Source organism: Schistocerca nitens, chromosome 3, assembly GCF_023898315.1.
Source record: "Schistocerca nitens isolate TAMUIC-IGC-003100 chromosome 3, iqSchNite1.1, whole genome shotgun sequence".
Classification (NCBI taxonomy): Eukaryota; Metazoa; Arthropoda; class Insecta; order Orthoptera; family Acrididae; genus Schistocerca; species Schistocerca nitens.
The window spans coordinates 832,804,382-832,876,470 of NC_064616.1; the positions used below are offsets into that span (position 1 = coordinate 832,804,382).

Here is a 72,089-nt window from a genome sequence, read left to right on the forward strand (position 1 = left end):
CGAGGGAAACGTGTATGAGCTAAATAACACTTTAACTTTAGTTTATGTAAACAACATTACAAGAAACTTATATTACATCACTAATTTACTATTCGATTAAACAAATAAGAAACTTTCATATCATTCTGCTACCGTAGCTGACATATCAACCTGTTTCAACACTTTTTTAAGAACCTACTGAACAAAAACACTCCTTCATTGCAATATAAAAGGGCAAAGACTTTATATATTGAAGAAGTATAAGTTATCACAAAGTTCCTTCCATCTACACAGTTAATCGTCTTGCACATTTTCGGGAAATGCTTTACACTTCTCACATGTGTGCACTGTTTTCACATATCCTTTGCAAACAAAGCCATGGTATGAGTTACACCGTATGGTAGTAGATGTGTTTCTTACTTGTCCACATGTCACAAACTGACTTCTTTTCTTGGTGGTAGGCTCCTCAGTTCTTTCAACACATTGATCTTTGTATTTCTCAAGGAAAGTTGCAATGTCGGCAGGAAGTGAAGGAATATTAGCTCTTTCCCCTAATTGAGGCACTTAATAAGAGGCAGTGCTAAATGTTTCAAGAAAATTCTTCTTTTCTTTTTTGGGTTTGCCTCATTTGTGTGAAAAGTTATTTGAGCATTGATTCCTGCTATATCCATCAGAGCATAAAATACAACCAATGACCATCTTCTTATCACCCTTGCAACGGAATACGCACCTCCCAATTGATTGACTGTGTCAACTCCTCCCTTTGCTATATTGTAATCCAAAACTATCTCTCGTTTCCCTGTAACTTTGTCAACGTTTCCAAATTGGGAATAGTTGAAAATAATGTAACTGCCTTGTTTTGTTTTGGCACATACGAAACTAGCATCATATCATTCTGAAAACCAAATAAACAGGAGTGGATAGCCCTACATTTTCTAGGTAAAAATTCTTGTGGGATCTGGCATTTTTTTTCTCAACATGCCGATGCATGTAAGCAGCTTTTTCAAAACGATGTTGGCTAAGGAATCGCTAGTGTACCAATTATTCGTTGTAATGTTTCATCCCGAGCCTTCAATGTGAGTAACTAGCCTTCCTACAATATCACAGGGAGTATTAGAAACATGGTATTGTCCTTTCGGTTGTTTTCCACAATATACTTCATTATTACTAGTGAAGAATGTTCTAGCATCTGCTAAAACAAAATCTTTATCCTGTACTTCGCTGGTTTGTTTGCGATATACTGAACAAAGGAATAGCGACCCTGGAAAGCTTGCAACTTTTCGTCTACTGTCACAAATTGTCCTACACTATAAGTGTTCTTGCAGTTCACCACAAAGACATCCAAAATTTGCTTTATTGCAGCAAGTTTATCAGTTACTCTTCTTTCTTGCCTTGTACTCTTGTCATCAAAACAGATACATTGTAAAAGGAACATAAATCTTCTGTAGCTGATCACAGCTCTTGTAATCTCCATACCCGTACCATCTGCTGTCCACAGTTCAATGACGCTTGTGTGATTTGTTTTCTTAGTCTCGATGAGATACAGCAATCCCAACAATGCCATCATTTCACACCTTATAGCAGCAAGCTATTCAGATGATGAAGTAGAAGCATTTTACAAAGAAATAAAAAAATGCACATAACAAAGGACAAGACTGCCGCTTTAAACTGGTAATTGGGGACTTAAATGCTAAGGCTGGTATCAAAAAACAGGCTTACCATACACTGGTAAGGGCAAAAACAAACATTAATACTCCATAAGAATGAAGAAAACTAGTAACACCGAGGAAATAAATTATAGGTATGGATAGATTAAACGAAAGAAGAAAGGATTTTCAATATGCCCTTCGAGTGAGATTAGAAGAGTCAACAGAAGAAAGTCATACAATATTACTCATGTATCAAATGAATACCCTCTTATGCTAATTGGCACAAGCCATATCTTAATCTAGGTTTTCATTTTAGACTGGAGAGTGGGCCCCTTCACAACTAGATAGACACTAGAATGAAATTTTCACTCTACAGTGGAGTGTGCACCGATACAAAACTTCCTGGCAGATTAAAACTGTGTGCTGGACCGAGACTTGACCTCGGGATCTTTGCCTTTCGTGACCAAGTGCTCTACCACCTGGTCTACCCAAGCACGACTCTCAGCCCATCCTTACAGCCTTATTTCCAGCAATAACTCATCTCCTGCCTTCCAATCTTCACAGAAGCTCTCCTGCAAAACCTGCAGAACTAGCACTCCTGGAAGAAAGGATACTGCAGAGAGATGGCTTAGCCACAGCCTGGCACTCGCCCACGAAAGGCAAAGGCCCTGAGTTTGATTCTCGGCCCTGCACACAGATTTAACCTGCCTGGAAGTTATTTAGACACTGGTCTGATAAACTCCTGGAAAAGGACACACAAATGGTGCCATAGCCTTGCTAGTAAATAGAACAGCTCTCACTGTAGGATCTTGCTGTTGAGAACTCAGGATACCCACTGAGCAAAGCAGGCAGCCTTAATAACGAATGCAGGTACACTGTTCCTTACAAGTAACACAAGGGAACCACTTAAATATCTGTCTGTGCATACAATACACAGAGCCAAGATTAGATTTCAGCTGGATTCCACAAAATCAACAGTATCAAAACAGCATAACTAGTACAAAACACCAAACAGGTAAACTATTAGTGACTGATCCTCCACTTGGTTTGTGCGCAAGGGGTGGGGGGTGGGGACCGAAATGTAACAGTTCCAAATAAACAACCACATGTCACTGTGGAAACACTCACGAGTAAGCCAAAACTAGCTTCCTAAGAGGTGATACGTGATTGACCGGGCATATGCACACTCGCAGCAGAACTGCTCTGAGAACAGTTTGTCCACGCATTCAGCAGGAAATAAACTCAAACCTACTGGCAACAGAACATGACCAATGCTAGCCAGTACTTTCACAATTCGTCCATCAGTTGCTAAACCATCTGGCAGCGGAGAGAAAAAACTCAAAAATACTTCCACTTGCAGGAACTTACTGCACAGTGAATCCACTGCTAATCACTAAACTCAGTATTCGATTCGTGTAGTCACTGATACACCACTGGCTATTAAAATTGCTACATCAAGAAGAAATGCAGATGATAAACGGGACAAATATATTATACTATAACTGACATTTGATTACATTTTCACGCAGTTTGGGTGCATAGATCCTGAGAAATCAGTACCCAGAACAACCACCTCTGGCCGTAATAACGGCCTTGATACACCTGGGTATTGAGTCAAACAGAGCTTGGATGGCGTATACAGGTACAGCTGCCTATGAAGCTTCAACACGATACCACAGTTCACCAAGAGTAGTGACTGGCGTATTGTGACAAGCCAGTTGCTCGGCCACCATTGACCAGACGGTTTCAATTGGAGAGAGATCTGGAGAATGTGCTGGCCAGGGCAAAAGTCGAACATTTTCTGTATCCAGAAAGGCCCATACAGGACCTGCAACATGCGGTCGTGCATTATCCTGCTGAAATGTAGGGTTTCGCAGGGATCGAATGAAGGGTAAAGCCACGGGTCGTAACACATCTGAAATATAACGTCACTGTTCAAAGTGCCGTCAATGCGAACAAGAGGTGACCGAGACGTGTAACCAATGGCACCCTATACCATCACGCCGGGTGATATGCCAGTATGGCGATGCCGAATATACGCTTCAATGTGCGTTCACCGCGATGTCGCCAAACTCGGATGCGACCATGATGATGCTGTAAACAGAACCTGGATTCATCCGAAAAAATGACGTTTTGCCATTCGTGCACCCAGGTTCGTCGTTGAGTACAACTTCGCAGACGCTCCTGTCTGCGATGCAGCGTCAAGGGTAACTGCAGCCATGGTCTCCGAGCTGATAGTCCATGCTGCTGCAAACGTCGTCGAACTGTTGGTGCATATGGCTGTTGTCTTGCAAACGTCCCCATCTATTGACTCAGGGATCGAGACGTAGCTGCACGATCCGTTACAGCCATGCGGATAAGATGCCCGTCATCTCGACTGCTAGTGATACGAGGCCGTCGGGATCCAGCACGGCGTTCCGTATTACCCTCCTGAACCCACCGATTCCATATTCTGCTAACAATCATTGGATCTCGACCAACGCAAGCAGCAATGTCGTGATAAGGTAAACCGCAAACGCGATAGGCTACAATCAGACCTTTATCAAAGTCGGAAACGTGATGGTCACATTTCTCCTCCTTACACGAGGCATCACAACAACGTCTCACCAGCCAACGCCGGTCAACTGCTGTTGAGAAATCGGTTGGAATCTTTTCTCATGTCAGCGCGTTGTAGGTGTCGCCACCGGCGCCAACCTTGTGTGAATACTCTGAAACGTTAATCATTTGCATATCACAGCATCTTCTTCCTGTCGGTTAAATTTCGCGACTGTAGCACGTCATCTTCGTGGTGTAGCAATTTTAATGGCCAGTAGTGTATGATGAGTGTCGCACAGACCAGTTCCGGAAGTGTCGATGTACTCAGTGTTATATTAGCAGAATTAAATACACTCCTGGAAATGGAAAAAAGAACACATTGACACCGGTGTGTCAGACCCACCATATTTGCTCCGGACACTGCGAGAGGGCTGTACAAGCAATGATCACAGCGGACACACCAGGAACCGCGGTGTTGGCCGTCGAATGGCGCTAGCTGCGCAGCATTTGTGCACCGCCGCCGTCAGTGTCATGATACACTCCTGGAAATTGAAATAAGAACACCGTGAATTCATTGTCCCAGGAAGGGGAAACTTTATTGACACATTCCTGGGGTCAGATACATCACATGATCACACTGACAGAACCACAGGCACATAGACACAGGCAACAGAGCATGCACAATGTCGGCACTAGTACAGTGTATATCCACCTTTCGCAGCAATGCAGGCTGCTATTCTCCCATGGAGACGATCGTAGAGATGCTGGATGTAGTCCTGTGGAACGGCTTGCCATGCCATTTCCACCTGGCGCCTCAGTTGGACCAGCGTTCGTGCTGGACGCGCAGACCGCGTGAGACGACGCTTCATCCAGTCCCAAACATGCTCAATGGGGGACAGATCCGGAGATCTTGCTGGCCAGGGTAGTTGACTTACACCTTCTAGAGCACGTTGGGTGGCACGGGATACATGCGGACGTGCATTGTCCTGTTGGAACAGCAAGTTCCCTTGCCGGTCTAGGAATGGTAGAACGATGGGTTCGATGACGGTTTGGATGTACCGTGCACTATTCAGTGTCCCCTCGACGATCACCAGTGGTGTACGGCCAGTGTAGGAGATCGCTCCCCACACCATGATGCCGGGTGTTGGCCCTGTGTGCCTCGGTCGTATGCAGTCCTGATTGTGGCGCTCACCTGCACGGCGCCAAACACGCATACGACCATCATTGGCACCAAGGCAGAAGCGACTCTCATCGCTGAAGACGACACGTCTCCATTCGTCCCTCCATTCACGCCTGTCGCGACACCACTGGAGGCGGGCTGCACGATGTTGGGGCGTGAGCGGAAGACGGCCTAACGGTGTGCGGGACCGTAGCCCAGCTTCATGGAGATGGTTACGAATGGTCCTCGCCAATACCCCAGGAGCAACAGTGTCCCTAATTTGCTGGGAAGTGGTGGTGCGGTCCCCTACGGCACTGCGTAGGATCCTACGGTCTTGGCGTGCATCCGTGCGTCGCTGCGGTCCGGTCCCAGGTCGACGGGCACGTGCACCTTCCGCCGACCACTGGCGACAACATCGATGTACTGTGGAGACCTCACGCCCCACGTATTGAGCAATTCGGCGGTACGTCCACCCGGCCTCCCGCATGCCCACTATACGCCCTCGCTCAAAGTCCGTCAACTGCACATACGGTTCACGTCCACGCTGTCGCGGCATGCTACCAGTGTTAAAGACTGCGATGGAGCTCCGTATGCCACGGCAAACTGGCTGACACTGACGGCGGCGGTGCACAAATACTGCGCAGCTAGCGCCATTCGACGGCCAACACCGCGGTTCCTGGTGTGTCCGCTGTGCCGTGCGTGTGATCATTGCTTGTACAGCCCTCTCGCAGTGTCCGGAGCAAGTATGGTGGGTCTGACACACCGGTGTCAATGTGTTCTTTTTTCCATTTCCAGGAGTGTAGTAATGAAGAATGAATAATAATATTGTCTATAGCTGTGCTACTGTACCCCTGCAACCTAATTGGAAAAAACAGTCTGCACCACCACCACCACCACCACCCACTACACTCTCACCTATAAGCTTTGCCAGCCTCCCCTTCCCATACCTATTGAGGTGCAGGCCATGCCTAGTGAAACCCGATCTACTGATAGACTCAACTGGCACCACTCAAATGTGACCCATGCCCTCTGCCATCAGTACCTTCTCCAGCACCATGTTAACATGCCTAACAGCCGCATTAAGACATGGCCGATCATGACGCTGAAACAGTTGCAGGAAATGCGCATTAGTACTACCAGTTTGAGTAGCTATCTTTATCAGGTCACTGCTGTTGTTGTTTTTTGGGGAAGGAGACCAGACAGCAACGTCATCGGTCTCATAGGATTAGGGAAGGACGGGGAAGGAAGTCGGCCGTGCCCTTTGAAAGTGACCATCCCGGCATTTGCCTGGAGCGATTTAGGGAAATCACGGAAAACCTAAATCAGGATGGCCGGACGCGGGATTGAACAGTCGCCCTCCCGAATGCGAGTCCAGTGTTTAACCACTGTGCCACCTCGCTCGGTACCAGGTCACCGCCTACATCATATTCCCTGTCCCTAACAAGACTGTTCCCTGCTCCAGCCACTATCACTACTTGATCCTCCTTTGTAAAATTCCTACGTAACTCCCCTAAGCTGTCAGTCACCTGAGCCAACCCTGCACTAGGCTTCACAATGCTGGTGACCTGGTACTCTCCCCCCAACACTTCCTGCAACTGCTGGCAGACACCTCTACTGTGCGAGCTACCTAGCAGCAGAACCCCCTCCTTTCTGTTAGACTTTGCAACTGACCTAGGCCTCCAAGGCAGAAGCGACTCTCATCGCTGAAGACGACACGTCTCCATTCGTCCCTCCATTCACGCCTGTCGCGACACCACTGGAGGCGGGCTGCACGATGTTGGGGCGTGAGCGGAAGACGGCCTAACGGTGTGCGGGACCGTAGCCCAGCTTCATGGAGACGGTTACGAATGGTCCTCGCCGATACCCCAGGAGCAACAGTGTCCCTAATTTGCTGGGAAGTGGCGGTGCGGTCCCCTACGGCACTGCGTAGGATCCTACGGTCTTGGCGTGCATCCGTGCGTCGCTGCGGTCCGGTCCCAGGTCGACGGGCACGTGCACCTTCCGCCGACCACTGGCGACAACATCGATGTACTGTGGAGACCTCACGCCCCACGTGTTGAGCAATTCGGCGGTACGTCCACCCGGCCTCCCGCATGCCCACTATACGCCCTCGCTCAAAGTCCGTCAACTGCACATACGGTTCACGTCCACCCTGTCGCGGCATGCTACCAGTGTTAAAGACTGCGATGGAGCTCCGTATGCCACGGCAAACTGGCTGACACTGACGCCGGCGGTGCACAAATGCTGCGCAGCTAGCGCCATTCGACGGCCAACACCGCGGTTCATGGTGTGTCCGCTGTGCCGTGCGTGTGATCATTGCTTGTACAGCCCTCTCGCAGTGTCCGGAGCAAGTATGGTGGGTCTGACACACCGGTGTCAATGTGTTCTTTTTTCGATTTCCAGGAGTGTATAAAGCTAGAAAGAAAGTAAGGTTATTTTTATTAGCTCCTTTACCGGTGAACCACTATTTCCTAAAATTCTACCAATAAACCGAAGTCGACCATTCGAATTCTCTACCACAATGTTCACATGCTCATTCCACCTCATATCGCTTTGCAACGTTACGCCCATATATTTAAACGACTTGAATGTGTCAAGTTGGACACTGGTAATACTATATCCGAACGTTTCAGGTTTGTTCTTCCTATTCATTCGCATTAACTTACATTTTTCCACATTTAGAGCTAGTTGCTATTCGTTACACCAACTGGAAATTTTGTCTAATTCGTATTGTATTCTCCTACAGTCACTTAACTTTGACATCTTACCGTACACCGTGGTATCAATCAGCAAACAAACGCAGAATGCTGCCCACCCTATCCGCCAAATCATTTATGTATATAGAAAACAACAGCGGTCCTATCACACTTAACCTGGAGCACTCCTGACGATACCGTTGTCTCTGATGAACACTCGCCGTCGAGGACAACATATTGGAGTCTATTATTTAAGAAGTCTTCTAGCCACTTATAGATCTGTGAACGTATTCCATACGCTCGCACCTTTGTTAACAGCCTGCAATAGAGCACAGCGTCAAATGCTTCCCGGAAATCTAAAAATATGGATCTAGTTGTTGCTCTTCATCCATAGTTCTCAGTATATCATGTGAGAAAAGGGCAAGCTGAGTTTCGCACGAGCGATGCTTTCTAAAACCATGCTGATTCGTGGACATAAGGTGCTTAGCCTCAAGAAGATTTATTATATTCGAACTGAGAATGTGTTCAAGGCTTCTGCAGCGAACAAAGTTATGGATATTGTTCTGTAATTTTGCGGGTCCGTTATTTTACCTTTCTTATATATTGGAGGCACCTGCGCTTTTAACCAGTCACCTGGGACTTTGTGCCGGGCGACATATTCACGATAGATGCAAGCTAGGTAAGGGGCCAATTCCGTACAGTACTCTTTGTAAAATCGAACTGGGATTCCATCTGGACCTCTACTAACCTTCGCTTGTCGTCGTTTGTGCATTCCCCTTTGAACGTAGAGTGCCACAGTCTCTGCTTCCGTAGCATCTTCCGAATGTCGTTATTAAACCACGGTTCTTTCTCATCCTCTATCCACTAACTATGCACGTAACTCTCCAGACCACGATTTACAATCTGCTTAAACTTAGCCCATAGTTCCTCAACATCCATCTTACTGGTACTAAGTTATGCCAGTTCACTGTCTAAGTAAGATGTTAATAACTGATTATCTGCTCTATCTAGCAGAAACACTCTCCTAGCCTTTTTGACCGGTTTATTAACTTTCGCAATCATCGTATAATGACATCACGATCGCTAATTCCCGTTTGTATACTGACATTGCCAATAATGCCAGGCCTGTTTGTAGCTACAAGGTCCACGATATTTCCTTTGTGTGGGCTGCCAATCTACCTGCTCAAAACAATTTTCAGAAAATGAGTTCAAAAGGGTTTCGCATTACTGTCTGTACCCCTGCAACGAATCCATAGACATTCCAATCTAAATTTGGCAGTTTAAAATCGCCGCCAACTAGTATTGCATGATCTGAATATTTACGTGTTATTGACCATAGACTTTCCTTGAACGACTCTAGAACTGTCACAGCGGAATTGAGTGCCCGGTAAAAACACCCAGCAATTAAGTTAGTTTCCCCTACACCTTTTATACATGACCCGACGACTTCACTGTCACTCTCAACTTCGACGTCAATAGAGACAGTATTTTTGTCAACTGCAATGAGAAGTCCCCCTCTTATGGCCTCTAAACTGTCTTTCCGATAAACATTCCACGACTCTCTAAATATCTCAGGGTTTTTCAATTCGGGTTTCAGCCAGCTCTCAGTCCCAAGAATAATTTGAACCCGAGAACTTTCCTGGAGGCCAGTAAATTGTGGGACTTTATTACGAATACTTCGACAGTTTACTGATAAAATTGTGACAGTGGAAGTGTCTTTATTCTGAACACCGTTTGACTTCCCTTGCTGTGAATCGACTGGCAAGTGTTCATCAGAGCGCCTCAAACTACCACCTAGCCTAAAAAACCCTCATGTGGACTCGACAAGTACTGTGCTACCCGAGTAGTGTAGTGCACTGCTCACCTATCAAGTGGAGTCCTACAAATCCCCACAAGATAAAGTAGGTTCAGAAATTTGTAGCCAAGACCGTCAGAGAGTGGATGAAGCCTTTGGCTGACACCCTCCTCTCAGCTCCAAACCAAAGGACCCAGATCAACTCTGGGAACGATGCTGCAAATTGCGAGCCCTGCTTGCACCCTGAGAGCGAGGCCGGCAGTCTTCACTACGTGCGTCAGTCGCCTGTACGAACTGAGAATCGCCTCGGAACCCATGCGACAGGCATCGTAGGCGCCGACGTGAGAGCCTCAACTTGCAGACGACTGCACCTCGCGCACTCGATAGCCATCGGCAAGGCCGCCTCCACATCCCAGATGAGGCTCCCCATCAGACATACTGAGTGCACATTGCCTTTCTTTCCAGCTGTGAACGTTGTCTGCCAAAGAGGCTCCATAATGCACCTAACATTGGGGCTCTCAATAGCCAGTAAACCCGTTCCTCCGTGTACCTGCTCGGACCCTGCTGAAGGAGCGGACACCTGTCCATTGACAGGGTGAATGGGCGGGTCCAGGCTGCCAGTTTCCACGTTGGCCCTCCGGCTCGAGCGACGACAAAGCGTTAACACCCGCCACTCACCTTGCTGCTGTGAGGGCAGATCCACCGTGTCGTGTGCACTAGGAGGTGCCTTGGTAGCAGAGACCGTGGGCAAAACAAGTGACACCTGAGGTGTCCCATGCGAAACGCCAGATTCTCCGCCCTCGCTACACCTTGAGGCAGCAGCCTGAAGGTGATTGGCTGTAGCCAGTAGCAAATTTAGCTGTTCACGAACTGTGGCCAGCTGCTCCTTCGTCCGTACACAACATACACACATCCTAACTATCCTAACAAGACTAACTGAAAACTATAAAAGCAGACAATCGTAGATATGTGACTTGCTACCCTCCTGATGTGTCACCAATGGATGCTGATGCATTAAGGAGTTACATAGCTTGCTGTTCAGTTAGTGGTTCAAATGGCTCTGAGCACTATGGGACTCAACTTCTGAGGTCATTAGTCCCCTAGAACTTAGAACTAGTTAAACCTAACTAACCTAAGGACATCACAAACATCCATGCCCGAGGCAGGATTCGAACCTGCGACCGTAGCGGTCTTGCGGTTCCAGACTGCAGCGCCTTTAACCGCACGGCCTGTTCAGTTAGTCACGATGGGAATTTCTGTCAGTTTTCCACAATATGTTTCGTTTGCTAGGCATTTAATTTTGTTCATCATTTCATCTGAATGTAGAAATTTGAAGTAAATTTGCCAAGAACTTTAAAGTGAATCGTTCAGATATATACACTGGTGTTCAAAATTAAAGCAACAAACTGCTATTTCCCCATTCTGTGTCTCATGAACGATATAATCATACAAACTCTCGACAGATGTGTATATGATCATGTTCTGCGTGGAAGATGGCATTTGGGCTATGGGCAATCACACCAACAGTGACGTCAGGGCACCTATCAAACAGGGTAGTGCTTGCCGATTAGTTCCATGTCCACAGTTCCTATGTCCACAGTCACAGACAGTGATAATGACCACAGTCACAGACAGTGATCATGACACAGAGAACGCGCCTACCAGACTCTCTGCAATGGAGGGCCTAGGAAGAATGGAAGCAGGATAGTCACAAGCTGGTGTGGCCCACTGGCTTAATGTGAATCTTTCTGTTGTTTCTCAGGTGTGGCGCCAGTTTATAGAGACCGAGAAAGTATCTTGAAGACCAGGTCAGGACTAAGCACGTGTAGTGCAGAAAGAGAGGACTGTTGCTTGGATGTAAAGGCAGGATGGTACCCCCTTAGTACTGCATAGCAACTGGCACCTGACCTTGCAGCATTCACTGGAAACATTGTATCGAGACAAGAAGTGTACAGAAGGCTTCAGCAGAGTGCCCTTCATTGTCGGAGACCTGCTGTATGTGTATCTCTGAGGCGTCCTCACAAAAGGAAACTTCTAGAGTGGAGCTGTCAACATGCTGCGTGGATGGTCGAACAATGGGGCAATGTTCTTCTCATAGATGAGTGCATATTTCGTTCGGAGAGTGATTCTCGATGGATTCGCGTCTGGAGGGAGCATGGAACACGATTTCGGGATCCAAACGTTATGGAAAGAAACCACTATCTAGGAGGATGCCTAATGGTGTTGGCTGGGATTGTGCCGACCACTCGAAAACCTCTTCTTGAAATTGTATGGCTGAACTGGCAAGGTTTAACTGCTGTCACGTATCGTGAAGAGATCTTGGGACATCATGTGTGTTTGTAGCGAGGTGCTGTGGGCCCAGACTTTCTATCGATAGACTACAATGCTCGAACTCATAGAGCACAGGTGGTTGATGTTTTCTTGGGATGAAAGATATTGTACAGATGGCGTGTCCTGCTCGCACTTCCGATTTTAATCCGATAGGGCATATATGGGATGCACAAGGGACGCAGATTATGACCACCAACCACTCTCCAAGACCTGCTAGCAACTATGCAGGAAGAATGGGCGTTACTGAGTCAATATGAGATTGATGACATCATTCACAACATGCCCCGACGTTGTAAGACCTGTATTGCTGCCATAGGTGCTCACACCTCAAGCTGAGCACATTAACCAGTTGTCAGAATGTTTGTGCAAATCCGTTAAGCTGGAAAAAAGGAAGAACATTTTTGCTTACCGTTGTGCATCTTGCAGTTGTTTATGTTATGTATTATTCACACTGTTTCTACTTTAATATCGACTATTTTGTGATAAAATAAGTGGATCCTTGAAAAATTTCCGTTTGTTGCTTTAGTCTTGGACACATACACACACATTACCTACATTACATGTTCATTTGGGCACCATACAGAAATTTGAAGTAAATCAAACATTACTTTTAGAGATTTTTTGTAACAACTGTTGCCATTTACGTATTGCATACATATATATGTTTCAAGTAACATAACAAAATCTTGTGTAAACAGTGATCTTCTTCTTGTATTGAAGGTAAAGTGTGCAAAACTTCATCAAGATCGAATAAAACTGAAAATTTGTATGACCTAGAAACAAAGAAACAAAACAAATAAACAGACAATGACATGCTTCAAAATGAAGATTGATAGACTTAAAAGACTGAAGGATTACTATGAAATTAAATTAATGATTTTCAATTTACACTTTAATCATGCCAACCACGTTGAAGAACAGCATATGTCCTGCAACTCTACTTCACTTTCAACAGTGCTAGCTTTAAAATCCAATGAAGATAACACACAATACCGACGTTAATGACTGAATAGTGCCGCGTTACTTCTTTAATGACACATCCATTCGTTTCATTCATTTACATAACATTTATGACTTCCAATATAAGAATGTTCAAAGAAAAGATATCTCTTCCATCAGCTGCAGGTCACAAACTGCACACTTCGACACTATGAATATAGCATTTTACCAACGTCAAAACAGTATTTTACACATCTTTTACACACTCCACTGAATATTAATGCTTGGGCATTGAGCAGCTCTACTGGGACAGAGTGTGACAAAGGAATAGTGTATGCAAAAGTTTAAAAGGTGTACTTTCAAAAGGTCATAACTGTTTACCATCAGAATTTCCCAGTAGATTGTGCACCCTATTCTAGTCCTTCCACCAGGGAAAATCCCTGTTAGTGTTGGAAGTCTACATCTACATCTGCATCTATACTTATCAAACCATCATGAGATGCATGGCAAAGGGTACAGCCCATTGTACCGGTTTTAGGGTTTCCTCCTGTTCCATTCATGTATGGAGTACAGGAAGAATGATTTTTTTAATGCCTCTTTGCATGCAGCAATAATTCTAATCTTATTCTCATGATCCCTGTGTAAGAGACATACATTCAGTATCCACTGTTAATCATATCTGGTATGGGCCCCACACTTGAGCAGTATTCTATGATTGGTCGCACAAGTGATTTGTAAGCGATCTCATTTGTAGACTGATTGTGCTTCCCCAGTATTCTACTAATAAATCAAAGTCTACCACCCACTGAAACCATGTCTCAGCCTATGTGATCATTCCATTTCGTATCCCTACACAGTGCTACACCCAGGTATTTGTATGCATTGTCCGATTCCAACAGTGACTCATTGATATTGTGGTCATAGGATATTACGTTTTTCCGTTTTGTGAAGTGCACAATTTCACATTTCTGAACATTTAAATCAAGTTTCCAATCTTTGCAACACTTTGAAATCTTATCAAGATCTAAATGAATATTTATGCAACTTCTTTCAGATAGTATTTCATTATAAATAACTGCATCATCTCCAAAAAGCTTGATGTTACTATTAATATTGTCTGCAAGGTCATTAAGGGGTGTTAGAATGGAAAAAATATTTTTCACCCTTTCGGATTTTTATCTCATTATAAAATCTACAATTCTCCGAATAAAATGATATATATATATATATATATATATATATATATATATATATATATATATATATGAACGCCTTAGACACACTAATCAGCGAGTGCAGCAAGATGGAAGTTCCCCAATGCTATGGGGTGGCATTATGTGGGTCCAAAGTACACCGCTGGTGGTCATGGAAGGCGCCATCACAGCTGTACGATACGTGAATGCCATCCTCTGTCCGATAGTACAACCATATCAGCAGCACATTGGTGAGGCATTCGTCTTCATGGACGATAATTCACGGCCCCATCGTGCACATCTTGTAAATGACTTCCTTCAGGATAACGACATCGCTCGACTAGAGTGGCCAGCATATTCTCCAGACATGAACCCTATCGAACAAGCCTGGGATAGACTGAAAAGGGCTGTTTATGGACGACGTGACTCACCAACCATTCTCAGGGATTTAGGCCGAATTGCCATTGAGGAATGGGACAATCTGGACCAACACTGCCTTAATGAACTTGTGGATAGTATGCCACAAGGAATACAGGCATTCATCAATGCAAGAGGACGTGCCACCAGGTGTTAGAGATAACTGTGTGTACAGCAATCTGCACCACCACCTTTGAAGGTTTCGTTGTATGGTGGTACAACATACAATGTGAGGTTTTCATGAGCAATAAAAAGGGCGGAAATGATGTTTATGTTGAGCTCTATTCCAATTTTCTGTACAGCTTCCGCAACTCTCGGAAGCGAGGTGATGCATAACTTTTTTGATGTGTGTAGTTAACAAATTAACTTCCAAGCTGAAAATGAGGCATTCTTATGTTGCACCCACACAACAACTTACGCTTATTATACACTTCTTTGTTAAATGTTCGCTTATAGTCACGCTTATTTGATTTTGTAACTTTCTTAGATAATGGATCTTGTCTGGGAGGCCCTACTTCCTTTGTGGCTAACTTTTCTTGGTAATTTTCTTTTCTGTTAGCGCTTGATACAGTTTCAACTGAATTCATGTTGACACTTCACATGAAAGCCTATTCCTGCACAGTAAACAACAAACTGCCGTCTAATAAAATTATTAAATTCGAGTAGTACTATCGCCCAACAAGGTAGAACATGAATGAGGCGCTAAGAGACATAACGCCCAAAAGCACACTGTCTTCGTCCTCTGATATTTGAGTGAATATCAGAGAAACTAGTGAGACATCTTTCCGTGAATGTGCAGATGTACATACAGTGTGGGCCTATAGTACAGATAAACCTGACTCACGATAAGATCAACAGATCTCAGAAACATGAATATATGCTACAGTCTCACAATCGACGGTAATGTACTTCATCGTTCTCAAGGCGTCAAATATATTACTGTATGATAAGATGCAAAACTTAATGTCACATTCAGAATTCCAGAAAACAGGTTTTTCTATCGGTATAACTATAACATATACTAATGTCCGATCTAATGTCACTATGTAGTGAGTGAATTGGCTTGTCTGAGGAATATGCTACCACCTAGTGGGATTTATGTCAATCGAATGTGAATAAGTCTGCTTCAGTGTGCTACCACCTGGTGGCATTGACTTAAAATTGAAACTGAGTGCACGCCATGACCCATGCACATTGTTCATCAAATCCGTATGTATTTGGGCCGTAAGGCAATTACATCACGCTAGTTGCACATGTGCAGAAGCTCTTTAAAACGTGCACAAATGAAGACGAGCTTGCGACCCTGATGCCAACTTTCACCTAGTGTATAGGAGCAATGTAGCGCAGCAACGTAGATTCAGTGCCGTGTATTTCGGATTACTGCATCTACATACGTTTAACAGGATTCAAAGAAAAATAACCAATAAATCCGCAAGGTGTCAAAAATTAGGGTGCTCACATGCTCTTGTGCTCTTACACAACAGCTGCCACTGCCTGTTTGACTTATTCATTATGTTTTCTTATGTAACTAAGAACATCTTTGTATTTTTCCCCTTCATTAGGGGTGACTTTTTCAATTAAAATGCTAGGCCTCTTTAATGAAAATTGCTTAATCAACTTATGTTATTATTTACATTCTAAGGCAGAATGACCCATCACGGACGAATTACACGGGAATCGGTAAATGTCATGTATATGTACAGACAAACAAATGATTACAATTTCAGGAAAAATTGAATGATTTATTCAATAGGAAGAGCTTCACAAACTGAACAAGTCAATAGCGCACTGGTCCGCCACTGGCCCTTTTGAAGCAGTTCTTCAGCTTGGTATTGATTGAAAGAGTTGTTGGATATCGTCCTGAGTCATAATGTGCCAAATTCTGTCGAATAGGCGCGTTATATCGTCAGACGCCATGGCTGTCCAAGATGTCTCCAGAACTGGTTATCAGGGCTCAGTTCGAAGTGGGGCTTATCACTGAAGACAATTCTACTGCAGTTAATGAAATTCCAGGCCGAAGAGGTGTCTGGAGACGATGGGACAGCAGTCGGTTACCAACCTGAATGTCGTCTGCCACACGGCTCGACTACCAGGACTACTGGCCTGGGATACCATTTCTTCTCATAGCTTGGTCTCTTTGGTTGTCATCTGCGGCACCCTTACAGCACAGCGGTAGGTCGACGATGTTCTACGACACTTTTTGTTGCCCTTCATGGTAATCCATCATAGGCTTATATTTCAGCAAGATAATGCCCACCAGGACAAGACTAGAGTTTCTACTGCTTGTTTTCATGCTTGTCAAACACTACCGATGTTTTCCAGCAAGGTCGCGGATTCTCTCCGCAACTGAGAATGTCTGGAGCATTATATGCAGGTCCCTCCAACCAGTTCGGCTTTTTGACGCGCCATTTGGACAGATATTGGCACAATATCCCTCAGGAGGACATCCAAAAACTCTGTCACTGAGTGCCAAGTCGAAGACCTGTTTGCATAAGGACCAGAGGTGGACTAATGAGCTGTCGACTTTTTCAATTTGTGAAGCTCTTTCTCTTGAATAAATCATTCAATTTTTCTGAAATTGTAATCATGTTTCTGTCTGTACATGTACATCGCATCTACCGATTTCCATCTCATTCGTATAATTTCTTCGTGGTATATCAATTTTTCTTTCCTTTTGTTTTTTTCTTAGAGTGTATATACATCGTGGCCATTAGGTCTGTTCTGTTATTGTAAAACCTAAATAATTTTTCGATTTCAGATATCTTACCCCACTTGTAGAACAACACTCAATGGAAAAAATACGCAAGTCGCTATGGAACACTTTAGCAGTTGACGATAGCGTTCTTCTTCACCAAAGTCATAGTCAAGCCTTTAATCCCGAGAAACCGTGACTTTGACTTTCCGTTCTGTTCCGGCCCGCTTATGGCCTTTGTGAATGCCACCATTCGCAATACAATAATGAATTGTGGAATCAGGTTTGACGAACCGTTCCGTCATGTGAATCGACCTCTCTGTGGGCCATAATCGAGGATGGCCACTCATCGATTCTCATTCCAACTATCGTACTAACAAGTAACAATTATCAGATTAAGTGTTTATTTATGCGATGCTTTAGATTTACCATTAAATGTGCAATACGTATAAAAGCCGTTCAGTAAATTGATATTGAATTTGCGATTGTGTTGAGAATTCCCTGCAATTTCGAACGGAGACATTAACAGAAAAGAACACTTGCTGCTTTACGAAGTCGAGTTGGGGTGCAGAAAACACACTGAAGGAACGAAGACCGAAGATTCTGTCAGGAGGACGTGTTGCAACAATATACGACAGCTATATTACAACGATGAAATATTCTAACTATGTTAAATTTAGGTATCCAGTTCTGTTTGGGAGTTTTCTTTTATTCGCTGTAACCGCATTTAATTACCGGTGAGCATATTTCTTGGGACAGTCACCGATTAATAGCATTAAGAGATGTTAATTATACTACCTATTCCAGACATTCATTACTTGGAGATATGGAAGAAAGCCGTATTGTGATGCGGAAAGAAGATGAAGCCGGCAAGAAAGCTATCAGAGATTTCATAAGAGAGAAACGATCTACATGATTAAAAGCTGGAAGGTGAGTTACATAATTGGATTTGCAATTGATAGGCATGAATTATTTGTTTCAGGTACTGCATACGTTCGTTGAATTAAGTATTACAAGTAATACATAAGCATCTCAATGAACTGCACATGAAATATCGCTGTTATACACCTAGTCAAATATTGATGAAGGCACTGTTTACAGATTAAGGATTTCAGTGACAAAGTGTAGTGCAGTACATTGCAATAATTTTATTCACCTCTGAACATTTTGGCAAGTAATAAAGATGATGTGCATACTATCATACAAAAACCTGTAGCTGCCCCTAAATGTCATAAGATACCTGAACCCAGATTCCATTAAATAACTTCAACAGGTGTATGTGTCTTCTTCATGTATCACCCCCGTGTGTGACACATAATTGTCTTATGTCACATACTATGGTATTGCTACAGTTGAAAAACGTTTTGAATTTAGTTATGTAAATAATGAGCCACTGAGTGAGGTGGCGCAGTGGTTGGCACACTGGACTCGCATTCAGGAGGACGACGGTTCAATCTCGTGTCCGGCCATCCTGATTTAGGTTTTCTGTGATTTCCCTAAATCGCTCCAGAAAAGTGCCGGGATGGTTCCTTTGAAAGGGCATGGCCAACTTCCTTCCCTAATCTGATGAGACTGATGACCTCACTGTTTGGTCTCTTCCCCCAAACAATCCAATCCAAATCCAATAATGAGCTGTCTTTTAGATAATCTGTTGACAGAGATAAAGCTAATATCTCTATAGACCCAAACTGTTAAGAATGTAAAAAATCGTTGAGAGAGAGAGAGAGAGAGAGAGGGGGGGGGGGTCATATGAAATATTAGATTTCAGATACTTTGGTGGTTTTTTGTTATTGTCATGGATTTTATTTTAATTTTTCAGTATTGTTTTAGAATGGTGACATTCTTACGGTATATTTAGTTTGTCCCTGCCCAAGACCATCTACTTTCTGCACCATTAGTTTCATTTTATTGCTGAAGTGAATATTTTATGGCTGTATTTAGTGACTTTGTTTGCCATATTGTATACACTGGGACTAAGAGTGTCTGCTACCTTGGTAGCATCGTGGGTCAAAGCAGACAGGCAGAATCAGACACTTCCATATTGCCCACAGTTTCTTATAGGGCAGGTGGATCACATGACAGTTTGGTACTCAGTTTGTTGTACAGGTATCCTAATGCAATGTTTAGTCAATGTGAAAATGCAGAAGTTTGGCTGTTATAGTATTATTGCTGGAAACATACTGAAATCTGATATCATCAGTTTTTGTTCGTATATGTTGTTAACTTGCTTCAAATTAACTGGTACTGCTATCATGTTGCATCACAGCTTGTCTAGGTTTTGCATCAAGTGCCATTAATGTTGTATTCTGTGTGTACAATAGTGTATTATGTGCCATAGTACATTAGTAAATGACTTCATTTATGTAAGAAAGAAACGAGGATTGTCAAAGGATTGTGTCTTCTGGAGTACTCTTTGTCCATGGAAGTAAATTTCATATTGAGTAATTTGCTGTCAGTTTACTACTGTGTATTGGGTAAAGTGCACCTTCTCTTACTCCCTAAACAGTGGAGCTTTCCAATAATGCTGTGTGGAAGATCATGTCAGAAGCTTTGCAGATGTCCAGAGGTGTTACCCATGTCATTGATTAATTTTGAGAGCAGTCATCCACCTTTGTAATGATATTTTCAACTCCACTGACTGTAAAAACTCTTATTCTGAACTGGATGCTAAGCAGATTATTACTTTCAAAAAATGACTCAGTTTTTTGTCTATACAGTATTCGGATCTAGTGAACAATGTGAGCCACTGGAGTATTCTTTTGAGTGTGACGTCGTATGTTATATAATTGGCATCAGTGATGTTCCTGTTTTATCCTTTAGCTGTAGTGTGGTTTGTGTTCTCTAACAATATGTTGTTTAGTTATTGATGGTAGATAAGCTTGTGCTGTGTACGGAACCTATATAGTTCTGATTTAGATGGGAGGTGTATTGAAGACAGTGCTACTGACATTTTGTTTCTCATCTTTATGGTGGTTGTGACTGTTGATCTGTAGTGGGCCAGAGATCTAGGTTAACTTGGAAGATAAGAGACTTTCTTTTTAACATTACATGTTACATAGATACAATTAAGTCTTTACTGAAAATCTCTCATTTTGTGCTGTGGTGTGATATTGTCAAGGGAAATACGGAAGCGTCCGATCCCGCCCGTCTGCTTTGACCCATGACGTCACAAATATGGCGGAAACAAAAACAAACACACACACTTTCCACAAGAAGCCTAATGACACTAACGGGACAAGTGCGGGAAATGGGGTGTTTTGGGTGGGGGGCAAACTAAATATAAACAAATTTAGACGCCTTGCGTATCTACAACGTGTAATTGAAGACAGCCATGCATGAATACCCACCCACCTCCCCAGGGGTCGTAACCCCTGCAACCCATAGAAGATAAAGATGCTTCAGTAGCTGATTAGTGTTTTTTGTCTTTTTAAGGAAAAAATCTCACGTGATAAGAACGAACAGATCAGAAAGATAAATATAATAAACTAAAACAGAAATTGGAGGAAACAGATAATTAAAATAAGTAATAAGTGTTTTTAAATTTAAAAAAAAAATTCACGAGATAGAACGAACAGATCAGAAAAGTAAATAAAATAAGATAAAACAGAACTGGAGACAGCCACACTCAAACCAAACTCCGCGCCGTCATGATGTCACACACAACACCCTTACGTCACGGGTCAAAGCCGACGCGTGGGATTGGACGCTTCTGTCGACCCTTGTCAAGTTTGTAATATGCATCAAAGTGTTAATAACATCCCCATCCAAAAATTGCTGTTCCTGTAGAGGGCCCAGTGGGGGAGGAGAGAGACAGTATACCAATAATGTTGTTATTTCTTAATATTGAAGCATTATACCGGGTGATCAAAAAGTCAGTATAAATTTGAAAACTGAATAAATCACGGAATAATGTAGATAGAGAGTTACAAATTGACACACATGCTTGGAATGGCATGGGGTTTTATTAGAACCAAAAAAATACAAACGTTCAAAAAATGTTCGACAGATGCCACTTCATCTGATCAGAATAGCAATGATTAGCATAACAAAGTAAGACAAAGCAAAGATGATGTTCTTTACAGGAAATGCGCAATATGTCCACCATCATTCTTCAACAATAGCTATAGTCGAGGAATAATGTTGTGAACAGCACTGTAAAGCATGTCCGGAGTTATGGTGAGGCATTGGTGTCGGATGTTGTCTTTCAGCATCCCTAGAGATGTCGGTCGATCATGATACACTTGCGACTTCAGGTAACCCCAAAGCCAATAATCGCACGAACTGAGGTCTGGGGACCTAGGAGGCCAAGCATGACGAAAGTGGCGGCTGAGCACACGATCGTCACCAAACGACGCGCGCAAGAGATCTTTCACGCGTCTAGCAATATGGGGTGGAGCGCCACCCTGCATAAACATCGTATGATCTAGCAGGTGTTTATCAGCCAGGCTAGGGATGATGCGATTCTGTAACATATCGGCGTACCTCTCACCCGTCACAGTGGCAGTTTTGCTGTCCAGCACCATCTGTCGGACACTTTGCGAACTTTTTTTGTGTGTGTGTGTGTGGTTTTTTTTTTTCCTCTTTTCCCCCTAATAAAATCCTATGTCATTCCAAGCATGTGTGTCAATTTTTACCTCTCTATCTACATTATTCCGTGGTTTATTAAGTTTTTAAATTTATACTGACTTTTTGATCACCCTGTAGCTGCAGCCTCAAAATGTTCTGTGCGTACCTTCCTTTCAAGTGATTCATACATTAAATTTGGACTATCCTTGACATAAATAGAACTTCCAACCTGTTTTACACTTGATCTGCAATCAACTGTCACCACATAATACAGGGCGTTTCATATGAGACAGTGCACTGTCTCTGGAATTCCGTGGGAAGCATCTACATCTACATGGATGCTCTGCAAATCACATTTAAGTGCCTGGCAGAGGGTTCATCAAACCATCTTCTCAATTCTCTATTATTCCAATCTTGTATAGCGCTCAGAAAGAATGGACACCTATATCTTTTTGGTACGAGCTCTGACTTCCCTTATTTTATGGTGGTGATTGTTTCTCCTCCCTATGTAGGTCCGTGTCAACAAAATATTTTCGCATTAGGAGGAGAAAGTTGGTGATACAGTATTTCGTGAGAAGATTCCATTGCAAAGAAAAATGCCTTTCTTTTAATGATGTCCAGTCCAAATTCTGTATCATTTCTGTTACACACTCTCCCATATTTCGCGATAATACAAAATGTGCTGCCTTTCTTTGAACTTTTTCGATGTCCTCCGTCAGTTCTATCTGATAAGGACCCCACACCGCGCAGCAGTATTCTAAAAGAGGACGGACAAGCGTAGTGTAGGTCTATTACATTTTCTAAGTGTCCTGCCAATAAAACGCAGTCTTTGCTTAGCCTTCCCCACAACATTTTCTGTGTTCCTTCCAATTTAAGTTGTTCGTAATTGTAATACCTAGGTATATAGTTGAATTTACAGCTTTTAGATTAGACTGATTTATCGTGTAACTGGATTTAACGAGTTCCTTTCAGCACTCGTGTGGATGACCTCACACTTTTCGTTATTTAGGGTCAACTGCCACTTTTCACACCATTCAAATATCTTTTCTAAATCATTTTGCAGTTTGATTTGATCTTCTGATGACTTTATTAGTCGATAAATGACAGCATCACCTGCAAACAACCTAAGACAGCTGCTCAGATTGCTCTCATATCGTTCGCAACTCCCATGCAGAATGGCTCAGCTCACAGCATGGCCCCTATGGGCTGTTGCTTAGACAGTGGGACTGGTGGCATATTACATTCAACTGAGAAAAAATGGAAGTGTTAGGAGCAGCCTTGGAAATGAGTTTGGTAAAAATCATTCCACTATTTGGCACTTCAGGCTGGTGTGTCACCAGTACCTGCTCATAGAGGTGTGCACAAACTCAAACTGGAACCGAAACCTTACAAAGTGACAGTAGTGCATCAACTTACTGTTTGGTTACTGTTAGACATCAGTAATGCAACTGACCATTGTAGTCTGTGCATGTTGATGGAGAGGTTGATCCTGAAATGATCTTTATTTCTGGTGAAGCATGTATGGATTTATTGATTTAAGCTGGCATTGATAGTCCACATAAGTTAGGTGACGAGGATCTGCATTGTGTGAAAACATAAGTTTTGGGTGCAGTTAGTGCAGTCATTTTCTACCAAACCCTTAACTTCTGAGATGTAAATTAATGTTAATAATAATAATACTGTAACTTTTTTTGACAGAACTAACGGTGAACAGAAAGGTATATGGTTATTTCATGTTGACAATCCAAGAGCAAGCAATACGATGTCTGTGACAGTATTGTGAAGTGTTGCTAATGATAGGATAGTTTACACACCAGTCTGAAATGCTGAATGGCACAAAATTGTTTCCAAGGCCACCTCTAATTCATCCAGTTTATGAGTATCACCAATAACCAACCTTCCAAACAATCTGAATGGGCTATTAGATTTCTAGTAATGTCAGAGACAGCACTTGCAGCATATGTGAAAGAACAGTTCCCTTTATGGTTCACTTAATTGTGATTAACCAGCCTTACATTTAGAGATTGTCTTTTAATATGTAAGTGAGTTACGACGGAATGATTTATCTGACTTTCCACCTTTTTCTATACACATGGCATTTGACGAACTGCACTTAGTGGGTCCTTGTACTTCATTTTTCAATGATAAATCAACGTTTTGCAATGCAGTAGTGTTACTGATTTTGTACATAATTTTTCTGTAATATAATTACACAAATCTGATATTATTTCTCCTCTTTGTTGATGGAGACCCTGTCTTGTATGGCTTATTGTGTTCATCTTATTTAAATCTGTAAGTGTTATATTCATATGTTTACCAAGTATTTTGGTTGTTGTTGTTGTTGTGGTCTTCAGTCCAAGGACTGGTTGGTGCAGCTGTCCGTATACCCTATCCTCTGCAACTCCCATCATCTCTGAATAACTACTTCATCTCTTAGTCTCCCTCTACAATTTTTACCCCTCGCACTTCCCTTTAATACTAAATCTGTGATCTCTTGATGTCTCAGAATGTGTCCTATCAACCAATCCCTCCTTGTATTTAGGATGTGCCACAAAATTCTTTTCTCCACAATTTTGTTCAGTGTCTCCTCATTAGTTACCTCATGTACCCATCTAATCTTCAGCATTCTTCTGTAGCACCACATTTCAAAAGCTTCTATTCTCTTCTTGTCTAAGCTGTTCACTGTTAATATTTCACTTCCATATGTGGCCACACTCCACACACATACTTTCAGGAAAGACTTCCTAACACACAAATCTATATTCGATGTTAACAAATTTTTCTTCTCCAAAAACGATTTTTGTGCCACTGTCAATCTAGATTTTATACTCCTACTGTGGCCATCATCAGTTATTTTGCTGCCCAAATAGCAAAGCTCTATTACTTTTAGTGTCTCATTTCGTACTCTAATTACCTCAGCATCACCTGATGTAATTTGACTACTACATTCCATTATCCATGCTTTGCTTTTGTAGATGTTCATCTTATATCCCCCCCTTTCAGGACCATTTATTCCATCTAAATGCTCATCCAAGACCTTTGTTATTTCTGACACAATTACTATGTCATTGGCAAACCTTAAAGCTTTTATTTCTTCTCCCTGAACTTTAATCTCTACTCCAAAATTGTCTTTGGTTTCCTTTACTGCTTGCTCTGTAGACAGATTGAATAACATTGGGGATAGGTTATTCTGGTTTCTGTAAAAGTTGTGAATAGCCTTTTACTCCCTGTACTTTACCTTTGCTATCTTCAGAATTTCAAAGAGTATGCCAGTCAGCAATGTCAAAAGCTTTCTCCAAGTCTACAAATGTTATGAACATAAGTTTGCCTTTTCTTAACCTATTTCCTAAGAGAAGTCATAGGGTCACTATTACCTCATGTGTTCCTACATTTCTTCGGAATCCAAATTGATCTTTCCTGGGGTTGGCCTCTACCTGTTTTTCCATTCTTCTGTAAAGAATTGGTGTACATATTTTGCAACCATGATTTATTAAACTGATAGTTCGGTAATATTCACACCTGTCAGCACCTGCTTTCTTTGGAATTGGATTTCTCATATTCTTATTGAAGTCTGAGGTTATTTCTCCTGTCTCATACATCTTACACGCCAGATGGAAGAGATTAGCCATGGCTGGCTCTTCAATGGCTATCAGTAGTTCTGATGGAATGTTGTCTGCTCAAGGGGTCTTGTTTTGACTTTGGTCTTTCAATGCTCTGTGTGATTCTTCTAACAGTATAATGTCTCCCATCTCCTCTTCACCTACACCCTCTTCCACTTCTATTATATTCCCTTCAAGTTCATCTCCTTTGTATAGACCCTCTATACACTATTTCCACCTATCAGTCTCCCCTTCTTTGCTTTGTACTGGTTTTCCATCTGAGCTTTTGATATTCATACAGCTGCTTCGCTTTTCTCCAAAAGTCTTCAATTTTCCTGTAGGTGGTATCTATTTTTCCACTTATGAAATATGCTTCTAAACCCTTACATTTGTCCTATAGCAATTCCTGTTTAGGCATTTTGCATTTCCTCTCAATCTCATTATTAGATGTTTCTATTCCCTTTTGCCTAGTTCCTTTGTTGCAATTTTATATTTTCTCCTTTCATCAGTTACATTCTGTGTATATTGTGCTATCAAAGGGTTTCTACCAGGCTTTGTCTTTTTACCTATTTGATCCCCTGCTCCCTTCACTATTTCATCTCTTATAGCTACCCGTTCGTCTTCTACTGTATTCCTTTTCCCTGTTCTTGTCAACTATTGCCTAACAGTTCCTCTGAAACACTCAACTTCCTCCGGTTCTTGTAACTTATCCAGGTCTCCTTAATTTCCTACCTTTTCCCAGTTTCTTTTGTCTTGATCTACAATCATGATCAATACATTGTGGTCAGAGTTAACATCTGCACCTGAGAGTAGCTTAAAATTTAAAATCTGGTTCCTAAATCTCCGGGTTACCATTATAAAATAACTTTCCGCTGTATGCAGGTCTCTTCTATGTATACAACCTTCTTTCGTGATTCGTAAGCCAAGTGTTCACAAGGATTAATTTATGCTTTGTGTCCCCCTGTGGTTCTGGGACTTAGAATTTATTATTCTTGCCTGTTGTAAGAGGTGACTAAAAGGAGTCTCACACTTTTCGGTCCTGTGAGTTCAGGTCCCATTCTATGGTTTGACCTGCCACTTTCAAAATTTGACAGAAGTGCGGGCCATATGGGGAAGGATGCCTTACATAGTGCACGAGTTCCCTTACATTTGACCTCCTGAATCACTTGTCATGGCTTTGCCTCTCCACCTGCGGTTCAACTATTTGGGCGAGGACACTTTCCGGGGTATGTCATCTTCTTCTGTTGTCTCCTGTCCTCATTTGCCCCCATGACAATATTGGATTTCTCTGCACCCAATATCCAGCACAGTAGCCAGTCCGTTATGGTGGGGCCGTCATGTACCCATTTGGTGGTAGCCCCCTGAAAACACAGGGATCGCACTGCTGATGCCTGAGATGTAAACTCCCCACGTATGCGAATGAGTAGATGCCTGTCTTCCTGGGGCATCAGGACTCCCAGCAATAGCCATCGTGCCAGTTGGCCTTTGCTGTGGCTGGATGGTGCCCGTGGGGAGAGCCCCTGATCAGAGTGGGTGGCATCAGGGCGGATGACCCTCAATGAAGCGGACTAAGTCATCTCTTGCCGGTGACTGTATGGCACCAGCAGTCTCTAAGAAGGGCAAGATAGAATACAATGCCGACAGGTGTGACCCTAAATTGTTTCCCTCACTTGCTACACCACAGGAGGAAAGTAGAGCTACAGAGCGGAGAGAGCCATATTCGCCTCAGTTTTTAGTCTTTAGCAGAACCAATGAGGACTCTTTTCTACCTACAAAGCCTCCATTTTTCGTTGAACACTTTGAGGATAAATTTGGAGAAGTGACAGCGCTGTCCAAGATGTGAAACAGCGAGGTCAATTCAGACAGCATCCCCAGCCCAATCCCGAGCGTTACTCACCTGTGACAAGCTAGGTGATATTCCTGTTTTCGTCACACCCCATAAAAGCCTCAACATCGTCCAGGGGATTATTTTCCATTGTGGCATCCTCTTTCAGTCCGACTACGTGCTCTGCGCTAATTTATAACTGCAGGGTGTTCATTTCATCCTGCGCATGTATAGGGGACCCAAAGACAACAGGGTTGCTACCAGTGGCTTCATCTTGGCCTTTGAGGGTTATTCATTGCCTGAAAAGGTCAAGGTGATGGTTTACTGCTGTGATGTTGAACCTTACGTCCTTCCCCATATGTGGTGCTTTAAGTGCTGGAAGTTTGAGCACGTCTTCCTGCTGCACTTCAAGCACCACATGTCTAGACTGTGGACATCCACTGCATCCAGATACTCCATGTGCGCCACGTCCCACTTGCATCAACTGTGGAGAGCACCACTGCCTCTGCTCGCCAGACTGCCCAGCACTCCAAAAGGAGCGGAAAATCATGGAGTAAAAGACCCTGGACCGGTTGACTTACACAGAGGCTAAACGTAAATTCGAAAGATTACACCCCATTTGGTTGACGTCAACATACACTGCAGGTACATCACCATCCCAAGTGCCAGTGGTTCCTCACTCTGTACCACGAACAGTGGGCCCCATTGGTGATAGGGGGCAAATCTTCCTCTGTTGCTCCCAAAGGATCTACTTTGGGAGCAAGGTCACCCCAAACGCTGGGGACATTGGTACCCTCCCCCTGCTGGAGAAGCAACAGCCTCCTCCGGCTCCTCTTGTGCGGAAGGGGTCCCTTGGAGCCCTCTCTCCCAAGGTCTCTACTAATGCCATGGCGGATACTCGCCAATGGCTCAAGGAGCCAAAAGCTGCTGGATGAAGAGCTTCATGGTCTTCCTCCATGCCTGAATCTGCTTCAGATAAATCTTCCCAGTAAGCCCCCTAAAGAGAAGTGAGAGAGCAAGCAAACTAAGAAGAAGTCTGCTAAGAAACAGGACCCTCTGGTGGCCCCAACACCCACTGTCTATCAATTCTGCATCTGAGGATGCAGTGGAGATCTTAGCGTCCCCTGTGGACCTGGCTCTCACTGATGCCTCATCCACCATAGAAATGGCTGCAAATACTCAGTTGGAAGCAGCAGGTGACCCTGAGATATAACCTGCCTCCTTGCGTGCTTCATGCCTTCCCAGCCTCATGGTAACATCATCCTCCAGTGGAATTGTGGCGGTTTTTTCCATCACCTGGCTGAGCTATGGCAACTATTAAGATTTACACCTGCTTTCTGCATTGCCATCCAGGAAACCTGGTTCCCGGCAATGTGGACCCCTGCCCTCCGTGGCTATAAGGGATATTACAGGAACCATAGCAACTATAATAGTGTGTCAGGTGGAGTTTGCGTCTATGTCCTGAACTCAGTATGCAGCGAACGTGTGCCCCTTCAAACCCCTTTTGAAGCTGTGGCTGTCAGGATAAGGATGACACAGGCAATAACTGCCTGCAATGTATATCTTTCTCCAGATGGTGTAGTACCTCTGAACACATTGGCTGGACTGATTGATCAACTCCCTAAACCTTTCCTACTTTTGGGAGATTTTAATGCTCATAACCCCTTGTGGGGTGGCACAGTTCTTACTGGCAGAGGCAGAGATGTCAAAAATTTACTGTCACAACTCGAACTCTGCCTCTTAAATACTGGGGCTGCCACACATTTCAGTGTGGCACATGCACATATTCAGCCATTGACCTCTTGGTTTGCAGCCCTGTTCTTCTCCCATCTATCCACTGGAGAGCACATGACGACCTGGGTGGTAGTGACCACGTCCCCATCTTCCTGTCACTGCCCCGGCATCAGGCCCACGGATGCCTGCCCAGATGGGCTTTAAACAAGGCAGACCAGGAAGCCAACACCTCTGCTGTCGCCGTTGAATCTCCCCCACATAGTAACGTTGATGTGTTGGTTGAGCAGGTAACTACAACAATCGTTTCTGTGGCGGAAAATGTGATCCCTTGTCCTTTAGGGTGCCCCTGGTGAAAGACAGTCCCTTGGTGGGCATCGGAAGTTGCTGAGGCAATTAAGGAGCATCAGCGAGCACTGCAGCAGCATAAGCGGCACACTTCCCTGGAGCACCTCATAGCCTTTAAATGGCTCCGTTCCGCGTTCATCAGCTTATCAAAATGCGGAAACAGGAGTGGTGGGAGAGGTACGTGTCGACCATTGGGTGCCATACGCCACCTTCCCAAGTCTGGACAAAGGTCAAACGAGATTTTGGGTACCAGACACCAACAAGTGTTACCATAAATGGCGTGTTATCTACCAATGCAAACGCGATTGCTGAGCACTATGCTTGCGCCTCTGCATCAGAGAATTACCCCCCAGCCTTTCACCCTATCAAACGGCGGATGGAAAGGAAAGTCCTCTCGTTCACTACACACCGCAGTGAACCCTAAACGCCCCATTTACAGAGTGGGAGCCCCTCAGTGCCCTTGCACATTGGCTTGACACAGCTCCTGGGCCCGATCATATCCACATTCAGATGATTAAAGATCTCTCATCTGACTACAAGTGATATCTCCTCGTGATCTTCAACCGGATCTGGTGCGATGGCATCTTTCCATCGCACTGGTGGGAGAGCACCTTCATACCAGTGCTCAAACCCGGCAAAAACCCATTTGATGTGGATAGCTATTGGGCCATCAGTCTCACCAACGTTCTGTGTAAGCTGCTGGAACATATGGTGTGTCGGCGGTTGGGCTGAGTCCTGGAGTCACATGGCCTACTGGCTCCGTGACAAGGCAGCTTTTGCCTGGGTCGCTCTTCCACTGATAATCTTGTGTCCCTCAAGTCTGCCATCTGAACAGCCTTTTCCAGATGCCAACACCTTGTTGCCACATTTTTTACTTACGAAAAGTGTATGACACGACCTGCGACATCATATCCTTGCCACATTATATGAGTGGGGTATCTGAGGCCCACTCCCAATTTTTATCCAGAATTTCCTGTCGCTTCGTACTTTCCATGTCCAAGTTAGTGCCTCCCATAGTTCACCTTCCCCCCCCCCCCCCCCCCTCCATATGCAGGAGAATGGGGTCCCACAGGACTCTGTGTTGAGTGTATCTCTATTTTTAGTGGCCATTAATGGTCTAGCAGCAGCTGTAGGGCCGTCCGTCTCACAGTCTCTGTTTGCAGACGACTTCTGCATTTCGTACTGCTCCACCAGTACTGGTGTTGCTGAGCAGCGTCTACAGGGAGCCATCCACAGGGCGCAGTCATGGGCTCTAGCCCACGGCTTTTAGTTTTCGTCCGCAAAGTCGTGTGTTATGCACTTCTGTCGTCATCGTACTATTCATCCGGAACCAGAACTTTACCTTACTGATGATTCCCTCACTGTATTGGAGATGTATTGATTTTTAGGACTAGTTTTCGATGCCTGATTGACTAGGCTTCCTCACCTTCATCAGCTTAAGCGGAATTGCTGCCAGCACCTCAATGCCCTTTGTTGCCTGAGCAACACCAACTGTGGTGCAGATCGTTCTACACTACTGCAGCTATACAGAGCTCTTGTTCAATCCCGTCTTGACTGTGGGTGTCTGGTTTATGGTTCGGTGCTACCCTCAACATTGTGTTTACTCGATCCAGTGCACCACTGAGGCATTCAGCTAGCGATGGAAGCTTTCAGGATGAGTCCAGTGACCAGTGTCCTTGCAGAGGTTGGAGTCCCTCCATTGCAGGACATGCGTGCACAGTTGCTGCCCAGTTACATTGCACATGTTTGTAGTTCTCCTGGGCATCCGAATTACTGTCTCCTTTTCCCACCCACACTGTTCATCTCCTGCATCGGCGGCCCAGGTCAGGGCTTGCAATTGCAGTTCGCGTCTGATCTCTTCTATCTGAACTGGTGTCCTATCCTTTACCACCTTACTCAAGGTCCAATCACGTACACCTCCATGGTGCACACCTATGCCACGGCTTCGCCTGGACCTTTCACATGGCTCTCCGCTGTCACTTCATCTCAATTCTTGATATGTACCGAGGCCATGAACTGGTTTACACCGATGGCTGATGGTCACATCGGCATCGCATATGTCCATGGAGGACATATTGAACAGAATTCCTTGCCCGATGGCTGCAGTGTTTTCACTGCTGAGCTGGTGGCTATATCTCGTGCTCTTGACCACATCCATTCATGCCCTGAGGAGTCGTTTCTTCTGTGTACCATTTCCTTGAGCAGCCTACAAGCTATTGACCAGTGCTACCCTCGTCATCCTTTGGTAACGATCATCCAGGAGTCCATTTATGCCCTGGAACGGTCCGGTCATTCAGTGGTGTTTGCCCCCCTGCGGATTCGGGGGTTAGAATAGGCCCGCGGTATTCCTGCCTGTCGTAAGAGGCGACTAAAAGGAGTCTTACCTGTTTCGGCTATTAATGTGATGGTCCCCATTGTGGTTTGACCTCCATTTTTCCAAATTCTACAGAAGTGTCCATCTAGCGATCAGACCTTTCGCCAGCTTCTTTGTCGTTGCATTGCAGTCCTGCCCGCTCTCCATCTCTAGGGCATGGATACGTTCCTGCATGCACTTTCCACCTTGCGCTGTGCAGTGCCACTTTCTGCACTGATGGCGACCATGGACCACATGTCACCTAACATCCAGCACGGTAGCCAGTCCGTTGTGGTGGGGCCGCCATGTACCCTGTTGGTTGTAGCCCCCTGACAAAACAGGGATTGCTCTACTGATGCCTGCGCCGTTAACTCCCCACGTATGCCAAGGAGTAGATGCCTGTCTCCCTGGGGCATCAGGACTCCCGGCAATGGCCATCCTGCCAGGTGGCTATTGCTGCGGCTGGGTGGCACCCATGGGGAGGGCCCTTGGTCGGAGTAGGTGGCATCAGGGCGGATGACCCGCAATGAAGTGTGGTACATCATCTCTCGCTGGCGGCCAGCCGCCAGCAGTCTCTAAGCGTTCTCGGGCTCAATTTAATGCTCAGAAGTATGATCCGAAAACGTTCCCCTCTCTGGCCACGCCGTGGGAGGAGCGTAAGTCTCAGGATGGAGGTAACAGTTATTCGCCCCGATTCTTAGTTTGCACGAGAGCTGATGGGGAGTCTTTTCTATCCACAAAGCCTCAGTTCTTCGTCGAGCATTTAGAGGACAAGTTTGGGGAGGTGGAGGGCTTGTCCAAAATGCGCTCTGGGTCAGTACTGATACAAACGGCATCCTCCGCCCAGTCACGCAGGTTACTTGCTTGTGACAAGCTGGGGGATGTTAACATTACCATTACACCAGATAAGAGTTTCGATATGGTCCAGGGTGTTATTTTCCATAGGGACCTACTTTTGCAGTCTGATGACGAGCTGCGTGCCAACTTAGAGGGTAGAGGTGTTCATTTCGTCCGGCGCGTTCATCGGGGTCCGAAGGACAATCAGGTTGCTACCGGTGCCTTCATCTTGGCCTTCGAGGGTGATACATTACCGGAGAAGGTCAAAGTGATGGTCTACCGTTGTGACGTCAAGCCCTATATCCCTCCCCCGATGCGGTGCTTTAAGTGCTGGAAGTTCGGCCATATGTCTTCCCGCTGCACTTCCAGCCTCACATGTCGAGATTGTGGACGCACATCACATCCCAATACTCCATGTGCCCCGCCTCCCATCTGTGTCAACTGCGGAGAGCATCATCCACCTTGCTCGCCTGACTGCAAAGTCTTTCAGAAAGAGCGCAAAATCATGGAATATAAGACCCTGGACCGTCTGACCTATACTGAGACCAAAAGGAAATATGACAGACTCCATCCTGTGAGAATGACATCTTCTTACACAGCTGCTACAACAACTGTGCTAGCCCCATCAGTTTCGAGACTTCCAGCCAGCTCGATGAGCAGTACGACTCCTCCTGCCCCCTTGCCCGTGGGGGGCTCTCCCCAACCGGTTGCTCCTGCACCACCTACCTCACGAGCAACATCCTCCCACCCATCGGGGACGTCTGTCCCCGCTTCTCAGCCGGAGAAGTGTCTAACTTCTTCGGCTACTCTCGCCCGTAAGGGTTCCCTTGGGACCCTCCCTTCCCAGGGTTCCACCAGCGGGAAGGATGACAGCCGACAGTGGCGTAAGTCCTCACCAGCGGCCGGGCGTAGGGCTTCACGATCCTCCTCCGTCCTGGAGACTGACTCGGTGAAGTCTTCCCAGCTGGTGAAACCCAAGGGTCAGAGAGAGAAGTCAAAGAGAAAGACCTCTAAGGCCAAAGAACTTGCAGTGGCACCGACCCCACCGCACCCTTCGAGCTCTGCGTCTGAGGATGAGGTCGAGATTCTGGCGTCCGTTGAGGACCTTGATCTCGCTGGTCCCTCAGACGCCATGGATGCCACTTGCACGGGGTACTGAATCGGTGGCAGTGAGTGAACAAGCGGCGTAAATTGCCTTCCCAGTCCCTTCACGCCTTTCTCAGCCATGGACAATATCATCCTCCAGTGGAACTGCAGCGGTTTCTTCCACCATCTAGCTGAGCTCCGACAACTTATCAGCCTTGATCCTTTCTTCTGCATTGCTCTTCAGGAAACTTGGTTTCCAGCAATGCGAACCCCCGCCCTCCGTGGCTATCGGGGTTATTATAAGAACCGGGCAGCTTATGAAAGTGTGTCTGGTGGCGTCTGCCTCTATGTCCTTCACACTCTGCACAGCGAGTCTGTCCCTCTCCAAACACCTTTAGAGGCTGTTGCTGTTCGGGTGTGGACGCCACAGGCTGTTATCGTCTGCAGTCTTTACCTTCCACCGGATGGTGATGTCTCGCAGCATGTCCTGGCTGCGCTGATAGCCCAATTGCCGCCACCTTTCTTGTTACTGGGCGACTTCAACCCTCTGTGGGGTGGGTCAGTGGCAACAGGTCGAGGCGCCACCGTTGAGCATTTATTGTCGCAGCTCGATCTCTCGATTTTAAATGATGGTGCCTTCACACACTTCAGTGTGGCCCATGGCACATACTCCGCCATTGACCTTTCGATCTGTAGCCCTAGCCTCTTACCATCTGTCCAATGGAGTGTGCATGACAATCTGTGTGGTAGTGACCACTTTCCGATCTTTCTGTCACTACCACAGCGTCACTCTTCTGGGGGCCCTAGCAGAAGGGCTATGAATAAGGCTGACTGGGACTTGTTCTCCTCCACTGCCGCTATTGAGCCTCTCTCTAATGATGACATTGATGCGGTGGTTCAATCGGTCACCACCGGCATCGTTACTGCTGCCGAATCTGCCATTCCCCGTTCTTCTGGGTCCCTTCAGCGGCGGACTGTGCCTTGGTGGTCGCCTGAGATCGCTGAAGCGATTAAAGATCGTCGGCGGGCCCTCCAGCGTCACAAGCGACATCCCTGCATTGAACACCTCATCACCTTCAAACGGCTGCGTGCGCGGGCCCGCCGCCTTATCCGCCAAAGCACGCAGGAGTGCTGGGAGCAGTATGTGTCCACCATTGGCCTCCATGTCTCTCCATCGCAGGTCTGGGCCAAGATCCGACGCCTCTACGGCTATCAGACCCCTGTCAGCGTCCCTGCGCTCTCACTGAATGGAGCAGTTTGTACAGACTCCGACGAAATTGCAAACAGCTTGGCAGAGCATTTTGCTCTTAGTTCTGCTTCTTCCAATTACCCTCTGGCCTTCCGCTCCATTAAAGATGGAACGTCGGAGCCTTTCTTTTCGCACCCACCATTCTGAATCCTACAATACTCCATTCAGTGAGTGGGAATTTCACAGTGCCCTTGCCGCTTGCCCTGCTACCGCTCCTGGGCCAGATCGCATCCACTGTCAGATGCTGAAACAAGTTTCAGTGGACTGTAAGCGACGCCTCCTCGACCTTTACAACCGTCTCTGGGTCGAGGGTGAGTTTCCATCGCAATGGCGGGAAAGCATTGTCATCCCCGTTTTGAAACCGGGCAAGAGCCCTTTGGAGGTGGACAGCTACCACCCCATTAGCCTCACCAACATTCTTTGCAAGCTTCTCGAACGGATGGTGAGCCGGCACTTGAATTGGGTACTGGAGTTTCGGGGCCTTCTAGCACCATCTCAGGGTGGGTTCCGTAAAGGCCGCTCTGCCACCGACAATCTGGTGAGTCTGGAGTCGGCCATCCATACTGCCTTTGCCCGCTGTCAGCACCTGGTCTCTGTCTTTTCCGACATGCGGAAGGCATACAATACGACATGGCGTCATCACATACTTTCTACGCTTCATGGATGGGGTCTTCGGGGCCCTCTGCCGATCTTTATCCGAAATTTTCTGTCGTTTCGTACCTTCCGCGTGCAAGTCGCGGCCTGTCATAGTTCCTCCCGAGTCCAGGAGGACGGTGTACGCCAGGGATCTGTCCTCAGTGTCTGTCTGTTTTTAATCGCAATAAACGGGCTCGCTGCAGCGGTGGGAAATTCTGTCTCCGCTTCCCTGTATGCTGACGACTTCTGCCTTTACTACAGCTCTACTGGCATTGCAGCTGTTGAACGTCAGCTACAGGGCGCTATCCGCAAGGCGCAGTCTTGGGCTGTAGCGCATGGTTTTCAATTTTCGGCTGCCAAGACCCGCGTTATGCATTTCTGCCGGCGCCGAACAGTCCATCCTGAGCCGCGGCTTTATCTTGCCGACGAACTCCTTGCTGTGGTGGAGACCCACAGGTTTTTGGGTGTAGTTTTTGATGTCCGGCTGACTTGGCTGCCTCATATTCGGCAGCTTAAACAGGCATGTTGGCGGCATCTAAATGCTCTGAGATGCTTGAGCCACACCCACTGGGGTGCCGACCGATCTACCCTGTTACGGCTCTACCAGGCGTTAATCCAGTCTCGTCTGGATTATGGGAGCCTGGCTTATGGCTCAGCATCCCCATCTGCGCTGCCGGTACTGGACCCAATCCTACACAGCGGCATACGCCTTGCCACTGGTGCTTTCCGGACCAGCCCAGTGGACAGCATACTTGCGGAGGCAGGTGTCCCTCCATTGCAGTTCAGGTGCCAAAATTTATTGGCCGCTTACGCTGCCCATGTTTTTAGCTTGCCCAGGCATCCAAACTGTCGTCTCCTGTTCCCGCGATCGGTTGTCCATCTGCCAGAACGTCGGCCCCGGTCATGTTGTACGATCACGGTCCGCGTCCGAGAGCTTCTCTCCTGGCTTGGGGCTTTACCTCTTCCGCCTCCTTTCCGGGCACCTCTGCGTACACCCCCATGATGTGTGCCTCGCCCTCGCCTTCAGCTGGAATTGGCACAGGGCCCAAAGGACTCAGTCCCTCCGGAGGCCTTCAGCCGCCGCTTTCTTTCCCTCCTTGCAATGTATTCAGGGCTCTGGCATTGCGTACACTGACATCTCGATGGTTGCTGGTTGTGTCGGTTATGCGTTTACTCTAGGGGACCATTCCAAACAATGTTCATTGCCGGCAGGCTGCAGCGTTTACACTGCTGAGCTGGTCGCCATCTTTCGTACCCTAGAGTGTATCCGCTCCTGCTCAGGTGATTCCTTCGTGATCTGTAACGATTTCCTGAGCGGTTTATGAGCTCTCGACCAGTGTTTTCCTCGTTCTCGTCTGGTGATGGCTATCCAGGAGTCCCTGCATACTCTTGCGCATTGCGGCCGCTCTGTGGTCTTTGTTTGGACCCCAGGCCATGTTGGGATACCCGGAAATGAAAATGTTGACCGGCTGGCGAAAGAGGCCACCAGTACACCATCTCTGGACATTGGCCTCCCGGAGACTGATTTGAGGGCAGTCCTCCGCCGACACATTTCCTCGCTTTGGGACGCTGAATGGCGCGGTCTTGCCACCCATAACAAACTTTGTGCCGTCAAGGAGACGACGACTGTGTGGCACTCCTCCTTGCGCGTCTCTCGCAAGGAGTCTGTCGTCCTCTGCCGACTGCGCATTGGGCACACTCGGCTGACGCACGGCCACTTATTGAGCCATGAGAACCCACCTCTGTGTCGTTGCGGCTCCATTTTATCTGTGGTCCACATCATTTTATTGGAGTGTCTGCTTTTAGCTGTGCTCAGGCAGACTTTTGCGCTGCCTGATACGCTCCCTGCCCTTTTATCTGATGACCCTGCTATGGCTGGCTTAGTTTTACGTTTTATTCGGGCAGGGGGTTTTTATCGCCTCATTTGAGTGTTTGTTGTGTCCTTTTGTGTTGATTCTGGCCTTTGGCCTACGATTTTAGTCTGCATTTTTAATGTGTTTCCCGGTGGTTGGCTTTTCCTTTTTTGTTTCTATGTAGGCCAACCACCGACACACTCTGTGTGATTTTAATTTGTTTTGTCTGATCTCTTTCAGAGTATTTCTTGTCCTGTGTCGTCTGACGTCTTTCTTGTTGTTCGTTTTTATTCTCTTTGGGTGGTTTTAATTTTTTTTTTTTTTTTTTTTTTTTTTTTTTTTTTTTTTTTTTTTTTTGGGAAAAAGGGACTGATGACCGTCGCAGTCTGGTCCCTTTAATCCCACAAACCAACCAACCAACCAGTGGTGTTTGTGTGGAGCCCTGGACATGTCGGAATCCCAGGCAACAAACTTGCTGACAGGCTGGCCAAACGGGCTACATGGAAACCGCTTATGGAGTTCGGCATTCCAATAACTGACCTGCGTTCGTTTTTACGTTGCCAGGTTTTTCGGCTTTGGGAGACGGAATGGCATAGTCTCAGTATGCACAACGAACTGCGTGCCATTAAGGAGACTATGAATGTGTGGCAATCCTCCTTGCGGGCCTCTCGCAGGGACACTGTGGCTCTCCGCTGGCTCTGGATTGGCTATGCTTGGGCGACCCACGGCTACCTCCTGTGCTGTGAAGACCCGTCTCAGTGTCGATACGGCGCCCGGTTGGCAGTGGCCTATATTCTGCTGCACTGTTGCACTTTGACTGCCCTGCGACGAAATCTTTGGTTACCCAACTCGTTGCCGCTAATTTTATCTGACAACACCTCATCGGCTCATTTAGTTTTACGTTTTATTCGTGGGGTTGGGTTTTATCGTTTGATCTAAATTTTAGCGCATGTCCTTTGTCCCTCTGTCCCCTCTACCCTAGTGGAGGTTTTAATGTGTTGCAGAGTGGCTGGCTTCTCCTTTTTATTCTAATGATCAACCAGCCATGGTCATTTGTTTTGTCATTTTAATCTCTTCTACATGTTTCGTGAGTTTCTGTGGTTTTCTTCTCCCCTTTTTCCCATTTAAGTGTTTGTTGCACTTCCGTCGTTCTTGTGGGTTTTCCTTTCTCTCCGTTTTGTGTTGTCAGTCTTGCTTGTTTTATTCTCACCCTTGTGGCATTGTGTTATTCGGAACAAGGGACTGATAATCTAGCAGTTTGGTCCCTCCCCCCCCCCCCCCTTTTAAACCAACCAACCCACCTTATGCTTTATGCCAAATTCTATTGAGCATCTTCCTCTTTCATTCCTTTCCCCTAGTGTATACTCGCCTACAGTTTTTTGTTCTCTTCCTATTCCTATCTTCAAATCCCAGTCCCCTGCCACTATTGAATTTACATCTCCCTTAAATATATGAATAATTTCTTTTGTCTCATCATCCATTTTTTGATCTCATCATCAGTGGAGCTAGTTGACATATAAGCATGTACTACTGCTGTGGGTGTTGGCTATGTGCCTATCTTGGCTACAGTAATGCATACAGTATGCTATTCATAGTAGCTTACCTTTATTGCCATTTTCTTACTCATTCTGAAGCCTACTCCTGCATTACCCTTATTTGATTTTGTATTCATGACCCTGTATTCACCTGACCAGAGGACCTGTTCCTCCTACCACCAAATTTCACTAATTCTCACTATATGTAACTTAAGTCTATCCATTTCCATTTTTAAATGTTCTAACATACCAGAACAATTAATGTATCTAACCTGCCATGCCCTGGTCCATGGAACACCAATTGTGTTTCTCCTGATGATGATATCCTCCCGAGTAGTCACTGCCCAGAGATCAGAATTGGGGTACTGTTTTCCCTCCAGAATATTTTATCTGAGAAAATGCCATCATTTAAGCATGCAGTAGAGCTGCATGCCCCCTGGAAAAATTACAGCTGTAGTTTCCCTTTGCTTTCAGCCATTCACAGTACCAGCAAAGCAATGCCAATTGGTTTATGTTACAGGGCCAGATCAGTCAATCATGCAACTACTGGAAGGGCTGCTGCCCCCATTCAGGAACAACACATTTGTCTGGCCTCTCAAGACACACTCCTTCGTTCTGGTTGCACCTGTGGTATGGCTATTTGTATCGCTGAAGCATGCAAGTTGCCTTGCGAAAGGAAGGTCTGTGTGTCTGGGGGGATTTTGATTAAGTTAGTGTTAAATTTTGCTTTGTCATGTGCAGTGCATGGCAGAGGTTATTTCCCTTTATAGCACATATTAGTGTTTCTTGCTATTCTGTTTGTGTATGGAATGTGGGAAGAATGTTTGCTTAAATGTCTGTGTATACTATAATTAGTCTAATCATGTCTTCTCAGTTTTTACAGGAGCAATACTTGTGGGGTAGTAATAGGTTCCTCAATTAATGTGTGTTGGGAACATGAAAGATGATTGCATTCTTATGATGCAATGTGTTCTCAAGATTTTTCACAGCCACTTATTCTTGGTGCAGTAAAGATTGTTAGTGTAGTGTCCATTTGTATGAGGTGGATGAACACACTGTAACTCATCAAACATTATAAAATGATTTTAAAAATGTAATTTTTTACAATTTATACAGTATTAAGCAAACAAAATTTTGTTCCCTTGAGTCTCTCTGCACTCTCTCTGTCCCACTAGTATTGGATTACAATATTCACTAGCAGTCAGAGTAGCAGTAGCATCGTGCTAGGTTCACTTTCTCTCAGTACACTGTCTTCTATAAGCTCTGCGTGCTCTCAGAGTAATCTCTGACTGCAATGGCTTAAAAAGAAGCGTGGTCCAATCACAGTTGCAGCAGTGAGGTGCTGAGAATTTGGTGTCCTCTGGTCACGTGTGTGTGTGTGTGTGTGTGTGTGTGTGTGTGTGTTTGTTTGTTTGTTTGTTTGTTTTAAAAATCTCTTATTTCTGGCAATGTGAGCTGCATGTGATGCGCTATGTGCGGCCGACAAAGACACTGTCAACACCACATCTACTCCCTCATTGCCAAAGAAAAGGAGTGGGGCACCGTCATCTCACGATGAGTGCAGGTGCTGATGGGCTGAAGTTTGTGCTGTGGTGCTGCTGATGGATTTGGCTGTGGCAGATGGTGTCAGTCACCCACATCCTAACATTTGTCTTGCAAACCCCCGGGAATATCTGTGAAAAAGCTGGAGGGTAACATCCATCCAAAGGTACAGGTGGGTGCAGCATTGGTACTGCTTTGGATGCTGAAGGCTCTATGGCTGATGAAGGTCCGATATCTGTGTCTGACATCACTGTGAAGAGAGATGGATCCTGCAGAGTAGTAGCAGCTGTGTAGGCAGGCAGGGGCCCGACCTCCATAGCAGAGTCATCTGACAGCCCGTGCACTCAAACGTCAAGCCCCAGCATTAACTGAACTGCTTGGGGGCAGGAATATGACAGTCTGGGTTACAGGTAGCATCTCTGAAACATTAATATCTACAGCTTAGTCACAGAAATGTAGATGATTTTGGTGCTGTTGGTGAGTGCCTGTCTTGCCATAAATGGTGTAATGAGCTTGGCTGATGCTGGAGTGATGATGCAGGATTCATAGCTGTGAGGTTCGTTAAAGACACAATAGAAAACTTTGTCCTTAGAGCAGAACTTTGTTATGAAGTTGGCGTCTTTAGCAGGCTGTCAAGGGTGATAGGCTGTGATAGGGGCTAAGAAGTGAGCTATTTCCCTTGAGCAAGAAGCACCAGATTTGGATATCTGAACCTTAAAAGTTCAAATGAAATGTTGGGCTCCACTGTTTGAGGAGAGCTAGGTGACATTCAGATATGATGAATCCCATTTTGTTGAAATTCCAACAAACAAAACTGAGGACTATTTTCCAAAACAATTGTTTATGATTTCATGGAATAAAACTGTATGAGAACTTGGTGCAGAAATTGGAGCCCAGAACAGTAATAAAACCACAGCAGGACACCCAGTCTCTGCCAATCAGAGCCATCACCACAACTCTGCAGTTACCAGTTTGTGAACCAATGACCACCATCTGTTGGCCCAACCTGGCCGACCAGGTGGCACTCCGCCAGCTGCCCGCCCCTGCTCTCCAGTCGTCAATCCATGTGTCAACTCCAGCCAATGCCATTGCCATGCCACTGGGATGCCATGATCTACTGTAAAGACTGAAGACATTGCTGCTGGCCACGTTCTTCACCATAGCCATATGAAGCCTCTTGCCGCATGTGCATCTGTCACTGAGTCAGTGCATGGGGGTCGATGCTCGACTGAGTAAGCAGCTTGCCTCAGCACAACAGACCGTAACTACACCTACCACTCAGCATGGAATATTACGTGAAGAAGGAAATGCATTGCAGTGACTGTGCTAGTTGGGGGGGGGGGGGGGGGATATTAAATGCTTGTTTGCATTTGTGGAGGAGTCAGGTTGAATGATTAAATAAAGTACCATGCGTGTCTACCATAGGTCTGTTTCTACTTCCCAACATCTCCCAAACCATGCGTGTATGCCCAAAAGAGCTTTGCATTGTAATTCAGAATGACACAGGCACTATCCACTTACACCGGAGAATCGACTTTCAAGTACACTGTCCCAATATGGGAATATACATGATTAATGTAAGAATTTAGGTTGCAGACACATGGTTGACGACGTACAGAAGTTTGGTTCATATTCAGATAGCCAAATGGTAAGGCAACCACTCACAGTGAGTGGGAAATCCGGGTTCGAGTCCTAGTGTGGCACAAATTTTCATTGTCATCATTTCATTATACAGCTGATAGTTATCCATATTCACAACTGCAAATACATTTAATGTATGGCCGTAGTCACTGCAGTGCCTGTTCCTTTGGACATGCATGCCCGTCCAGAGGAAAATTACGCCATGATTCAAAATAGTACAGGCACTGCATTATCATAAATACAATTCATTCTTATGTGAATGGCATGTAGACATATCCAGTTAAAAGCTTCTCACTGTCTACCAAGTAGTATCCACCCATTGGCTGGCTTCAATTTGATACAGAGGCACATAGTCAACACCTACTCTATACCATGTAAAAGGCTGCTTATGGGCAATCGTTTGTAAAGTTTAGCCTTGACGATCATGAGTTAACTACTTTTTAATATTTTTGGTTACGACATTAAATGGAGCACCTGTGTGTGTCTACTATCAATAACAAATTTATAATGTTGACTTTCCCATAAAATAAGTAATAAAAGTAAATTTGACTTGGAGGGGACATTAGATCATTAAGAAATTTTGCAGTGTCATAATGTTTGTAAATGTTACTTTGTGGGAAGTGTTTCCTTTGGATAAAGCTCACTGTTCATGTACCTCAAATAAAAGGTGCTGTTTAGTTGGGTTCCTTTTCTTGAATATACCTTCATAAATTAGATTTCCTTTAAATAACAACAGTATGTTCAAGTAAACACATGGTTATGGTATTAAGGCCTACAGTGAATGTTGTGAAGTCAAATTTGCACAAATGCATCATTTCACTGCCATATGTAATTCTAATGGCTGCCTCTTTTGTCTGGAATGCAGTAAATTCTACTGTAGATTTTCTCTGGAATGCAATTTTGCAATTTAAAGGAGTCTGGTGGCCGGTATAACAAGTCTTCGTGGAGATTTCCACAATGTATAGAATTTCATAGCTCAGAAGACTTAACACTGAATTTAGATTAGCACTCTCATATTCAGTGAATAAACTGTGATGTGAACACACATTTCATAACTTGTTTTTCAAGCATTTTTCAGTTGTTTAACATGGATGGAGATTTTTGGGTTGGGTTGTTCCGAGAATTATAAAAACTCATTGGCACAGTCTTTCTGCTGTTCATTATTATCATTTGCCCAACTAAAATGCGTATGGAACTTTGTAATTTGTATACTGTTCTTTGATGATGAAATGGAGATTATAAAAATTATTACAAAATTACCATAAAAACAATCCATACAACATTAAAGGTTTCCTTTATACTAAGTAAACTCTTACAACTTACAGCACCCACCAGTTGTTCTGTGCTTCACTTTGTAATGCCACATTTACTCATTTCATTTTGCTTTGTGATCTTACTTTACCATCATATTCAAAATAATGATGAGCTTTCTACATAAGCAGTTGTACATGATAATCTTGCAGTTGGTAGATCACATTCATAGGTAGGGTTGTATTTCAGGTAGAGCTGTATCTACATTTATATAATTTTGGCAAAACACCCTGTGTTGTAGGTTATCCATTTACAAAGTACTCCTTAATAAGAAAATGTCAAATTGACTTTTGGGAATTTGTCAGCTTGTCAAATGCAGGAACAGGAAGGATGGCTGTATATACTTGCAGGGATCTAAAAGAGAGAAATGAACTGCAACTGGTCAAAGGAGTCAAATCTCTTTCTTGTAGTTTCATTGTCAAATATCTTGCTGTAGAGAACTGTAATTCAAGTGTGGATACCTGTTTATATTTTCATTTATTTTTAGCAGAAGGACTGACTCAAAAATGATGAAATACTTAAAAGTGCTTTCAGAGTTCAGTCACACCAGCCCCTCAGGTTTACTCTACTAGTTTTTTTATCTTAAGTACCCCTATATGGTAACATTTTTTCTGTATAAAGTCTTTTCATCTGTTTTTGCGGATGACAGATTTTGGCTTGTTTCTTTCTTACACGGTTTCTTAATTTCCTTCCCTAGTGAGCTCTGTGTTGCTTCACTTATGTACACCACACATCACAAACATTTTCAGTGCCTGACATGTATTTGTAGTTGAGAATATGGACAACCATCAACTATATAATGGAATGCCAACAATGACAATTTGTGCCGGACTGGGACTCAAACCTGGGTTTCCGCTTATCACAAGTGGTCATCTTACCAGTAGGCTCTCCGAGCACATTCACAGCCAGGCTCGAACTTCTATATGTTGTCTACTATGTGTCAACCACCCGTATACGTTGTCTACTAAGTGTCAACAACCCGCACTCATACATCCGTTCTGTATATTCTCGTACAGGGGAAACATTTTAATGGAAAGTTGCTTGCCCAGTGTCAGCAGGTTAATACGGTATTGCAGTGTCTGTGCTGTTCAGAAGTACAATCCAATATTCCTTTGGTCATTATTGTATTTATCTGCCGAAACTGGTTACATGACTTTAAATTAAAATGTCTCCCCTGTATGGGAATATACATAATGGATGTACACGACTGGCCATTAAAATTGCTACACCACGAAGATGAAGTGCTACAGACGTGAAATTTAACCAACAGGAAGAAGATGCTGTGATATGCAAATGATTAGCTTTTCAGAGCATTCACACAAGATTGGTGCTGACATGAGCAACAAATTTCCCATACATAAACAGCAGTTGACCAGTGTTGCCTGGTGAAATGTTGTTGTGATGCCTCGTATAAGGAGGAGAAATGCGTACCATCACGTTTCCGACTTTGATAAAGGTCGGATCGTAGCCTATCGCGATTGCGGTTTCTCGTATCGTGACATTGCTGCTCGCGTTGGTCAAGATCCAATGACTGTTAGCAGAATATGGAATCGGTGGGTTCAGGACGGTAATACGGATCGCCGTGCTGGATCCCAATGGCCTCGTATCACTAGCATTCAAGATGACAGGCATCTTATCCGCATGGCTGTAACGGATCATGCAGCCACGTCTCGATCACTGAGTCAACAGATGGGGACGTTTGCAAGACAACAACCATATGCACTAACAGTTCGACGACGTTTGCAGCAGCATGGACTATCAGCTCGGAGACCATGGCTGCGGTTACCCTTGACGCTGCATCACAGACAGGAGTGCCTGCGATGGTGTACTCAACGACGAACCTGGGTGCATGAATGGCAAAACGTCATTTTTTCGGATGAATCCAGGTTCTGTTTACAGCATCATGATGGTCGCATCCGTGTTTGGCGACATAGCGGTGAACGCACATTGAAGCGTGTATTCGTCATCACCCGGCGTGATGGTATAGGGTGCCATTGGTTACACGTCTCGGTCACCTCTTGTTCGCATTGACGGCACTTTGAACAGTGGACGCTACATTTCAGACGTGTTACGACCCGTGGCTCTACTCTTCATTCGATCCCTGCAAAACCCTACATTTCAGCAGGATAATGCACTATCGCATGTTGCAGGTCCTGTATGGGCCTTTCTGGATACAGAAAATGTTCGACTGCTGCCCTGGCCAGCACATTCTCCAGATCTCTCACTAATTGAAAACGTCTGGTCAATGGTGGCCGAGCAACTGGCTCGTCACAATATGCCAGTCACTACTCTTGATGAACTGTGGTATCGTGTTGAAGCTTCATGGGCAGCTGTACCTGTACATGCCATCCGAGCTCTGTTTGACTCAATGCCCAGGCATATCAAGGCCGTTATTACGGCCAGAGGTGGTTGTTCTGGGTACTGATTTCTCAGGATCTATGCCCCCAAATTGCGTGAAAATGTAATCACATGTCAGTTCTAGTATATTTGTCCAGTGAATATCCGTTTATCATCTGCATTTCTTCTTGGTGTAGCAATTTTAATGGCCAGTAGTGTATAAGTGCAAGTCGTAGACACTTGGTTGACAACATGTGGAAGTTCGGGTCTGTCCATGAAATGGGCCCAGATAGCCTAATGCTAATGTGACCACACATGATAAGTGGAAAATCCTGATTAGAATTCTAGTCTGGCATAAATTTTCATTGTCGTCATTCCATTTATTTATTTTATAATGGCTGTGGTTGTCAAAGGAACATTGCATCATACCTCTGAACAACACAGGCATTGCAATATTGTATTTTCATTGTCAGTCAAAACTGCTTTCAGTGCTTTGATAACTGAGTGGGGTGCAAACACCTTCCCACATCACTTTCATCTTAATGCCATTGTTAAAATGAATGTAGGTTGCGAAAACAAATATATATCAGAAATATGGCCGTAGGGTGTGCTTACTGCTGTTGATTATCCATGCAACACTTGTATTCCATGTTTTGTGTGTTTTATTTACTTCTGAACTATTTTCTTCTTCTTCAATGTTGACTTCAAATGAAATTGTCCATTGTTGTGGAAAAATGTTATTTTAGCATATTGTAAGTAGATTTCTAAGTAGTAGCTTGTTATGTCCCTCTTTTGCTGTTAGTTAGGAAAAAGGGGGAAGGGGCAATGCAAATGTCAAAGAACTGGATTCATTAAAGAAATTGACTGAAAAAATTGAAGGATTAAATAAAATTCTGGATTGTGACATTGTTTCAGAGCAATCACAGAGTGAAGGTGATTTAGAAGTAACAGAAGGCGATGATGATGGACAGGTACGTGATGAAAATGCTTTTGCTTCTAGTGATAATGAACATACTAGTGCTACTAATCAAATAGGAAATAGTGACTGTGAAGAAAATAAGCCCTCTAATTTTTATTATTTGGAGATGAATGGTGGAAAGTGGCAGTTATTTCCATACCATGCCTATTGATGTAATGGTGTTTCTGTAATTTTGCCATTGTGGCTTCCTTGTTTTGCTCTGATTCTTTCCCATCTGAACATGAATATACATGAATGTCTCTCTCTCTCTCTCTCTCTCTCTCTCTCTCTCTCTCTCTCTCTCTCTCTCCTCCTCCCCATCCCCCTCTTTGCCTGTCTCCCTTCCTACCCCCCCCCCCCTACCCTCCCCCCCTTTCAACCCTTCTCACCAGAATGTTAGTCTGAATGATATTGATCCACAATGTGTTAGGTAGTAATATTCTGCAACTGGGCTTAACTGTCCATTATATAATTATACAGCTTCCGTATCTTAGGCCATATGATATTGTAGTGTAATTGGTTATCATAAGAGAGTGCTGATTAGTTTGATGTAGGTATGTATCTGTAAAAGAAAATGTCAAACCTTTTTTTTTTCAGTCATCTAGTTTAAATTTCTTGCTATGTTTACTTCTTGATATACAGGGTGATTCAAAAAGAATACCACAACTTTAGGAATTTAAAACTCTGCAACGACAAAAGGCAGAGCTAAGCACTATCTGTCGGCGAATTAAGGGAGCTATAAAGTTTCATTTAGTTGTACATTTGTTAGCTTGAGACGCTGTTGACTAGGCGTCAGCGTCAGTTGATGCTAAGATGGCGACCGCTCAACAGAAAGCTTTTTGTGTTATTGAGTACGGCAGAAGTGAATTGACGACAGTTGTTCAGCGTGCATTTCGAACGAAGTATGGTGTTAAACCTCCTGATAGGTGGTGTATTAAACGTTGGTATAAACAGTTTACAGAGAATGGGTGTTTGTGCAAAGGGAAAAGTTCTGGACGGCCGAGAACGAGTGATGAAAATGTAGCACGCATCCAGCAAGCATTTATTCGCAGCCCAGGAAAATAGACTCGCAGAGCTCGCAGAGAGCTGCAAATTCCACAATCGACTGTATGGAGAGTCCTACGAAAAAGGTTAGTTATGAAACCTTATCGTCTGAAATTGGTTCAAGCACTGTCTGCAGCTGATAAGATTAAAAGATCGATTTCTGTGATTTTATCCTTGCTCAAATGGAAACAGATGAATCTTTCGTTTCAAAGATTGTGTTTAGTGATGAAGGATGTTAAGGATATGGTGTTTCGGCCACCTCTCCCAGCCACCATTGATGATTTGAAACGAGAAATAACAGCAGCTATCCAAACTGTTACGCCTGATATGCTACAGAGAGTGTGGAACGAGTTGGAGTATCGGGTTGATATTGCTCGAGTGTCTGGAGGGGGCCATATTGAACATCTCTGAACTTGTTTTTGAGTGAAAAAAACCTTTTTAAATACTCTTTGTAATGATGTATAACAGAAGGTTATATTATGTTTCTTTCATTAAATACACATTTTTAAAGTTGTGGTATTCCTTTTGAATCACGCTGTAGTTTGTAAGTGTTTCATTGTAAGTGCAATGATATTTCCGAACTTTGCACCTTCTTTAGTCATGATTTTTGCCTTGATTCCTTCCAGTAATTTTCTGTGAGGAGCTGTTTCAAATTATTTTGTCTTTCATTTATCCTTCACACTCTCACACCATCAAAAATTGACTACTAAAAATACTTCTGTTATTAAATGTAATTATAATTTCATGTACCAGCAGACTTTTTTTGTGGTTTTCCACTTTAATAGTTGTTTTTTTTTCCAGCCCACAATGCAGCTGCTGAACCATCTGTACAAAAATGTGAACTAATGGGGCAAGAGAAATGTGTCAAAGCTTTTGAAAATGTGTTTGTGATCAGTTTTCAGAGGACATTTGTTGCTGGTTTTTTAAAACTGGAAATAAAAGACTGAAATGTTTGACTGAATCTGCTGAAATGGAGTAAGCGTGTTGCTAAAAGGCTACAGTAGTGGCAAGATTCAGCTGAGCCACATTTATTTTACAGAAAACAAAAGTCATAGTGCCTAATAAGCAATGTTTGATTAAATGTAGTGGAAATTTTTATGATGATAATTGTGTGTTGCAATATAATGAAGAACAAAAATACTTTGTGTTAGTATTTACTTTCATAATTGTTACAGATCCTTCTGTTCCTTTCTTAGTATACTGTAATTTATTTTTAAGTGAGTAAGGTACAAGTGATAGAAGAAAACTGATGGAGTGTAATCAGTGAGATTAAGAGGTGGTAGTAGTACTGCAGGAAGCATTAAAATTAACTAGGAGATAAAATGTGAAGAGAAGCAGTGGAATATATAAAAAAAGATTTGGATGAAGAATAACGAGCCATCACAAGTAGCTGTGGATTGATTATTTTAATTTAGTGTATATCAGTTTTCTGAATCTTCAGAAATTAAATTTTACTTTCCTGGAAAGATTATCCGTTGCAAAATTGCTTAAGTATGTAGATAAACAGAGTTGCACTTCTTTGGATGAGGGTGGAGGACAATAAGTTTGCATTTTATATTGGCAGCGGTTTCAGTTTAAGTTGCAGCCATCGTTGTTTTAATTATTAAGCTTCAAGAACAGGACCTTATCTATTGTCTAAGCTCCAGTGTTTAAAGAAAGATAAGTATGTAGCTGATATACAAAAATAACTACAGGTATGAATATAGTTTTCACCCATGACAAGAAACATGAAAAAGTTTACACTCTAACTGAGCAATTATAGCAACATGTTTATTTTAGGTTAAGATGGAGGAAAAACCGATAAAAACATTTAGTGGCCCACGAAGCAGTGTTTAATTCGTTAATTACCACATAGGAATATTAAAAATAATTGTGTTCTTCCATTACACTTTTTTGGATTATCACTAAAATCTAAACTATTTAACACTTATCACCATTTCTAAGTCATGTTGGTTTGTATAACCAGTGCCTCAATGTTTTTCACGAATATTGTCTTATTATCTATTAATAAAATTGGCAAAACATCATCAGCAGAGTGTATGAGAAAACTTCAAGAAACTTTGCAGGAACATGCCAAGAAGTACAACACCCATAAGGAAACAGAAAGAGAATGGGATAGAGGAAATGAAAGTGAATGTAAAGGCATCCTCTTATGAACAAAAAGAGCTTTAATTGAACATAGCAAGAAGGAAGCTGAAAGGAAACGTTCAGGCATCATGTAAAATATGTACCGATGGAAGATGAGCTTGAGAACTGTGCTTCCCAGACAGCATTACATAACTGTCTACAGCACCTTGGCAAAGCTGTTTCTTAAGTAAAAAAAGGTGCTTCTTTCCAGCCCCTGAAAAAATCAGCAGTCATGGAAAAAGCTTGTATAGAGAAGCCTGTCTGCATAGGTAGCAAAGTAGTTTTGTCTGTTGACAAGAGGAGGTCATTATGTAAACCTACAGATGATAATCTGCTTAAAATACAAAACTTTTTCACAAGTGATGAAATAAGCAGTCAAATGCCTGGTGTAAAGAATGTCAAGTTTATTGTATCCCAAGCAACTGGGAGAACATGACAGTAAAGGAAGCTTTGTTTTATGCAAAAAAATCCAGATATTGAAATCAAGATTTCTAAATTTTATGAATTGCGACCTAAAAATATTGTTCTAACGTCATAAATGCCTCACAGTGTATATCACTCTAACTTAAACTTCCTCTTTGAGGCCATTTATCAAAAAATAGGTATTTTCTGTGCTAGTCACGTTGACCTTGTGAGTCTTGTTTGCTGTGATCTAGAAAGAGAAGTGTATGTAAGAAGTGCATCATGAATTTGCACACATTAATTAATGGAGAGCTTGATGTCTATGAAATAGTTTCTTGGAAACAATGAATTGGACAAGAGTCTCACCCAAAACAGATTACTGCTAACGAAACTGCTGATGAATCTATCACTGAGCTTCAGTTAAAACTCAAGAAACTGAAATAGCAATTTGTCAAAAGTGATGCTTGGTGGCTGGGTCAGGATATGTGGCTTTCCGGAGATCTTCATAAGAAAAGCAGTGGATTTAAGAAGTTGAAACACTGTATATTCTGAAATCGTGGGGTACAGTGAGCATGCCCTATGGTCAGCATATGAACCGGCAGTCAATCTGAGGCACCACAGTGGCCACCAGTTTCGCAACAGAGTCAGAGAAATCAGGAGAGGGAGCAACTTTGATGAGGCACTTGGTATGTCAGGATACTTTCTGGAGCAAACTGCCTTTTTCTACTGAGGGGATGCTTTGAGCTGGCACTTAGGCTGCAAGAGGAAGTACTGAACTACTAGCTGCAGAAATGTGTGTGTGAGAAATTTTTCAATTATCAATAAATTAACCCCAGTACCTCCTCTACTGATGGTGGCTTGCTAAATCCTTCCCACGTCCTTTGAAGAGATGACTAAAATTTTAAGAAAGCAGCTTCCATGGAGAGATGGGTTGCTGAATTAGGGGACTTACAAAACTACAGGCTGCAAATGCTCAAATCTTCCAGGTTGGACAACTGGATTTATAATAGTTAATACAAAAATTTCATCTAACAAGGGGACCACATGGCAATCATATATATATATATGCCTCGATGTTTGATATTTTTTCGGTTGTCTCGGTAGTCTGCAGCCTGTATCCATCTTGTGTGTATCGTGGTCCTAGGATTTTTCTAATAATTTTTCTCTCTACTTTCTTAATTTCGTGTAAATCTAATTTTCTATTCAGGGAGAGTGTTTCACTTGCATATGTCACATTCTCGAAGAACGAGGCCTAGACACTAAAACCCGAAAACTAATTGAACAAACACTAACAGAAACCAAATCAAAAATTAAATTCAGAGGGGAAATTTCGGAACCATTCTCAATTAAAACAGGAGTAAGACAAGGAGATGGGATCTCACCACTATTATTCAATATAGTTTTGGACAAAGTTATGAAAGAGTGGGAAGTAACACTAAGGAAACAAAGCTTGTGGAAGCCAATTGAACTAGGAAGAGGTAAAGGAAAATTGAACATCCCTTATTTAGCGTTTGCAGATGACTTGGCAATTATAACTGACAGTGAAGAAACAGCAGTAAAACAAATTGAGACACTTAAAGAATGTGCTGAGAAGGTTGGCCTGCAAATCTCCTTTGAGAAGACAGAATTCATCTGCTCAAAATTAGATATTTCGAAACTAAAAACAAAGTATGGTGAAATAACTAGAGTCAAGCACTTTAAGTATCTCGGTGAAGTTATTGAACCAACAGGACTTGAGAAAATAGCACAAAAAAACCGATTACAGAAAATCAAGAAAGCATTCGGACTTATTCAAAATATATATAACAAGAAATGTCTATCAAAAGGCACTAAAATCAGACACTACAACACAGTCATCAAACCAACAGTCACATATGCAAGTGAAACACTCTCCCTGAATAGAAAATTAGATTTACACGAAATTAAGAAAGTAGAGAGAAAAATTATTAGAAAAATCCTAGGACCACGATACACACAAGATGGATACAGGCTGCAGACTACCGAGACAACCGAAAAAATATCAAACATCGAGGCAGATATCAGGAAGAGGCGGATGAAGTTTTATGGACATATAGACAGATTACCTGGAAACAGGTTAACTAAACGTCTATTGGACTATATGACATCACTTAAGGCAACAATACCCTGGGTAACTGAAGTTAAGAAGGATTTGAAAAAGGCAAAAATTGACATAACAAACACATCAGACCGGGATACATTCAGAAGAAAAATCGACAAGTGGAAGTTTACTCCAGAGACGGAATCTAAACCTTTCCGACCAAAGTGGACCGAAGAAAGGAAGAAGGCCTTTGGGGAGGCAATGAAGAAATACTGGGAAAATAAGAAGAACATTAAGAAATGTTAATCACCTGCTTATCGTTCTCCCATGGGGACATTCGCTAATAATATATATATATATATATATATATATATATATATATATATATATATATATATTAATGGTATGTGAAGTGCAGAACACAAACATACCTCTCCCAAAGCAGTTTGACGCTACTGTCAAAAATTCTAAAGGGAGTAGACTATTTAATACCCTAAAATAAGGTGGCAATCTTTTGACAAGCAGTGTGGCTTGGTGGTAGTGCTAGCTTGCTGTGTGGTGGCCTCAGTTTGAGTCCCGGCGGAATCAAATTTTCAAACAAAGGTGCATGTTCTATGGGCATTTACATGAAGAGCAAAATACAAAAAGATATTGAAAAGATTAATATGCGATGTTTTTTAATTATACAATATTACCAGTCTTTTATACAGGATCAGTAATTAAGGATTTTTGTTTGTAATGAAAACCGGACTTTTGTGTGCAATACATAATTATAAATAAGACAGCCTCCATTTTAATGAACACGACTAATAGGTGTGTCAAGCAGCACGTATTTGACGAATTTTATATTTAAGTGATGTAAGTATTCTAAATGAATGGAAAAAAATAAAGACCAGAACGAGACTTGATTTAGCAGTCTTGTAAACCTTATGTATTTTAGACTTCATGGAAATGCTCATAGAACATGCATTTTTTTTTTAATCGATTCCACCTAGAATTGAACCCAGGTGCCCCACGCAGCAAGCAAGCACTCTGCCACAGAACCACACTGCATCTCGACAAATTTCTACTTTGTTTTAGCATATAATAGTAGTTGGAAAACTTAAAAGTTGTTTTTCTCAGGAGTTTTTGAGCACTGCATTGAACTGATTTGGGGAAGGTATATTTGAGTTCTGAACTTAATATACCATAAGTATAAAAAATTGCAAAAATCCAATTGCCATGTGGTCCCCTTGTAAGATTGACGTGACTAGCCTGAATTGTTGTTGCTGAGATCCTAGGGGGTGGACCTCCGGGGAATGGCATGGCCATATGGTAAGGTGGCACTCCCCTCAGTGTCTCTGTAGCTGAAAAGGCAGGTACAAGCACTGGACTACAGCACTTGCATCACTAGTATAAGCCTAGAGTCTTGGGGGGAGGGGTGTCCTACACAATAGGAGCACCTTAAAGGCTAGGGGAAGGTTTATAAAATCCTCTAATCAAAAGCTAATGAGTCAGATGAAACTTAAACTATGATCTGTGTGACTCTAGTCAATGCCAGTCTGAGCCAACCATACATGAAATTAGAGGAGGATAAAATGTGTTTCAGTGTACTTACAACTTTTTAGAAGTCAAAGACCTGCCTTTTCTACATGAGGCAGGGGTAAGTCCTACAGCACTTGTGTTTGTCCATGGACACCTGCAGATTGGGGCCGCTAGTGACATACTTGGAACAAGTGGGCGGAAAGAAAGGTAAGGAGAGACAGGTAGCTTGCAGGGACTCTGCAGTATGATCATTGCACTGGGTGCATATGTTTCACCCTTTGCTGTCAATTATTTAAACTTCAATTATAGGCATTACAACTAATACATTGGTGTGCAAAATTTAAGATTGAAAGTAACTATCACATGATGTGTCACTGCCAAGTAATATAGTTCTACGTAACTTGGACCCTATGTAGAGCTGTTCGAGGGCAGTGCTGAAGGCAACTAGAAGAAAATCATGAGATGAATAGAAACAACACTTTCATTCAAAGAAAATAATTACAGTAAAGTCACCGTGATTTATGATGGTCCCCTGCTCAATACAAAAGATGGGACATGACTCTCAATAAGATAAGTGATCACCACGGCAACATTACATCCCTCCACAACATAATCCCTGAACCACCAAAACAATCATGGTACACTGACTGGTCATTGTTATGTTGACACTGTAGTCTTTCTCTATGGGCATCTTTTCACGGGTGCATTTGGCCCTGAATACATTTTTATGGGTAGAACTGCACAATCACAGTGAATTGTGCTGTTGGAGGGGATCTTGAAATGAGAGGACATTTGGCAAAAGTACTGGCCTGCCCAGCCCCTCCAACTTAAATCACTTCAAGCACATGTGGGAAATGCTGGGAGATGTACTGCAGCACATCCACATGCGCCAATGACAATTCAGCAGTTGTCGCGTGTGCTGGGGGAGGAAAGGAACGTGCTACCACAAGAAGTCTTTATTAACCTAGTGGCCAGCATGCAGTAGAGCATGCATTGTCATCCATGGTGATCGCACACCCTATCGAGAACCATGTCCCACCATTTGTAAAGTTCAGGGTACCATCATAAGACCCAGTGACTTCAGTGTACTTATTCCCTTTGAATAAAAGTATCATTTCTTTCAGTTAACTTCTATGCTTTACTGAAACAGTACTGTGTATGGCCCAAGTTTCATTGAACTATGTTACTTGGCACTGACACATCATGTGAAAGCTACTTTTGTCCTTTTGTACACCAGTGCATATACCTGGTGTACATACACCAAAACTTATAGTCATGTGCCACTTTGTAACATTCCTGAGAACATTAGAACCACCTTGACACCTTAACTTTCACTACAGAGACAGTTAATTTGGCATTGCAGTAGTGCAGAAAGTAAAATGATAAAAACAGAATACGCCTATGGGTTAGTTAAAGTTCAACGGTAGGGGGTAGGTATATCAATGACTATAGTAATGCCCTTTATTATGAAGTCCTAACTTAATTTATGGAATAAATGAAGTTAGTTGTATTGGCTGCATCTCAGTGAGTTAATGAAACTGTGTAGTCTAGTGACAGTAGTAGGGAACTACACAGCAAAATGAATCAATATTAAAACAGTTGTTTGTTTTGCATAGCCAGAAGTTGTTAAGAGTGTACTTATTCAATATGAAAAGCCTTACGTCGATAACATAAGTGTGTGAACTAATGCACTGGTCTCACATAGACTGTAGCTGATAACTTAAAATACAAAATTTAGAGAGCAACACAATAGATGATACACAAATAACACAGAATAAATGTAATGAAGATTGCCCTATGTCAGTAAGTAAATCACAACACACAAAATACTATATCTCAAACAATCGAAAATCCAGGATGGAATGTAACAATATTATGAAAAGAGAAGTGGCTACTCACGATGTAGTGGAGACGCTGAGTCGCAGATAGGCACAACAAAAATAATTTGTTGTGCTTATCTGCGACTCAGCATCTCCGCTATATAGTGAGTAGCAACTTTCTTTTTCATAAAATGCTGTATCTGTTAGTTAATGCAAATACAAACTTGCTCTCCTTTTTTCTTTCAAAGTTTGAGTTTAATACACCTTAAAGGTTACAAAACTGTATTGTTTTGGATAAATCAGCAATTGTAAGGCAGACTTACATCGTATAAGAAGTTGTTACACAACACTTTTAAGTCTGACTATAATCTGCACCCCAGTATTTGCAATAAAGATGGTGAACAATACTGAAATACTCTGACTAGGACATTCTCAAAGAACAATCATGTTCCATACTAACTGAAGGTGGGTAGGTAGTGTTAACAGTTTTTACAAAAAAATTTACAAAATACACAGTCTTTACATCTTCAGCAAGAAAACTTTTAAATACAAATAAATTTATAAGCAGTGTGCCATATGAACCAGGAGCAAGAACAAAATTAAACTTGATGCCTTATAAGATGGGGTATACTACCTGTAGACCCGTATAACGCGAAAACCAAAATACAGTGCCGACTTGAGAGCATGTTCAATATCCTTGCTTGTATGCAAAGCCCACTATTGACTTTACCAGAAGTATGTTTAATTGTTGTGACAACAGGCTCATAATATCTTCCTTTCTGTTTTTTCCCTTGTACTGCTGCTTGACTGACTGAAGTTTGTGACTTACTTACTTACGTACTATATCTTCGTCATTTACCAGCCATGGCTGGACAGACTGCGTCACACCTCCTCCCCTCCTTGTGTAGGGTTGATCTAAATCAAATGTTTCTCTCTCAATATACACTGCTTAGTGACATGACTTTTTGCCTCTGATCACCAGTTTCAATTACTTTTATGACACACTAATATCTAGACAAAAAATAGTAACTGTTATGTGCCAGATGAAATGATAAATACTTTTTTAATTTTTTATAGAAGGTTTACATGCAGTGCGATTTGTAAATTGTTCTTTGTGTTCCTTTATTTTTTCACATTTCCCAGTTCATGAATTTTGCTTTTGTCAAAAATTAGTTTTTGTTTCTTTTCTCTGTTTCGAATTTTCTCAAAAACATGACATATGATTAGTATTTAAATCCCAGTTAACAAAATTGCAGACCAAGCACACACATTCTGACAAATCTTCCCATCGATGGATAAATATGGTACTGTAAAGTGCCATTAACTATATACAATTATGGTAGCGCATAATTTTATGATGGGAGAAGTGTGTACACTTTCAAAATACTTAAATTAGTCATTTAGTTTTTGTTGGGTTGAAGTCTAGGTACATTTACCATCTTAGCAATGAAATACCATCCTTTTTGTAATGTATAACTAGTACTGTCATAGTATCAAATATAGTGTAGGTTGATGTAAACTGAGTATTAAAACTGCACAAATCATCTCTGTCTTGCTGGCACTAGAAGTATTGTGTACATGGCATTATCCTTAAATACAGGGTGATTATAATTAAAGTTAAACTTTCAAAATGCTGTAGAAATAACACCACTGGTCAGAATAATGTCAAATTGCAACGGAATATTATCAGAGAATAGGGAAAACAAACAGCAGAAGAAAAAAAAATAGTATGAAAATTGATCAGTAGATGGTGCTGTATGTGTCAGATTACATAAATGAAAACACCTACACTCACGACCCAATTAAGGTGGTATAAACACACCGGTTACACAGCTTTTCCTCCTTTTGCATCTGCGACGTTTGCCATGAGTGTCTCAATGCAGGATTGCGTTCTGTATGTAAAGCTGTATTACAAGAATAATGACTGTCTGCACATTGCTCTGCAGAAGTTACAGACACTGAAGGGTTTGAAAAAAGGCATTGGTCTGATGGCTGCCGTGGGTCTGGAGAAAATGATTTGGAAATTCGAAAAGATGCGTTCTTTTGGTGTGCATCCTGGTAGAGGGAGGAAACAAATTGATCCGACTTCAGTGGAAGCAGTGGCCACAGCAATGCAGGAGGAAACAAGTGGTTGTGTGCAAACGTGTAGTGCACAGAGAATTGCCTGAACATTGGACATACCCTTGAGCACAGTGTGTAAAATTCTACGAATCCTTCTTTCTATCCATTCAGAATTACCCAGGTGCACAACTTGCTTCATGTTTGACTTGCCAGCAAGAGAGACCTTTGCTTTAGAATTTCTTGCTCTCGTGGAAGTGGACAATGATTGGCCATGGAAGATTTTGTGGACAGACAAAGCCCGCTTCCATCTGACAGTACACAGAATTGTTGGATATGGGCAACAGAAAATTGACATGCAAATCAACCAGTACCACTTCATTCTGAAAAGGTCACATTGTGGTGCGAGTTTATGGCATAATTTATAATAGGGCCATATTTTATTGAAGGGACAGGTGCTTCCGGTCCTGTTACCTGTACCATCACTGGTAATTGCTATGAGTGTCTTTTGTGCAATCGCATCATTCCAGCTCTCCAACCATGTGGATGGGATCATTTATATGTAAGATGGTGGACCTCTGCACATTGCAAATCCAGTTAAGCAACTGCTGAAGCTCCATTTCGGAAATGCTAGAATTATCAGCTGCCATTTCCCTACAGCCTGGCCATACTGATCACCTGATCTTAATCTGTGTGACTTCTGGCCGTGGGACTATCTGAAATATTTTGTGTTCAGTGTTCCGAGTGCAAACCTAGCTGCACTGAAGGCACGCATTGCGCAACACATTCTGAACGTGGCCCCGGAAACACTTTGATCAGTTGTGAAACATGCTGTTTCTCAATTTCAACTTGCTGCAGAAAATGGTGGACAGCATAGTGAACATGTTTTGCATCATCACTTGGAAATTAATAATCTGATTTGATTTTGATTGATACTTTTTATGCGGTTTTTGGCCTCAGGACAATTAAAAACTGATGTGAGTAATGCTTTTTATGTGGGTTTTGGTCTCAGGACAATTAAAAACCGATTTTTCCCATCCAATATGATGTGACCTTGCTGTGGTGGATGGCTTACGTAACTAACAGTATGACATCTGTACATCCATGCACACAGAGCAGTACAGTTAGTTTAACATCAAACATACTCCTTTGGCATTGTTGTATGATTCATTTTTTATTTGTAGACAACCACTATTAAATTACGATGCTTAAAGCACCATCTATTGCTACATTTTGTAACTATTTATTTTTCTTCTGCCATACGTTTTCCCCCCTTCTCCAATAATATTCCATTGCAATTTGACGTCATTCTGACCAGTGGTGATATTTCTACAGCCGTTTGGAAGTTCTTTATGTTTACAGATTTGCAGTGGAGAATTAAATGTCTATGAATTTTAAGTGTGGAAGCACACGCCATTTAAATGAAGAAGGAATCTGAGTTAATATCTTTTGTTGTACATTAACTTTTTCACACAAAAAATTGTGGTATTTTTTTGTATAAACAATGACTTTTGAAATCTCCAAATTGCAAACAAATATTCCAGTTACCTTTATTTACAAAAATTCCAATACTAAAGTACTATTAATTTAAAGATAGAGATATTTTTAAATTCACATTAAAGGTGGCAAATGTTTGAAATGTTCACATTTTGAATTATCAGCCATTGTTTTACGTTGTTTTGTGGAAATTTCTGCAGTATAAATTTGCATATTTTATTTAAAACTGGTATTACATAAACAAACTTCTATTATCCTGGATTTGAAAATATAAATTGACTGGACTGAAAAATATGAAAATGAATTTTTTATCTGTATGAGTTTGTAACTTGCGTATGAAATGAGATGATGTTAAATTATTTTAAGTGATCTTAAACAATGATTAACATTTGTAGCAGTAAGAAACATAATCACAGATGTAGGTCAGCATATAGTTCAACTGAAAACTGCATTTCCTACTTGTTGTGACTCGCCGATCATTCAAAGCGCCGCCGCGCAATTACGCGCGTACTCTACGTGCGGCGCTGTCTGCCAGCCATGCAGCACCTAAGCGGCCAGCCGAGCAGCGGCCGCTAGACTGGGACTCAGTGCCGATTCGAATGCTAACGTGTACACATGTCATGCTTGTCAACTTACTCTGTGACTTATATGTGTTGTGTCATTCTGAAATATATTTGTTAAACTTGACGTTGTAACAATTGGCGACGAGGATGGGATTTTTCCTTTTCACCGTTGACCCACAGGGTTCCATGGCTACTGTCGAGCAACTATTGCAAAATCTCCTTGAACAGCAAACGCTTCTAACAGCGGCGATTCGCGATTTCGTCGCGGCGTCAAATGCGAGCGTTTCTCGTCGTTGGCTGTACCTCCCTTTCCTCCTTACGACGAGACGGCGGAAGACTGCACTTCTTGGCATTTCACGTTACGGACGAACAACCACGTAAGTCTCTGTTCCTTTCCTGGATGTCACCTCAAATGTATCGGTTGTTGTCGCAATTGTATCCTTTGAAGGATCCTGCATCATTGTCCTTTGCTGAAATGTGCTCACTTCTATTTTCAAAAGCAAACGCATGTGGTAGCCTCTCGTGTTGCCTTTTATCGTTGTCAAACACAGCCACATCAATCCTATCGCGCTTGGGCTGCTGAACTTCACGGCCTCAGTCGAAAGTGTCAATTTGTTACTGACGTTCACAAAGAATCCTATGCCGATTCCATGGTACGGGATGCTACTATCCGGTCGGCGCCCGACAAAGAAGTTCGGCAACGTGCCCTTCAGTTGGCGAATCCGACTCTAGATGTTCTCTCCATTGCGCAGTCTTTTGAAATTTCTCGCGCCGCTGGGGCGCAAATAGAGGCGTGGGGTGATGTCGTGGAAATACCTCTGTGCGCTGTTGACGACGCGTGCGGCGCGTCCCCGCCGGCCGACGTGGCCGCAGTGCGCTCCCACGCGCAGCCTCGGCTTAGCCGTAAACAACCCGCTAAGAAACTGCAGCAAAACCCCCGGCACCTTCCTTCATGTCCGCGGTGTTTTACGAAACATTCACGCGAGGATTGTCCCCAACGCTCGGCTGTGTGTCACAATTGCAAAAAGAAAGGTCATGTGTCTTCCGTTTGCAAATCCGACCGCATACATGATGTTCATGAACATGACGCTGATTCTGATTGTTGTCTGTCAATTGCACGTCTTCCCTTTCAGGGAGGTTATTCCTCACTGTCCAAATCCTTGGTCGAGATGTTCGCATGCAAGTGGATACCGGTTCTGCTGCCACTATAATTCTCCAACGTATCTTCAGTTGGGTTCTCCACTCCTGTCACCTGTCACTCGGCAATTACGGACGTACAATAAACAGAAGATTTCTCTCTTGGGACAGTTTAATGCTGAGGTATCTTACAAATCCGTCGTTCGCACTGTTCCCATATTTGTGGTCGACCAGAGCAACGCAGAAAATCTTTTTGGTTTCGATGCCTTTCGCGTTTTTGGGTTCTCCATAGATGTCTCTGATGCTATTCCTTATGCTCAACTGGATTCCTTGTCGACGACATTTTCGTCCCTTTTTTCTCCTGGGTTGGGCCGTGCAAACGACTTTGAAGCTCATATCACGCTCAAACCCACTGCTCGGCCTAAGTTTTTTCGTGCTCGGCCCATTCCTGTGGCCCTTCGTGATCGGGTAAAACGGGAGTTGGATCGTCTCACTACTTCATGGGTCTTGCTTCCTGACACTTCCAGTGAGTGGTCCTCTCCTGTCGTTGTCGTTGCTAAGCTAAATGGTGATATTCGTCTCTGTGGCGATTTCAAAGCCACTGTAAATGCTCAATGCCTCATCGACACTTACGCTATGTCCCGTCCTGAAGAACTGTTCACTTGCTGGAGGCCAATATTTTTCTAAAAATTGAAGTGTCAGAAGCTTATCATCAACTTCCTCACGACGCTGCTTCCCGGCAGTTTCTGGTCTCGGCCTATATCAATACCAACGCTTGCCATTCGGGGTTGCTAGTGCCACTGCTCTCTTTCAGCGATTCTTGGAACAATTATTGCTCCCTATCCCTGGGTGTATCAATTACATGGACGACATTGTTGTCACTGGCTCCACCACTGAAGAACATCTTCAAAATCTCCGCACACTTTTTCATGTCTTACAGACTGCCGGTCTTAAGTGTAATCTTCAGAAATCACAATTTCTTTCAGGCATCTATCACGTACTTGGGGCTTAAACTCTCTCGGGATGGTTTTATTTATTTATTTATTTATTTATTTATTTATTGTACCGTGGGACCAAATTAAGGAGAAATCTCCATGGTCATGGAACGAGTCAATACATGAAATTATAACACGATATTAGAAACAGATAAAATGAAATATAGAAAAAAAACATATTCAGGTGACAAGTCATAAGTTTAAATGAAGACAATCAACAATGTAACACTGGAATTTGCTTAATTTTTTAGCTCTTCCAGGAGCTCCTCGACAGAATAGAAGGAGTGAGCCATGAGGAAACTCTTCAGTTTAGACTTAAAAGAGTTTGGGCTACTGCTAAGATTTTTGAGTTCTTGTGGTAGCTTATTGAAAATGGATGCAGCAGAATACTGCACTCCTTTCTGCACAAGAGTCAAGGAACTGCATTCTACATGCAGATTTGATTTCTGCCTAGTATTAACTGAGTGAAAGCTGCTAACTCTTGGGAATAGGCTAATATTGCTAACAACAAACGACATTAAAGAAAATATATACTGTGAGGGCAATGTCAGAATTCCCAGATTTTTGAATAGGGGTCGACAAGAGGTTCTCGAACTTACACCACATATAGCTCGAACAGCCCGTTTTTGAGCCAAAAATACCCTTTTTGAATCAGAAGAATTACCCCAAAAAATAATACCATACGACATAAGCGTATGAAAATATGCGAAGTAGACTACTTTTCGTGTTGAAGTGTCACTTATTTCAGATACTGTTCTAATGGTAAATAAAGCAGCATTTAGTTTCTGAACAAGATCCTGAACATGGGCTTTCCACAACAGTTTACTATCTATCCGTACGCCTAGGAACTTGAACTGTTCCGTCTCGCTTATAACATGCCCATTCTGTCTGATTAAAATGTCAGTTCTTGTTGAATTATGAGTTAGAAACTGTAAAAACTGAGTCTTACTGTGATTTAGCATCAAATTATTTTCCACAAGCCACGAACTTATTTCATGAACTAAATTATTTGTTACTGTTTCAATATTACACACAAGATCCTTCACTATCAAGCTGGTGTCATCAGCAAACAGAAATATTTTTGAATCACCTGTAATACTAGAAGGCATATCATTTATATAAATAAGAAACAGCAGTGGCCCCAGCACCGACCCTTGGGGAACGCCCCACTTAACAGTGCCCCATTGGGACTGAACATCACTACCACTCTCAATATTGCGGAGAATTACCCTCTGCTTTCTGTTCTTAAAGTAAGAGGCGAACCAATTGTAAGCTACTCCCCTTACTCCATAATGGTCCAACTTCTGCAGTAATATTTTGTGGTCAACACAGTCAAAAGCCTTCGTTAAATCAAAGAAAACACCTAGCGTTCGCAACCTTTTATTTAATCCGTCGAAAACCTCACAGAGAAAAGAGAATATAGCATTTTCAGTTGTTAAACCATTTCTAAAACCAAACTGAACATTTGACAGCAAATTATGTGAATTTAAATGCTCCAGTAACCTTGTATATACAACCTTCTCGATAACTTTAGCAAACACCGATGGCATAGAAATAGGTCTAAAATTGTCAACATTATCAATGTCTCCCTTTTTATAAAGTGGCTTCACTACCGAGTATTTTAATCGATCAGGAAACCGACCACTCCTAAAGGAAAAGTTACAGATATGGCTAAGTACTGGGCTAACATACATAGAACAATACTTCAGTATTCTGCTAGATACCCCGTCATATCCATGAGAGTTCTTGGTCTTTAGTGATTTAATTATTAACTCAATCTCCCTCTTGTCAGTATCATGGAGGAGCATTTCAGGTAACAGTCTCGGAACACTTTTTTCTAAGAGCGCTATATGATTCCCTGTTGGAATTAGGTTTCTATTTAGTTCACCTGCTATATTCAGAAAGTGATTATTAAATACTGTACATATATGCGACTTATCAGTAACACGGACATTCCCACTACGCACTGATTCTATATCCTCGACCTGTCTCTGCAGACCAGCAACTTCCTTTACGACTGACCATATGGTTTTAATTTTATCCTGAGACTTAGCTATTCTATCTGCATACCACATACTTTTTGCCTTCCTAATAACATTTTTAAGCACCTTACAATACTGTTTGTAATGGGCTGCTGCATTTAGATTTTGACTGTTTCTAACGTTTTGATATAATTGCCACTTTGTTCTACAAGATATTCTTATCCCTCTAGTCAGCCACCCAGGCTGCCTGTTTGTGCTAGTACCCTGTTTTAAACGTTGTAACGGAAAGCAACTTTCAAAGAGCATGAGAAAGGTCTTTAGAAAAGCATTATATTTATCGTTTACTGTCTCAGCGCTATAAACATCTTGCCACTCTTGTTCCTTTATAAGGTTTACAAAGGTCTCTACAGCAACCGGATCAGCTTTCCTGAACAGCTGATGACTATATTTAACACGAGTTGCAGCATAAAAATCTTTTAAAGTTAAAATTTGCGCATCATGATCTGAAAGGCCATTCACCTTTTTTCTAACAGAATGCCCTTCTAGTAATGAGGAATGAACAAAAATGTTGTCTATGGTTGTTCTACTGTTCCCTTGCACTCTCGTTGGAAAGAATACGGTTTGCATAAGATTATATGAATTAAAGAGGTCTACCAGCATCCTCTTCCTTGCACAATCACTTATACAATTAATATTGAAGTCACCACATATAACTAACTTTTTGTATTTCCTATAAAGTGAACCAAGAACCTCCTCTAGCTTTAGCAAAAATGCTGTGAAATCGGAGTCTGGGGATCTATAAATAACAACAGTTACAAGTTTAACTCCGTTAAATTTAACCACACCTGCACAACATTCAAACACCTTTTCAGTGCAGTACTTTGAAACATCAATTGACTCAAATGCGATGCCGTTTTTCACATACATGGCTACTCCCCCACACCGCAAAGAGCTCCTCGAAAAGCAGCCAGCCAACCTGTATCCTGGTAAAGGAAGCCTCTGAATTATCTCCTTATTTAAGAAGTGTTCAGATATACCAATAATTTCAGAGTCAACATCTATAAGCAGTTCACTAACTTTATCCCTAATACCTTGTATATTTTGATGAAATATACTAATTCCCTCATTACTCGGATACCTAAGCTTTGTCAAAAGTGATTCCCTTGTTAGAGAGACTTCCCTTAAGCAGGAATACCTATCAGCTGACTTCAATCTAAAAAAGGTGCAGCTCTAACACACACTACTGCAGGAATTTTCCCATGAGTGATCCCACCAACCCCACCTATGCTGTCACCTATAAGCTTTGCCAACCTCCCCTTCCCATACCTGTTGAGGTGCAGGCCGTGTCTAGTGAAACCCGTCCTGCTGATAGACTCCACCGACACCACTGAAATGTGACCCATGCTTTCTGTCATCAGCGCACCCCCAAGTCTCATGTTATTACGCCTGACGGCTGTATTAAGATGAGGCCGATCGTGACGCTGAAACAGTTCCACGAAATGCACATTCGTGTTGCCAGTCTGAGAGGCTATCTTTTCCAGGTCACCATCTATGTTATACTCCCCATCCCTACCAATACTATTACCAGCCCCACCCACAATCACTACCTGATCCTCTTTAGTAAAATCCCTACATAACCCCCCTATGTTAACAGTCACCTGAGCCAACCCTGCATTAGGCTTCACAATGCTGGTGACCTGGTACTCACTTCCCAGCACTTCCTGCAACTGCTGGCCTACACCTCTGCCATGTGAACTACCTAACAGCAGAACCTTCTTCTTCCTCTTCGACTTTGCAACTGTTCTAGGCACAGTAACTACTGAGGTCTGCTGCATACTTCCTACATCTACAGCTACTAGAGATTCCTCTCCACTAGACTCTGACAGTTGGTCATATCTATTGTAAACACCAATAGTAAAACTATCTGAAAATCTTCTTCTCCTAGCAGATCTCTTGCCAACAGCCAGCATTCGTCCGCTTCAGCAAACTGTCGCTGCGATCGATGCCCTTCCTCGCCCTACATCTGTTAAGGAACTGCAGGCCTTCGTGGGGAAAATAGCATACTATCACAAGTTTTTACCGTCTGCGGCTTTGGTGGCTCAGCCGTTGCATCGCCTGTTGCATAAAAACGTGCCTTTTCACTGGTCCGCATCATGCGATGCGGCTTTCCAGACATTGAAGACTATGCTGAAACAGGCCCCGTGCCTGGCTCCTTATCGACCTGGCCAACATCTTGTTTTGCCACAGACGCCTCTCAATACGGGGTCGTGCAGTCCTTGCGCACTGTTTTTCTGACGGTTCGGAACAACCCATTGCTTATGCCTCCAAAACTGGACTTGCCACAACGGGCAGATTGGTGCAGGGGGCTCCAGCAGATTCGACCCCTACGTCTCCTGTCATCTCGACCCGTTATCATCGGGGACACTTCCGTCCGTACGGGAAGCCTCCTCCTCGAGACTTTACGGTGAGTCAAACAACGTCTATGGACGTTAGCCATCTCCAGGACACCGACATCAAGACCAGTGCAACAATTTCAAAGGGGGGAAAAGTGTTGTGACTCGCCGATCATTCAAAGCGCCGCCACGCAATTGCGCGCGTCCTCTATGTGCAGCGCTGTCTGCCAGCCATGCAGCAGCTGCGCCACCTAAGCGGCCAGCCGAGCAGCGGCTGCTAGACTGGGATTCAGTGCTCATTCAAATGCTAATGTGTACACATGTCTTGCTTGTCAACTTACTCTGTGACTTATATGTGTTGTCGTTCTGAAATATATTTGTTAAACTTGACATTATAACACTACTCATATATGAATCTGGTATCAAATAATGAATAAAGTAAATTCTTCCACATGAGTCACATCTAAAACATTTGTAGATTCAGATGATCTTTTTACAGTGTTCACTGGAATATTCTCATTGAAATTCTGAAGGTAGGAGGGATAAAATATAAGGAGCCACAGATTATGTATAACTTGTACAGAAATTAGGTTGCTGTTATGAGTTGCAGGACTTGAAAGGGAAGCAAGGGACCGCACAGTACACAAAACTTGTCCAGTATGGACTCTGGCATGTAGGGGGAAGGCTGGCTATGGGCTCAAGTTTGTTAAACCTCTTTTGTCATGGTTTCGGATAGTAAATCTGGTGTAGGTACTCCAAGGTTGCATCACTTGTGTGTTAAATAGTGTACAATGGCTTACATTAGCAAAGTTCTTAGTCAGTGATACCAAGGCACTAGTGCACTCTGTAGCACCTTGCTTATGCTCCAGTATGTTGTTTATTGAAGCTTGGTATGTGCCATCTCAGCAGGACAGAGTTGTACGCCCGCCCAGGCAGCTTGTGGTGGTGTGTCACTTCAGTTTCACAGGCAGCTGTTACATAAAATATTCGTGGGTAGTAAGTATCAATATTCCATTTTAGTAGGTGGTATCACCACCTATATTGATTTGCAGTACATGCAGGAGGCGTACATGGAACTTCTGTCATGCTAATACAGAAAGATATTCAATCAATATTTAGCGATTTTGAAGTTGAAAATAAATATCCTCAGTGGCTTTGTAGGTCAAACACATGAAATCACTTCTGGAAGTTCAGAGTTTTAGTATGGAGCTATTTCATCTTTGTCTGATTGTGAAATTATGGAAGGTAGCTGGGAATAAGTATTGTCTTGATTGTAGTTTGAATAAGATTTCATCATAATCATAATTTTATTTGCAATGCTGCTAAGCGTCAACTATTTCAAGCATGGTTTAGAGATTTGCTTATCTTTCTATTAGTGGGTGAATCACGATGCACACAGTAGCAGGGCTCTTGCTCATATATGGACCTCCACTAATCACCTATGCCATGATAGATGAGCCGATCCAAGCCAGCTGGAGGGGTGGCAATCAGGTGTCATAGCAGGGTGGACAAAATTACGTTTAGTCAAGTAAATTGACCATACTGTTAGTTCCTGTGAATTAAACAGTGAAATGAAATTGCTTGTGGAATAGAACAAAATTTTTTCAAAGAGCCAGAATTAGTGGACATTATTATGCAAAAGGCTTACAAGAAAGTCTTGAAAGGACACTGAATATTCTAGGAAACAAGCCATGAATAATTTTTGTATATGACACTGCTACAGAGGTATTAATTTTGTGCCTATGTGTCGAACATTAATCAAAATGTGTGATCAGTTCATCATTAAATCTTCATTTTACTGTTCCCTTTCCATTATTTTTGAAGGAGGACATTATGAAGTAACAGTAATGAGATCAACATCATGTTTTACCTAGTGGATGGTAGTATTGAAAATGGGTGACAGGTTGAGTTGAAGGCTCCAGCACAGTTTGTTTTACTCATAGCAGCACATGTGAGAGCTTAGGGCATGGCCGAACAAAGACGCAAACCGTCGATTGTGCCGGTATTAGCTACATTCTGCATGATATATACACTCTTCATAATGGCTGTCATGTGATGGAGAAGAGAACTAACAGAATAAAAACTTGCACTTTGTGTGATGTATCTGTGTGGTGCCCCTCACAAAATTTATTGGTATTTTCTGTGTATAAATAGATTGCTGTGTCCTAATGGGATAGCATTATGGCGTTCTCTAAGTAAACCATGGGCGCATAGTGTGAATATATCTTTTAATATTCCTTGTGGTACAGTAATACATCTCACAGCAAAGAAGTTTCTTTTATTGCAAAGACATGGGTTAATGAGTGTGGAAAATTTGATCAAGACTAATTTTTTGCAAAACAACTTGTCAAAGGAGTGTAAAATGGTTGGAAATTGTTACACACTTCAGAATTGGTTTCCCAAACAATTTGAACAAATGCAATTACTTTACATACTATTAGTTGCTTTAGTGATTTTACTTCAATTCATTCAAGTCTTCCTAACTGACATTGCTATTCAAGATGTGGCTGTCCACTTACTCAGTTACTGAAACATACCAGTTCAACAATGTAATCTTGTTTTTGTGTTATAGTGTGTCCAGTAGGTCATTGTTTAGCCGTGGAATAGAATGACTGTGAATGAATAGTTACCTGTGCGGTGGTAAAGTGCCAAGCTTGCTATATGTCAGTGGAACCAATGTGACAGCTCAGCATCCTATCTTCCTGGATCAGTCTTACTCAGCCAGTTCATTATGATAAATCTGTTGAGTAGCACTGAGAATGGCATGAAAAGATAAAATTGGTAGACTTTCTACCGGGAAGTAATACATATCCTTTGAGTGTACAAAGACATTTAAGTGAGGCTCATATAGTGTGTGAGTTATTGTGAAATTAATTAGTGGTAAGCATATGAGAGGCACTCCGTAATATTTGAGCAGCCAATCTGTTTTGCTTATATTTATCAACTCTATATAATATTTGTCTGTTGCAAAATTGTATTGTGTTCAAGTCTGTCATTTAGACCAAATGTCAAAAATTCACTAAAACTTGTAAAAACCTATCTTCCTTAGTTCAGAGCTTTGCTACATACAATTTAGGTCATTCATAGCTTAACAGATTCTACCCATTTGTCTCAATAGCTAACATTCTCATAGGACTAATAGTATCTTGACAATTTTCCTCAACTACTTACCACGGCTGTAACAGATTCTACTGTTCAGTAGATCACTTTACTCACTTTCTCCTTTAAAACAACACAGTTCTTTTTCCAGTGGTCTAGTAGTTGCTAATACTTAATGCTACAACTTATTGTACAGCATAGCACATTTACATGTGATAGTGTCACAAGCATCTTCTTCTATTATTTTGAGGCACAGCTTGCATCTCTGCTGCAATTAAATCTGTCTAATATGTGTTTATATACACAGTTCAAATAACAAAGCAGACTGGTACTTCAGACTTCCTCATACCTGTACATAAATTATTCCTCACATTTTCATACTCTGCTATAAATCTGACAATGTATTTTCTTAAAAGTTTACAGAACAAACTTAGACCTTAGACCATAGGCATGTAAATTTCTTAAGATGTAGTGAGGACATGTGGGCAGTGGCTTGATCTTCTTTTTCTTTACTTTTTTTGTAGTAATACTTTTGCTTGGAGCAGGGATAAGTGGTACATCTGGCATGTTTAAGGGGGATGTCATCTGTAAAACATGTAAGGAATGCCATACTGAGGAGTAAACTTTTTAGTACTTTCTTACAACTTGATTTTGGAGCAGCACAAGATCACTGGGTTTATATTGCAGAAGCATAACCCCTTTGTTACTACATGCTGTAACTATCTTTGAGTAGTTTTGGCATTGTTCTGCTTAACTTGTTTCCAAATTGACTTAAGATGGTGGGCAAATACTTTTAATTTGCTCATATTTACTCCAGGTGGGAGTTTACCAAGTTCAAACAGGAAGTTCATGGGCCTTCCATAGACTACCTCATATGGCATATACCCAGTTGATTCATGCATTTGGCTGTTATACGCTGAAGCAACATAATCGACATACTTATCCTAATCTGTTTGACTTATGGATGCATTTTAGATGGCTGTTAGCCTATGGATGAAAGGGTGTTGTGTGTCATTTCTCGATTCTTAACAGTTTACATACTTGTACAAATACAGCACACATGAAGTTGGAACCTCGGTCAGTTAATGCAGCATAGGGCTTTCAAATGGGAGAACCAAGTGATTGACAAAGATGCAAGTGAGAGTTTCAGTGATCATACCTGTGAGTGGTACTAGAATTAAGAACCAAGAAAAGTGATCAAGAAGAGAAAAGATGTACTTATTATTTTGGGAACTTTGTGGAGAGGGGCTGAGAATGTATAACATAATGGTTTGAAATGGTTTTTTAGCTTCTGGGAGGATCTGTAAAGGGATTTTGTTCTCTGGAGGTGGCTCTCTCTGTGCACAAGGTAAACAATTATGAATATATTTCTGTACATCTGTTTGTCTGCCTTTCCACCAAAAGTGAAAGGCTATCCTGGCATTTGTGGCAAGTCACCCATTATGGCAGTTCTGCAAACTGTCATGACATTGTGCCATAATATGCTACTGTAATTCTTTATGTATTACCACTCTGTTACCCAAGGGGGGTCTTGCAATACAGAATAAAGTTTTCAGTGACACTCTTGGTGAGATGTGTCCTGGTGATATTCTACATCTCTCTCTTGTGCTTCATTTAACTCCTCTATTGAAATATCATCTGTCTGAACAATTCTGACTTTGCTGCTTGAGTCCTTTTTTATGAAGATGGCCAGGCTTGTGATGTACTGTGTAATCATACTCTACCAGCTTGAATGCCCATAAAGTAAAGTTACTACTGGGGTCCTTTAAACTTAACATCCATACAAGTGCAGCATGGTCAGTGATCACAATGAACTTGCATCCATATGCATAGCATTTAAAATAATTAACTCCAAACATAAGGGCTAAAAGTTCTTTCTTAGTAGTGCTATAAGTAATATCAGCTGAATTCATCTGCCTTGAGGCATAACCTATAAGCGTATAAGCCTTTCCTCACCATTGTAATCATGAGAAAGAATTGTGCCCACCATGTAATCAGATGCATCTGTGGAAAGAATAAATGGTTTTTCAAAAACTGGGTAGATTAATAAAGGTGAACTTGTTAAAACATCATTAATTTTTCTCATAGCTATGTCACATTCTTCTGTCCATTCAAATTCAACCATTTTCTTTTTATGTCATCTCGTTGTCTCTGTAGAGCTGTAGCATGGGAAACAAAGAGAGGATGTTGTTTGGTGGCCAGTATCCTCTTGATATAACACAAATTGCATGCATAGACTAACTGGGTTCGCTAGTCATACAAATAGATAGTTACTTATCTCTCAATATTCTTTGTGGTAAAAGTTCTTCTGTAGAGTCCACATTAGCCTCACTGCTGGTGAAATACAAAGTCTGCTAAGTACACTTCTCTGGTGTGCTATATGCTGCCTGTCTCTGAGCTAGAGGCTGTGATTGTGACTTGGCTCGGTGGATCGCTTGAAGACTGGAGCTCACTCGGTGTGAAAGACTCGAACTCACTCGAACTAACTGGCCCTCCAGTCCGCGGTGGCTATCCAAATATTGGTGGTCGAGAGGGAGTTGGCAGCACGTTTCCTGTGAGTCTGTTTCTGGAATCTGTCTATTGCAACCTCTTTGCCG

At 42.8% G+C, this 72,089-nt stretch overlaps 1 long non-coding RNA gene across 1 annotated transcript; it reads left to right on the forward strand.

Annotated features, from left to right (window-relative positions):
* The first annotated feature begins 17,672 nt into the window (after window positions 1–17,672).
* On the forward strand, window positions 17,673–48,976 carry LOC126248861 (uncharacterized). The gene is made up of 4 exons (XR_007545550.1): window positions 17,673–18,122; window positions 18,193–18,315; window positions 46,750–46,805; window positions 48,638–48,976. It is a non-coding gene; the product is annotated as an uncharacterized LOC126248861 (long non-coding RNA).
* The last annotated feature ends 23,113 nt before the right edge of the window (window positions 48,977–72,089 follow it).